Source organism: Gastrolobium bilobum, unplaced genomic scaffold, assembly GCF_033153095.1.
Source record: "Gastrolobium bilobum isolate Gb01-03AN ecotype WA unplaced genomic scaffold, APGP_CSIRO_Gbil_v1 utg75398, whole genome shotgun sequence".
In the NCBI taxonomy this organism is placed as follows: domain Eukaryota; kingdom Viridiplantae; phylum Streptophyta; class Magnoliopsida; order Fabales; family Fabaceae; genus Gastrolobium; species Gastrolobium bilobum.
In genome coordinates this window covers 16,591-88,679 of record NW_026899758.1, presented here as the reverse complement: position 1 = coordinate 88,679, position 72,089 = coordinate 16,591, and the positions used below count along the sequence as shown (strand labels likewise).

The 72,089-nt window shown below is 36.8% G+C and overlaps 2 protein-coding genes across 3 annotated transcripts; both read right to left on the bottom strand.

Annotated features, from left to right (window-relative positions):
* Window positions 1-17,496: 17,496 nt before the first annotated feature.
* Window positions 17,497-18,453, bottom strand: LOC133293244 (uncharacterized). The gene has a single exon (XM_061491783.1). The coding sequence runs from the start codon at window positions 18,451-18,453 to the stop codon at window positions 17,497-17,499; it is 957 nt and encodes a 318-aa protein (XP_061347767.1).
* A 524-nt stretch (window positions 18,454-18,977) lies between these two features.
* Window positions 18,978-51,737, bottom strand: LOC133293242 (ycf3-interacting protein 1, chloroplastic). 2 transcript variants are annotated; one of them, XM_061491782.1, is made up of 7 exons: window positions 51,430-51,737; window positions 51,274-51,318; window positions 50,665-50,778; window positions 45,033-45,113; window positions 34,520-34,684; window positions 19,533-19,585; window positions 19,113-19,237 (listed from the first exon to the last, which is right to left on the bottom strand). In XM_061491782.1, the coding sequence occupies exons 1-6, from the start codon at window positions 51,706-51,708 to the stop codon at window positions 19,544-19,546; spliced, it is 726 nt and encodes a 241-aa protein (XP_061347766.1). In that variant the 5' UTR covers window positions 51,709-51,737; the 3' UTR covers window positions 19,113-19,237; window positions 19,533-19,543. The 2 variants fall into 2 exon arrangements, with proteins under 2 accessions (XP_061347765.1, XP_061347766.1); XM_061491781.1 differs by lacking the exon at window positions 19,533-19,585 and having other exon boundaries at window positions 18,978-19,237.
* Window positions 51,738-72,089: the final 20,352 nt, after the last annotated feature.

Sequence of the window (72,089 nt, the reverse complement as noted above, 5' to 3'; positions counted from 1 at the left end):
CCTACCTATAATCCTTAAACTCCAATTTCGTTCTATATTATCTTGGATTCATATCTCCCAAATTCCGTATCCTTTTCAGGTGATTCTTGTGCCAAAATCGTGATTCAGGAAGCCATCTTTCACCTCGTTTTGGAATCACCCAAATCCAAGGTCCGTAGCGTGAGATACGCTCTGTTTTTAACAGTACGTGTTGGCGGCTGAATTTGGAGTTATAATTTTCCATTCCTAGTAGATCCATTCCTCCAATCCTATTGGGGAATCATATCATGTGGTAATCAGAGCTCAGTTCTAGGATTGGAATTGGGTTTGATTTTCTCCATTGTTTCCATCAATTCTGATCACACATTTGGTAACCCTAATCCCTAGTATTTGTGTTTTTAATTTTGAATTGTGAAATTCTGTTTTAGCCTTTGTTGCTGATTCCTAATTTGTTCCTTTGATATTCTGTTTGTTTCAATTTCTTGTTGTGTTCATAATTTCTGCACTTGTGTTCTTAAGGTTCGTCCTATGTTCATCATTGTTCTTGAATTCGATCCTTGTTCCTTGAGTAGTATGCTGTTAGTGTGTTAAATAATAGCTTGTTTTGTGGAGAATTCAATCAAATTCAGTTTAGCATTACTGCAATCTGAATTTTTCATTCCAAAATTACAAATTCCATTTTATTGAAGCGTCAGGTTTTATAAAATAATAATAATAATAATAATAATAATAATATATGCTATACAGCTACTTGTTATTTAAGCTTAGTTACACACAACTACTCTCAAATCAGGTCCAAAGTGTCTTCCTTGAATAATTCCTTCAATTTGGTTTGGTTTTCTTTGTCTTGCCTTCTTTGACATATTTCCAATTTGTATTTTGTCATTACGAATTCTTGAGTTTGGGATTGTACTCTTGAGTGTTCTTGGAGATTCTGTTAAGAACTTAAAGAGAGCTATTGAGAGAAAAAAGGCAAGAGAGCACACTACACAAAAGCCTAATAGAGAGCAACAAACACGAGTGATACTTTTTAAGAGTGTAAACACGTGAGCGAGTGGTGAGGTCCAATTTATTTTTTACTCTTGTTCTTTTGCTTAAAATATGGCAGGTGCAGGTGAAGGTACTCCTCCTCCTACGGGAGATAACAGATTGCTAATTGATGCCATTACAACTCAGATGGAAAGGATGATGAGGGAACATACAGAGGAGTTATATGAGAGGATTGAGAGAATAGAAAATCAGGAGAATCATGATGATGATAGACATAGAGGGAGGGATGAAAGAAGGAGAAGAAGAGATAATGAGAATGTTGCTAGAGAGGACAAAATTGAAGGGGTGAAGCTTAATAATCCATCTTTTAAAGGAAAAAGTGATCCGGAGGCCTATTTGGAGTGGGAAATGAAGATTGAGCATTTATTTTCATGTCACAACTATACTGAAGAAAAGAAAATGAAGGTGGCAGCCATGGAGTTTAGTGATTATGCTCTCATTTGGTGGGACCAATTGCAAAAGGAGAGGGTAAGATATGAAGAACCATTGGTGGATAGTTGGGTGGAGATGAAAAGGCTAATGAGAAGAAGATTTGTTCCTCCCCATTATCATAGAGACCTTCACAATAAACTTCAACGGCTTACACAAGGTAAACAAGAGTGTAGATGAGTATTATAAAGAGATGGAGGTTTCCTTGATTAGAGCAAATGTTAGTGGAGAACGGGAGGCTACTATGGCACGTTTCTTGCATGGACTGAATAATGACATAAGGGATGTTGTGGAGTTGCAAAATTATGTGGAGTTGGAGGATTTAGTGCATCAAGCTAGTAAGGTAGAACAACAACTCAAGAGAAAGGGTGTCATGAGGAAAAACTCTTCTAATTTTAATTCTTCAAGTTGGAAGGACAGAAATAAGAAGGAGGGAGGTACTTCATCAAGCAACCCCACTGCTGCACCTCAAAGGACTCAAATTAAGTCCAATGAGACCCCTAAGAAGACAAGGAATAGTGAAATAAAATGTTTCAAGTGTTTGGGAAGAGGTCACATAGCTTCAGAATGTCCAACTAAGAAGACTATGTTACTTAAAGAGGATGGAGAGATTACTAGTGAGTCTTCTTCAGATTCTGCCTCACATGATGAAGAAGATGAGTATATTGGAGAAATAATACCGGAAGGAGATTTGTTTATGGTAAGAAGGATGTTGGGTAGCCAAGCAAAAGACCTGGATGATAGTCAAAGGGAGAATATTTTTCATACTAGATGCCTTATCCAAGGAAAGGTATGCTCTTTAATTATTGATGGAGGGAGTTGTACCAATGTTGCAAGTGCTAGAATGGTGTCAAAATTGGGTTTGGAAACCAAACCTCACCCGTTGCCACACAAGCTTCAATGGCTTAGTGAGGATGGTGAAGTGACTGTAAGCAAACAAGTTGATGTGAACTTCTCCATAGGAAAGTATGAGGATACAGTTTTATGTGATGTGGTACCAATGGAGGCTTGTCATTTTCTTCTAGGGAGACCTTGGCAATATGATAAGAAAGTTATTCATGATGGTTACACCAACAAATTCTCTTTTGTGCATAAAGAACACAAGACTATTCTTGCACCTTTGACTCCAATAGAAGTTAGTGAGGATCATTTGAAAATGAGAGATAAAAGAAAGCAAGAGAGAAAAGAAAGTGGAGAGAAAAAGGGGAAAGAGAGCAAGAAAAAGAGAGAAAAAAAGAGAGACAAACACAAAATTTGTTTATAAAAGAAAAAGAGGTGAAAAAGGCTATGCAATTGAAAAAGCCAATGCTCTTACTTTTGAGTAAAAAGAGTAATAATATCAAAGATGCAAGTCCTACTAACTCTCTTCCAAATCAAGTTTCTTCTATGTTGCAGGAATTTAAAGATATTTTTCCTAAAGAGGTTCCTCATGGGTTACCACCTCTAAGAGGTATAGAACATCAAATTGATCTCATTCCAGGGGCTTCATTGCCTAACAGACCAGCCTATAGGAGTAACCCACAAGAGACTAAAGAGATTCAAAGACAAGTTGAAGACTTGATGCAAAAAGGATGGGTGCAAGAAAGCCTAAGTCCACGTGTAGTTCCAGTCATTCTAGTACCTAAGAAAGATGGAACTTGGAGGATGTGCACTGATTGTAGAGCCATCAATAACATAATGGTAAAGTATAGGCACCCCATTCCTAGATTGGATGATTTATTGGATGAATTGCATGGTGCTTGTGTCTTTTCTAAAATTGATTTGAAAAGTGGATACCATCAAATTAGGATTAGAGAAGGGGATGAATGGAAAACAGCTTTTAAAACTAAATATGGGCTGTATGAATGGTTGGTTATGCCCTTTGGTTTAACTAATGCACCTAGTACCTTCATGAGATTAATGAATCATGTGTTAAGGGAAGTTTGTTGTAGTGTATTTTGATGATATTCTGATTTATAGCAAATCCTATGATGATCATCTTGTACACTTGAGGTATGTTGTGGAAGCACTAAGGCATGAGAAATTGTATGCTAACATGGAAAAATGTGTGTTTTGTATAGACCATGTTGTTTTTCTTGGTTTTGTTGTTAGCTCACAAGGAGTGCAAGTTGATCAAGAGAAGGTGAAATCTATTCAAGAGTGGCCAACTCCTAAGAATGTAAGTGAGGTGAGAAGCTTTCATGGCTTAGCTAGTTTCTATAGGAGATTTGTTAAAGATTTCAGTACCATAGCTGCACCCTTGAATGAAGTGATTAAAAGGCATGTTGGTTTCAAATGGGGTGAAAAACAAGAGCAAGCCTTTGCTGCTCTCAAGGAAAAATTGACACATGCACCTATTCTTGTATTGCCTAATTTTTCTAAATCTTTTGAGATTGAATGTGATGCATCTAATGTGGGGATAGGGGCTATTTTGATGCAAGAGGGGCATCCCATTGCCTATTTTAGTGAAAAACTGAATGGGGCTGCTCTTAATTATTCCACATATGATAAGGAATTGTATGCATTGGTAAGGGCATTGCAAACATGGCAACACTATATCTTGCCCAAAGAGTTTGTCATTAACAGTGACCATGAGTCCTTAAAGTACTTAAAAGGACAAGGCAAGCTTAACAAAAGGCATGCCAAATGGGTAGAGTTCTTGGAGCAGTTTCCCTATGTGATCAAGCACAAGAAAGGTAAGTCTAATGTAGTTGCAGATGCACTTTCAAGAAGGTATGCCTTGTTCTCTACTCTTGAAACTAAGTTCATTGGTTTTGATCATATTAAGGCATTGTATGAGCATGATCCAGACTTTGCACAAATCTATAAAACTTGTGTGGATGCTGCTCAAAATGGATTTTTTAGGCATAATGATTACTTGTTTAAAGAAAAGAGATTGTGTGTTCCTAAAGGTTCCATTAGGGAATTACTTGTGAAAGAGGCACATGCAGGGGGATTAATGGGACATTTTGGAATCCAAAAGACTCTAGACATGCTGCATGAACATTTTTATTGGCCACACATGAAGCGTGATGTACATAAATTGTGTGAAAGATGCATTGTATGTAAGCAGTCTAAGTCTAAATTATTTCCTCATGGGTTGTATACTCCTTTACCTATTCCAGATTGCCCTTGGATTGATATTTCTATGGATTTTGTGTTAGGACTACCTCGGTCTAAAAATGGTAAAGATTCTATTTTTGTTGTGGTGGACAAGTTTTCTGAGATGGCACATTTCATTCCGTGCAAAAAGGTTGATGATGCAATCCATATTGCTGATTTGTTCTTCAAGGAAGTGGTGAGACTCCATGGGCTTCCAAGAAGCATTGTCTCTGATCGTGATACTAAATTCTTAAGCCATTTTTGGAGGACATTATGGAGTAAGTTGGGGACTAAACTTCTCTTTTCTACTTCTTGTCATCCACAAACTGATGGCCAAACTGAGGTAGTGAACTCTTTCTTCTCTTTTGAGGGTTGCAATTAAAAAGAACATCAAGTCATGGGAACAATGTTTGCCCCACGTTGAGTTTGCATATAACCGTGCAGTTCATAGTGCTACTCATTATTCTCCTTTTGAAATTGTTTATGGCTTTAACCCTCTCACTCCTCTTGATTTGCTACCTTTGCCTAACAACTCTATTTTTCAGCATAAAGATGGTAAGAGTAAGGCTGAATATGTGCGAAAACTACATGAAAGGGTAAAAGAAAACATTGAGAAAAGGGTAGAGAGCTATGCTAAGCAGGAAAATAAAGGAAGGAAGAAGGTAATTTTTGAACCAGGTGATTGGGTTTGGGTTCATTTGCGAAAAGAGAGGTTCCCTTCCCAAAGGAAATCTAAGCTTCAACCAAGAGGAGATGGCCCTTTCCAAGTGCTGTCCAAAATTAATGGTAATGCCTACAGAATAGACCTTCCTGGTGAGTATGGTGTAAGTGCTACTTTTAATGTGGCTGATTTGTCCTTTTTTGATGCAGGAGACGAGGATTACAATTTGAGGACAAATTCTTCTAAAGAAGGAGGGAATGATGAGGACATAGGAGGTGGCATGACCAAGACAACAAACTTGGAGGACATATAAGGTCTTGGAGGCCCAATGACAAGAGCAAAAGCTAAAAAGGCTAAAGAGGCTCTAAATCTCTTGGCGACCACTTTACTTGAGACAAGCCCAAGTCTAAAGGAAGAAGAACCCAAAATGATACACTTAATTCAAATTGAAGACCTTGAAGAATAAGCCTCAATGGATATGCATGAAGGCTTTATTTTACTTGGCCCAAATTCTGCACTTAATTTTATTTTCTTATATTTAGTTAAACTTTTTGTAATAAGGCTTATTGGGCTGTCTATTTTCTTTTATGTGTAAGCACTTTTAGGTTAAACTCAATATGGTTGTTGCCCACTATATAAGGGAACACCATGGCTTTTGAAGACAGATTTGGAATATCAAGTTAACTTATTTTGGTGAGACTAGTTCTCTTGGGTTCTTTTGAGAATCTCTGAACTTGTCAAGGGCATCAATCCTCGTGGCGTTCTTGGGCTTATCAATTCTTTGGAATTGTGGCGCCTACCTATAATCCTTAAACTCCAATTTCGTTCTATATTATCTTGGATTCATATCTCCTAAATTCCTTATCCTTTTCCGGTGATTCTTGTGCCAAAATCGTGATTCAGGAAGCCATCTTTCACCTCATTTTAGAATCACCCAAATCCGAGGTCCGTAGCGTGAGATACGCTCTGTTTTTAACAGTACATGTTGGCGGCTGAATTTGGAGTTATAATTTTCCATTCCTAGTAGATCCATTCCTCCAATCCTATTGGGGAATCATATCATGTCTCCACGTGAGTTAGCGGAATTGAAGAAGCACATTGAGGATCTTTCTGCGAAGGACTTCATCCGACCGAGTGTGTCTCCATGGGGAGCATCAGTCATCTTTGTTAAAAAGAAAGATCGGACAATGCGATTGTGCACCGACTACAGGCAGTTGAACAAGGTGACAATCAAGAACAAGTATCCCCTCCCTCGTATTGACGATTTGTTGGATCAACTTAGGAGTGCTTGTGTGTACTCGAAGATTGATCTTCGATCCGGATACCATCAGATCTGGGTTAAGCCGGAGGATGTCCCCAAGATCGCATTTTGTTCGAGATACGGTCATTATGAGTATTTGGTGATCCCGTTTGGACTAACCAATGCACCAGCGGTATTCATGGATTACATGAACCGTATTTTTCAGCCGTACTTGGATCGTTTTGTGATCGTCTTCATAGATGATATTTTGATTTACTCCAAGAGCAAGGAGGAGCACTTGAGGATTGTGTTACCAGGTGCTTAAAGAGAAGATTTATGCAAAGCCTTCGAAGTGTGAGTTTTGGCTCAATTCGATGAAATTCCTTGGGCGTGTGATTTATGCAGAAGTTACAGTAGATTCAAACAAGATTGAGGCAGTGTTGGATTGGGAGAGACCCAAAAATGCTACGGAAGTAAGGAGTCTCTTGGGCTTGGCAGGTTATTATAGGAGGTTCATTGAGGGATTCTCCAAGATGGTATTGCCATTGACTCGCCTTACCCGGAAGGAGACTCCATTCGTGTGGACTCACGAGTGTGAGGAATGCTTTCAGGAGTTGAAGGAGAGATTGACCACTGCACTAGTGTTGATCCTTCCTGATCCTGCGAAGCAGCTTGAGCTTTGTCGTGATGCTTCTAAGACGAGGCTAGGCTGCATGTTGATGTAAACTGGTTGAGTTGTTGCTTATGCTTCGAGGCAGTTGAAGCCTTATAAGGAGAACTACCCGACTCATGATTTAGAGTTGGCTGCTATTGTTTTTGCCTTTAAGATTTGGAGGCATTATTTGTACGGTATGAAGTTTGCAGTGTTCAGTGATGACAAGAGTTTAAAGTACCTGTTTGACCAGAAGGAGCTAAACATAAGACAAAGAAGATAGATGGAATTTCTCAAGGACTATGACTTTGAGTTGAAGTACCAACTAGGCAAGGCCAATGTGGTAGCGGATACTTTGAGTCAGAAATCCGTTAGTCTATCCAGTTTGATGCTTAATGATTTTGATAAAATTGATAAAATTTGAGATTTGACAGTGGCCTCTTTGTTTGGGGTGCACTTCTTGAGATGGAAACTGTGAAAGTTGAGAATGAGCTGATGGAGAAGATCAAAGAGACGCAAGTGCAAAGAGAGTGTCATGACTATGTAAAGAACCAAGATGGTGTGTCTTGGAACGATGATGGATTGCTGATGTTTCAGAAAAGGATTGTAGTACCTAGAGGTCCATTGACAGAGGAGGTGATGTCAGAGGCTCTTAAGAGCCAATTCACTATCCACCCTAGGGCGGCTACAAAGATGTATAAGGACTTGAAGAGAAACTTCTGGTGGCCAGGCATGAAGAAAGATATAGCAGTTTATGTGTCCAAGTGTTTAATATGCCAGAAAGTGAAGATTGAGCACCAGAAACTGTCTGGTAAGCTTCAACCTCTTGAGATTTCGCAATGGAAGTGGGAGAGCATTTCTATGGACTTCGTAGTGGGACTGCCTAACACTCAGGTTTGATGTGAGTGTATCTGGGTCATTGTGGACAGATTGACTAAGTCTGCCCATTTTCTTCCAGTAAAGGGGAGCTGCACTACAGAGCAGTTGGCCAAGCTATATGTTCGCGAGATTGTGTGGATTCATGGGGTGCCCGAGAGTATCATTAGTGGTAGGGACTCGAAGTTCACATCTCGATTCTGGGAGGCGCAGCAAGGAGATTTTGGTACTCAATAGTGATTAGCCTATAACCCTCAGACTGATGGATAGACTGAGCGGACCATCTAGACATTGGAGGACATATTGAGAGCTTTCACTTTGGAGCAAGGCTCAACATGGGATCAGTACCTACCATTGGTTAAGATTTCGTACAACAACAGTTTTCATGCTAACCTGGGCATGGCACCCTACGAGGCATTTTATGGTAGGAGGTGTAGGACTCCTACCTGTTGGTCTGAGGTTGGAGATCGAGAGTTGTTTGGTTTGGACTTTGTCCAAGAGACTACCCAGCAGATCCAAATGATCAAAGAAAAGCTGAGACAAGCACAGAATCGCCAGAAGAGTTGTTACGATAACAAGCATCGGCCACTGGAGTTCAGTGAGGGTGGGCACGTATTTGTGAGACTTTCACCTGTTAGCGGTGTTGGTCGTTCCCTCGGAGTGAGGAAGCCTAGCCCAAGATTCATTGGGCCATACCACATACTTGGTAGGGTAGGGCCTGTTGCCTACCGGCTTGTCTTGCCTCCGAACTTGGCCAACATCCATAACGTGTTTCACGTGTCACAGCTGCGGAGATACATAGTGGATCCTTCGCACGTAATGCAACCTGATCAGGTGGAAGTTCGGGAGAATTTAAAGACTCTCGTCGGACCACTCAAGATACTTGATTGTGGTGAGAAGAAATAAAGAAGCAAGGTTATTCCCATCCATGGTCAAAGTGCAATGGGAAGGAAGGACCCCTGAAGAGTGTACTTGGGAGCGGGAGGACGAGCTTCTCCAGCAATACCCCGAGTTTAGGGACATATATGTCTCTAATTTTGCGGACAAAATTCTTAAAAGGTGGGGTGAGTGTAAGAACTCGCACCGCTAAATAGTTAATTCAATGAGATTATCTATGCCAGAGCATGGATTTGATAAAGATTATGCATAACTATGGTAAGGTGATTATTTAGAAAGCCGAATAATGCTTAAAGTCTCTTTTATGACAAAAAGTGCAGATACTGGTTCTGCTTAACGGTATAAATGCGTATCGATGAAGTATCCCGAAAAATTATAATAAGTACATGAATATTCCTAGAAAAATACCTAGGTCAAGTATAGCAAGTTTGGAGTCATAATAATGAGTGTTGATGTCAGAACTTATACCGGCTACGTATCAAACGCGTACCGGCAAAGTGCTGCGAAATTTAAAAGAAAAGTATGATAATTCCTAGAAAAATGGCTAGGTTCAGAATAGGAAGTTTGAGATTAAAATGATGATTAGTGGAGCTATTAGAACTAATACTGACGAATTTAAGTAAGTGCACCTATAAATAGAAAATTTGCACAATAACCTAGGACAACATATTTGTCTACGTAGAGCTCCCTTTGTGTTCCTTGTTTCTGAACTTCCTTCTCTTCTTGGAGACTTGTGTATAAGCATAAACTTAGCCAAAAACTTTATCTTTCCATGTATTTTTCCTCTTCCACCTTGTGAGCTGATAAACCCTTGGTTTACCATATTTTTAGGCTTAATTATGTTTGAAATATATCATGAATTGCATGGAAATTAGGGTTTTATACTGTAAAGTTACAGTAATTGAATATCTTGCAAACATATTGTCATAATTCTGAATTCAAGGGTTTTTTGACACCTATTATGGCATTTTGGAACCAAAAGAAGACATCAAGTTGAGTTGAAGTCACAAGAAAGCAAGATTCTAAGTGTGTACCAGCTGTAAGAGGATGTTTTGGCGTCCATGAATCATGTTTAAAGGCTCAAGATGAAGAAAACACCAAAATTCACTGGAGGAAAGCGTTTTAGCGCCCAACAGAGCGCTAAAACGCCCTGACAACATCAATTTCCCTTTGTCAGCACGTCAAAATGCCCAGAGGCAGACAACAATACATATCAATCACGTTTTAGCGCGCAAACATCACGCTAAAACATCCATACGCAGTCAAAGCAACTCCAGGAAAAGATTTGATCAAGATATGCAGCAGGATTCTATAAGATACAAGGAAGAAACACATCAACCTTGATTGAGATAAGATATAACTCCAATAAGAAGATGTGATGGAATATCACAACAAGATTTAAAAGCTCAAAATCGTTAACCAATCTCCAAGATATCAAATGCAAAAAGGAAACAAAGATGAAATCAACCACAAATCTGATATGGATCCATTGGAGATTTAATGAAGAATACAACCCCAAAAGCTATAAATAAAGAGCTTGGGGTCAAGACCAATTGAAAAATTCATACATACTCATCCAGACACCAAGACTGAAGGAGGAATCCTATTGCGGAGCGCTGGAACACTGAGGAACCAAGTCAACATCACACCAATGGAGACTTGGGGTTCTCTTTTCTTTATTATTTCTTTTCAATTCAGTATTGAATCTTTATGTTTATGAATTAAATTGTCTCCGAATCTTGTTCTTTTTATAATTGAATAAATTATCTATTTTTAATGCTTTCTATGAGTTTGTTCCTTATAGAATGATTTTGGGGAATTGTATGACAATAGGGATGTTGGTGCATGAACCTTGACTTGATAATTTATCGTAATCTTTGTGATCTAAGAATAGGAATAGGAATAGACATAGGGTAATTATGCAATCTTGTAATTCTTGATCTTAATGCATGTTTTCTTGGGGAATAATCGGGGAACTAGAGTTCTTTCAAGATTACATAGATTTATGGTAACAAGGAATTGAGCCGTAATTAACTCAGATAGAATTGATTGGCAATATATTAAGAAACAGATTCTTGGTCATTTAATTCATAACATATTGAGGATATTGGGGGAAGTCGAAACCTTAACTACGCTTGTTTTAAATCTTAATCAAACATCATCTTCATTCATCCTTTTAATTCTGAATTTTCATATTGCATGCCTTTACTTGTTTTTACTTTTAAGTTCTTTGAACCACAACTCTCTTCATCTAAACTCTTGATTGTCCAACTAAGACGCGATTCGCGAACTAGTGCTTGAAAATTCTGATCCTCGTAGGAACGATCTCGTACTCCAGTACACTTTATTACTTTACGACCGGTGCACTTGCCGAGTCGCTATCATGAGCACTTGAGAGTATACATTGTGAGGGGGAAATGCACCTTCTTTCTGAGTGGTAGCTGCTGGTTAGGGAGGTTTGAGAGCTGAGTTCACTGGTTAATGGTGAAGGATCCATTTCCTTGGCCTTCGAAGCTTCAAAGAACCATTTTGTGAAGAAAAAGACCAAACTTGGGAACCATTTTCATGGTCTTGTGAGGTCAGAATCATAGAGCTGATTAGGAAGCTCCAATATCATTCTTTTCCTCTGTTTTGAGCCTTTGGTGTATATTCCTTACCTTTATTCTTGAGTTTCCTTGTAAAAAGATCAAGACTTGGCATGTTAAATGAGATTATTAAGTAGCCAACATGAACCCTAGCTAAAATGTATCTAAATATGCATGTTTGAATGTCTGGTAACACTAAAAGTTGAACCTAGTAAGGATATCTTCGTGAAAATGCAGAACTGCATTCTGTCGCGAAATATCCAGATATGATATCCGGATATTGGGTCTGTGATATCCAGATATGGATATCCAGATATATCCCCGTGAAATATCCGGATATTCTGGAAAATTCACAGTTTGAACTGTTCTGTCCAAACAGAAGCGTGGGTTTGATTTCTGGACCCTTAATTGGTTAATATGAACTTCTGTAATAAGTTAGCTAAGTCAAAACCACTTCGATTCAAGGCTTATGGCTTTGAGAGAAGCCTAAGGGCATTAAACGAAAAAGGAGACGTTATCGTAGTGTTATGAACTTCTAGATGATGTATATTGATCATGTTTCTGGTATAAACAGACTGTGATTGTGCTGTTTGGTGATTGTGGACTAGTGTGGACTCTTAGTTGGGACTATTAGCTTGTGAGATTAAGCTTTTGTGTCCTCGATTTGACCCATTGATTATTCCACCATACTTCATGGAGGGGTGGTTTATATGCATGATGGGTTTTTTGAAATTACCGGGAACATTCCCCAGTGACACTATAATCAACCCAAGGGAGCACTGCAATGCCATCACTACTAAAAGCGAGGATCTGGAAAAAGTGGAAGCTCCTACAGGCAAGGATGAGCACACTCAAGAAGGCAAAGAAGAAGCAAATGAGCAACCTCCTGTAGTTCAAAAGAAGCAATGGGATTTCTCACATTTTGAGAAACCTCCATACCCCATGGGAAGCAAGCAACATGAGCAAAGGAAGCAAATGTCTAAATTTTTAGATATTTTTAAGAAATTACAAGTTAACATTCCTTTTGCAGAAACTCTAGAGAAAATGCCTTCGTATGCAAAGTTCCTGAAGGAGACATTGTCTAAGAAACGGAAGCTCACAGAGGATGAACCTATTACACTAACAGAGGAGTGCAGTGCAATCATACAGAAAAACTTGCCTCCCAAGTTGAAGGATCCAGGGAGCTTCAGTATTCCATGCACCATCGGCAAGACGACCATAGAGAAAGTCTTATGCGATCTTGGTGCCAGCATAAATGCGATGCCCCTCACCCTGATGAAAAAGCTGGGAATTGATGAAGTAAAGCCAACGAGGATGAATGTTCAACTGGCCGACCGCTCAACAAAGCAAGCACATGGTATTGTGGAAGATGTGCTAGTCAAAGTAAACAAATTTCTAATTCCTGTTGATTTTGTTATTCTTAACATTGATGAAGATGCCAGTGTGCCTATGATCTTCGGGAGACCATTCCTAGCAACCTCAGGAGCGCTAATCGATGTACCTAAGGGAGAGTTAATAATGCGCGTGGATGGAGAGCAAGCAACATTCAAGGTACTTACAAATGAAGCTCCATTCCTGCATCTCAACCTAAAAACCAAGTTAACTACATTGCGGAGAAAAAGGTTGAGGAAAGGAACAAGAAGGAAGTCCATCAGCGGCATGAGGAAAGCAAGCCAAAGGTTAAGATGGAAAAGTCCAAGAGCAAGGAAGAACAATTGAAACCTAAGCTTAAAGTTTCTGAGAAACCTCCTCCTCACCCACGTGCATATGATCCTGGAAAGACACAATACTGGATCAAGAAGACTGGGTCATCAATGCTAGCATGCTTTCAACCACCGTAATCACAGGGGGTACGTCAGGCTCGTGACGTTAAACAAGCGCTAATTGGAAGGCAACCCAAAAGTAGTTTTTCTGTTTTTATTTTATTTTTTTATTTGCTTAGTTAGTTTAATTTTAACATGTCAAGTACTTGGTGAATTAGTGACCATATGGAAAAATTTTAAATCTGGGAATTGGCGCTAGCAGCACCAACTTGGCGCTAGTAGCGCCGCAGTTCCAAAAGTTCCAGTGAGATCCGCGCTCACAGCATGAACTCCACGCTGCCAGCGCCAGTATTCTCACCATTTACCTTGACTTTAGTATTTTCTTTTTGTTGTTTTTTAGATTATGGTTTGATTATGTCTCCCTTTTATACATTTCACTTTTACGATTATTCTGTTTAACAAGTGTGTGAGTGTTCCACCTGTGCAGAAGTAGCTTCACTCGACTAGTTAGTTTGTTGATGAGGACAACAACGTTCTAAATCTGGGAATTGGTCGCATATTGTATGCGATACCTGCTAACTGTGGAACTACACAACAGAGAGGACGTCTAACAGAAATTTTTCCGTAAAATGGGGAGATATTTTTAACCTTCAATTTTTTTTATTATTATTTTTTGTTTTAATTCAATGCATTTCATTCAAATTTTCAATTTTTTTTAGAAAATTTAAAAAAATACAAAAATAGTGAATTCCTGAACAAGCGTTCCTAGATTTTGCAGAGCTTACTCAGGAAGTAATTAGATTGAATTATAAGAAGCATGATATCTGTGGAGCATTCAATTGTTTTTATAATCTAAGAATGATGACTGCTCGTTTGTATAATTGTTTTGATTAAAACTCTTAGATAATGCTTGATGTGAAATTTTGAAATTAGATTCTAATTTGAATCACAATGTGAGGATTTGAGCCTAAACAAAAATATTTTTTTTTCCAGAGAGGCCTCATTGTAGTAGTTTTCTAGAACTTGAACTGTTTCTCTGGCTTGCATGCATTACTGACATGATAAAGACATATTTATTCATGTTAACTTAGAGCTAAATAGCCTACCTAAAAGAATTTTCCATTGTTATCCCTTTTGAGCCTTAGACCAGTTTATTCAGAAACCTGATGAAAATTACTTAACCATTTCTCCATTGACACACCTTGAAAGAGATTGAAATGCTGATCAAAGAAAAAGTCAAGGTACTCCTCAAAAGAAAAGTTAAGCAAGTTGAAAAAGGAAAAAGAAGAATGGTCTACAAAAATGCAGCTTGAAAGAGAAAAGAAAGAAAACATATGCAAACAAGGAAAAGAAAGAAAAAGGCAGTGAAAAGGGGAATAAGAATCCCAAAATGATGAAAAGTGGCAGAATCAAAGACTGAGAAGAAAGTATTGTCAAATATCTCAGTATTTCAATCTCACAAATTAATCAGCCTCTGTCCAAAAGATTCTTACCCCCAAACCAGGCCAAGTTATAACCTATCAAAGACCTTTTGATCAGTCTATGCATGTCAAATGGGTTCCTCAATCTTAGGAACTTGAGAATATGATCAAGCCTATAGAATTACTACTACACTGAAGGAATGAGTGTGAAACCCATCAAACGCTAGAGTGATGAGAGTTATATATTTACCTAGTGATGAACATTCAAGTTATGATCTGAATTTCTTGATAAAGCTGAAAAACATTGTTTGAAGTTTTTAACAGGAAGTTATACATGCATAGCAGTCTGATCTCTTAAGATATTCATGTTCCATGTTTTTCTTCACAGAATTAATCTTTGCTTCTAACTTTAATTTACTACATTGCTGAGGACAGCAAAGTTCAAATCTGGGAATTGTTAAAAAATTAAAAATTTGAATGAAATGCATTGAATTAAAACAGCAAATAATAAAAAAAATAAAAAAATTAAAGGTTAAAAATATCTCCCCTTTTTACGAAAAAATTTCTGTTAGACGTCCTTTATGTTGTGCAGTTCCGCAGTTAGCAGGTATCGCATACAATATGCGACCAAGTGCAATGCATAAAAGTTCATAATATACCAACTAAGAGTCCACACTAGTCCATAGTCACCAAAGATGTCATGCAGAATGATCCTTCATTCAAGAAGTCTTTAGTTTGCAAACAATATAATGAAATTGGGCACAACGGGTATAACAACCTCATGCTCCATGGAGATAAAGATTTAGCTTTTGGTAGAAGTTTAATTAGAGATCGTCAGGGGCAATGGGACTTGATGTTACATCAAGCAAAGTTTTCCTATGACAAACCACAGATTCAATCATTGAACCAAACTGCAGGCAATAGTTCTTTTGGTATAATCTATGGGTTTTGTCCACTCACTTCCTTAGAACTTGCATTAATTCTAGTCTCTAAGCAGTTTAGTTCGAATGCACATAAACATACTAAGCATATCAAAGAATTGTATTCACAAGTCCTAACATTAATTAGGGAATTTGGTGATATTGTATAAGAAAAGTTGCCACCTGGGTTACCACCTGAAGAAGTTGATATCAATGAAGACGAAGCAGACTCGAGGGCGAATCTTTTCCTAGCGAGGGAGGATGATGCACCCGAGCTGACTGACTTGGATTGAGCTTTTCCATAGTTTAGGGTTTTTCAATAATTGTTAGTTATTTACCTTTTTGTTATTCTGTTTTGTCTATTTAAGGTTTAGAGAACCCTATTATTAGGTTATTTTTGGTTGAATAAAATTAAGAAAAGAGAAATAGTATTTTCTCGTAATCCTTGTGTTCAGTCTTTCTTTCTGTTTAGTCAATGAGGCACTGCTTCGGCATTATTAAATGATGCTGAAAGCACATAGAAAAGTAGCTAAATAAAAAGTTAGGATCTCATAAAAGAGTAACCCTCTGATTCTGAATTTTTAATTATCAAAATAACAAAATTCAACTCATACAATAAGGGTCATAAGCACCCTTTTATAGACTAATTACAAATTAATCTAAAATTCAAAATCTTAAAAATAAGAAAATTCCTAAAAATAAATATAACGATAATTAACTTCTAAAAATAAATAAATCATTCAAAACACGTCCCAAATCTTAGATCTCAAATCACGTCAAATGTGTTGCTTTTCTTTTCTTGCCAAACAAATGATCACAATCATATTTGTTGCTTTATTGGGACTTGAATTTAATCGTAATTTGTTATATTTCAAATAACTGCTTCTTTCAACAATTGAGGCATACTTATTGGGCCCACAATTCTTGTTGACTCTAGGCTTCTTGAATCAATGGTTAGGCCGTATACAATGGGCCAACTGTAAATGCATCACCTTCTATGAGTTGTTCTTGTAGAATGAAATAGGATTCATATATGACAATAGGGATGTTATCATATGAATTTAGTTTGACTCATTCATTATTAATTTGTATGACTATAGGAATAGACATGAATTGTGTCATCTTTATGATTCTTGATATTAATACTTAAATCTTTTTGACAAACACCAGGGGATTAGGATTCTTTTAAGATAGTAAAGGGTTAGAATGCCAAGGGATTGAGTTTTAACTAATTTACGAAAATTGATGGGCAATATAAAAAGGGTGATTAATTAAAGTTTTAATTCAGAATATAAAGGGAAAATTGGGGAAAGTTGAATCCCTAATTGCATTTCTTGATTGTCAAGTAATTCAAAATTTTATCTTTTTGCTTTGTTATTTAGTTTGGTTTTCATACAATATCCGTGATCAAATTTTATTCAACTCCCTTTATTATTTGTTCAACTTAAGCGTAAATAGCGAATTAGGGATTGAAATTCTAATCCTCGTAAGAACAATCTCGTACTCAGTATACTTTATTATTTTTACAATCGGTGCACTTGCCGAAGTCGCAACAATATATAACCTTTAATGTACTAAAATTTCAAAACGAATACATCATTACTTTTTCACTTTAAAGGAAAAGAATAACTTTAAAATAACTTTTTCCTTAAAAATAATATATCTTGCTTATGTATCACAAATACGAGTGAAAATCAAGTAAAACGTTTGCCATGAGAGTACATACCTCAAATTACATAGTTGAATATACTTTTTTGCATTATGATGATATTTTGTGCAACCAGTCTTATCACAAGCACGCTCTACTTTTTCCATTATAAATGAATTAGTTAACATATAGCTCGTGCTAAAAGATTTTGTTGGAAGTGGCAGAACCGACCGGAAATAGTGTTAGGACTATTGTGTTACTACTCCACCTTCCATAAGAGTGATTCCATCATCCTCATGCACTTTGTGCTTCTAAGAAGGCGTTAAAATCCTCTCTGGTTTTTCTTAAACTAGGGTGGGATGTAGAAGATGATGTAGAAAACCGAACACGGTGAGGTGAAGTATCTGATTTTCTAGCACAAGCTCTAGAGGAACCATTCTTGAGAACCCCTTTAAGGTCCTTCTCAAAGACAAAAGCTGACGTAACAGGTGCATGTACATCATTGGCACTGCATTTGATCAATTCCATTGGCAGATCAAAGAAGGAATTCATGGGGTCTCCTCCTTCAATCTCATGGAATAGTACTGAAGAAGACCAACTACCACATTCAAACTTTTCCAAAGAAACTGTCCTAGATATTACAGCTTCCACTTCTAATCCTTCCTTTCTTGCTTTAACTGGCTTAGCTTTTGCAAAGCCTGGCAGATAAAGGCAAAGAGCACTGCATTTAAACCCCTCATCTTCAAGTGTTTCAATGTCATTGCAATTCACATGACTTTCTTTGATAGCTTCTTCAGTTTTGGAGAAGCTATCATGATAAATGTTACGTTCCACTACGCTTGATTTGGCCAACCAGACATCAAATTCATCAGAGAGTGCAAAGGCTCTTCCTTCGGCAAATGACTTGCTCCTCAAGTGTATTTTTTGGAGTAGATCTTGATGCTTGAGCATCAAGTTACTAGCATGGCTTGGTGATTCTATACTCCCCCCACCTTTGGATTTCTTCCTCATCAGAGTTGAAGTGAACAAAGGTGACGAGCTTGCTGAATTTGGAAGACTAAGGCTTAAGAACTTTGGCTTTGGAGGTTGTGGTGATGGAGAGTGCAAATCAATGGCTGCCAAAGCAGCAGTCTCAAAAAACCCATGTTTAATAGAAGATTCCACAATCTGCTTTTCTTTTTGTGAGCTCTCCTTGATTGAGATTTTGGGTTGGTCCATTGTTCTTGCAGGTAAATCACCTTCAACTATCATTGCAATGCATGCTTTTTCTTTGTTGATTTTATCTACTTTTTGGAAGCCATGCTTTCTGATAATAGGGATTTTTATATCAGAAACTCAACTTGCCATGGACTTGTACAATGGGAGAGCGTAGCTGACTTAACTACTTATATATAAAAAAAAAAAAAAATGCTTAGAACATGACAAATGTGACCATGGCAGCATGACCATCCACATCATAGTCGTGACGATCATGTTCTCTCTCTAATATAGATTATTTAAATATTTTACACATAAGAAAATGTTGAATTCCCATGAAGGATAAGTAACAAATTGAAATAATGATCAATTATCCTTTATTTATTTAAATATTGTATGCACGACGTGATAAAAACGCGTGTCAAACAACAAAACAAATCACAAACTAAACTTCAAACGTGCTTGTATATATACATATATATATATATATGTATATATATATATATATATATAGAGAGAGAGAGAGAGAGAGATACGTACGAAATAAACTATCAATGGCAACAAAAAACTGTTTTGTCTTTTATTTTATTTTATTTTTTATGAGCGGTTTTCCTTGTAAAGATGAATTTTGTAATGCAGTTAGACTAACAACCTTGTGATGATGTTAGGTGAACACGGTGATATGATACACTAACTCATTTTAATATAATGTAAGATTATACAGTGAATTTGAGTGGGATTCCAGTTCTTACTGGAGGGAATTGTAAAACAAAATCAAAACTACTGAAATACCAATAATAACGGGGAAAGCCGTAACTAAGTATAGTGCTCCATAGCCCTGCACGAGAAAGAACTTCCTCAGTGGAAAGCTCATAGGATTGACCCAAAAAATAAAACATCATAATAAAAAAGAAGCAAAATGGAAAGAAAGATAATAATAACAATAATAATAATAATAACTCATTTTGCTCCAACAAACTTTTAAAAATTAATAGCAAATAGACTAACTAATGTGTTGCACAGAAAGTCAAACTATAAATATCTAATCTGCCAGGGTCTGTTAGTGGCTCCCACTAACCCAATAAGAGTTTGACATTAGGATCCATTATTGTTAGGTCAGCAGTGCAACATACCTGTTTCTTCGTCAAGTATGTGTAAAGCATACTTGTTTGATTGATGGCAATACCTGCATTAGATCGAGCAACTTCAATGCCCAAAAATATATTTGATATAGTCCAAATCTTTTGTCTGGAAGTGGTGTGACAGACACTACTACTTAGGATTCTGGATGCCAGCTTGATCATTTGCATATGGCTATGATGTCATTGACATAAACAACCAAGCAAATACAATGACTACGTGGGGACAGAAGAATACATAATGATCAGCCTCACATTTAGTCATGTTGAATGACGCAACTAAACCTTCTGAATCAAGTACAGGGAAATCGTTTCAGGTTATAGAGGGACCAGAGTAAAAGGAGATACAGCTTGTTTATTGACTCTGGTCCGAAAAGAACTAGTTTTCTCAATGGACATGACACACATTCTGTGTAGACACTTTAGACACACTGAATCCGTGACATGTAATTTCTAGAGGCTAGGATGTCATAAACGATCTCGGGTAACTAAACTACAAAACAAACAATAGGAGATGTAGGTACATGATAACGTCGAAGACTAGTTATTAGTGTTGGAAACCAGGTAAATGTTGTCCAGTATCATTGTATATACTGGTCATAATCATGTAATTAGGAAAACCATGATATCGATATTTTTTATGGTATTTAATACTTTTGGTTATATAATCTACTCTTCTATATGTAGATTAGACATGGATTCCATTAATATCTTTCGTTTTATCTCTTAACATGGCGTTAGAGGCTAATTTGATTCCAGGACCTGTCGGTTATGGGCCCATCACGTTTCGAGGTATTTGGACTAGATTACGAGAATGCCTTCTCCAGTGGCAAAAATGACATTTGTTCGTCTCTTACTATCTATGGTAGCTATTTGCCACTAACCTCTATCAACAGAAAGTGTATTATTATTATTTTATTTGCTTTAGTGATTAGCCCTCAATATTCTAATTTCTACATGCATAAAATAATAAACACAATTAGTATTTCCAAAAGAGTCCAAACTATTTCCTAGGATCCTATTGTTCCCAATGCTAAATTGAATCTTAGTATGTCTGATGGAAACAAAAATGTATATTCGAATAACCAAAGAGACAAGCTCCTTGCAAAAAAGAGCATCAATTGTCAAGAAACAAATGCTAATAACAAAAACTACCAATTCTGAAGTAAACAAGTGCAGAATAAGAGTCGAGACTAATATCCACAGAACTTGAGACTAATACCCGCAGAACCCAGCTCCCCCTAAGGTGAACAACTTCACCATAGAGTTCCCAATTCCCTTTCCAGAAAAGACTTAATTCATGCATGAGTAAACCCCAACCCAAATCACCCCATATAACAGTCTCTCTCTCCTTTAACTAACTGCTATGGACTCCTTTGCATTGCTGGACTTGGGCCCACTTATCATAGCCCAACAATATTCAATGCTATGTTAATTACAGTTTGTCATTCCCATAAGAGGAGTAGTTTACAACACTTTCCAACCTTTCCTAGGCGATAAAATCATCTCATTTCACATTTTTTCCATGGTTATCTGTCAGAAGAAGTCAATATAAAGCAACCTCCAAGATTTGTTGCTCACGGGAAATCTTTTGGACTATTTTTGTCATATCAACAAGTCTCTATAGATATAAACAATCTCCAAGGGTTTGGTTTGGGAAATTTAACACTATTGTTTAATAGTTTGATCTAACAGAGTATGAGAGAAAGTGAAAGAAATTGAGAGAAAATAGAGAGAGAGAAAGACAGCGAACACAGACATCTACTCTGATAAAATTGAAAGGCTCATCTTCTCACAACCAGAGAGATCTATGTATAGATATAATACATGTGGCTTGCACTGAAAGCTAAAGTCTGTTGTAACTTAACAATAGAAAGCCAGCTAGACTAAATGACTTGTAACCGTCTGACAGAATTGTAACAGGAGTAACATATTACTAAGTCTTGCCACACCATAGCATAGCAACTATAGCACAGTACCCTAACACAGAGAACACATTTGAACAAATGTGATGTATTCCCCAATACACCCCCGCAAACTCAAGGTCCTTAGTTCCAAGACCATGAGTTTGTCTCTAAGCTCACAGACCGGGTAGCTGACATAGGCTCGGGGAAGGTGTTTCCAATTTGGTCCTTAGCAAGGACATGAAAGACCCATAACCTCTTGTCTATAACCTTCAAGAATTTGTAAACCAAAGGACTGTTGTATAAATTAGGATAGGGAACCTAGAGTTCAAAGCAACACTAGGCAATCTATTGATCAAATATATTGCTGCAAGACTGTGTGTGCTTTAACGATGTGTTGAGATATATAAAATCATTAAAAAGCCCTCTTCCACTAGCTTAAGCTTTTGGGTTGAATTGGTTTTTTACATGGTATCAGAGCTCTCGATTCTGAGAGCTCTGCTTCCGCAATTGCCGCCGTTAGAGCGGAAACCTTTTTCTGGAGATCCCACCAGGATTTAACTCTACAAATGGAGATAATAAAGTTTACAGATTGAAGAAGGCGTTGTATGGCTTGAAACAATCCCCGCGTGCTTGGTTTGGAAGATTTACCAAAGTTATGCTATTAATGGGATACAAGCAAAGTTAAGGAGATGATACCCTTTTCTTTAAACATTCTCAAGAAGGTAAGACCACTATCCTCCTAGTTTATGTTGATGATATGATCATAACAGAAGATGATATAGATGAGAAATGTGCTTTGAGGAAGAGACTGACTATTGAATTTGAGATATTTTCTTGGGATAGAAGTTGCTCATTCAAAACAAGGCATTTTTATATGTCAAAGAAAGTATGTTCTTGACCTCCTTAAAGAAGCAGGAAAACTCGGGTGCAAACCTTCCAGTACTCCGATTGAGCAGAATCACAGACTAGGAAGTGAAAATGAGAGCCCTCCAGTTGACAAAGGACAGTATCAACGAATAGTGGGAAGATTGATATATCTAGCTCATACTAGACCTGATCTAGCTTATGCAGTCAATGTTGTTAGTCAATTCATGCATGATCCAAGGGAGAAACACTTGCGGGCTGTGGACAAGATTCTCCAATACCTAAAAGGTTATTGTTCCAGAGAGGAGGAAAACTCTCCTTAGAGGTTTATACAGATGCCGATTATGCTGGAACTGTGACTGACAGACGATCTACTTCGGGATATTGTATGTTCCTCTGTCGAAATTTAATAACATGGAGAAGTAAAAAGCAAAATGTGGTTGCTAGATCAAGTGCAGAAGCGGAATTTCGGGCCATGGCTCAGGGATCTGTGAGTTGTTATGGTTGAAAATCACTCTGGATGATCTCAAGGTGAGATATGAAAGATCTATGAAGTTACTCTGAGATAACAAGTCAGCCATTTGTATAGCCCACAATCCAGTCCAACACGATCGAACCAAACATATTGAAATTGATCGCCGCTTCATCAAAGAGAAACTCGATAGTGGCCTGATTACTACTCCATATATCCCTTCTGGTCGTCAATTGACTGATGTCTTGACTAAGGATCTTCCTAATGATAGGTTTCAAGAGCTTACTAGCAAGCTGAGAATGATAAATATCTATTCCTCAGCTTGAGGGGGAGTGTTGTAAATATTAGAATTAGTATTTTATTTATTTATTTGTAATAGCTAGAATACTCTAGAAATTTATTTTGGGCTTAGCCCATTAGGTCTTTTAGTACTCTTTATATAGAGAACTCTTGTACAGATTTTATACAATTCAATATTATTAAATTCAAGTTGGTATCAGAGCTCTCGATTCTGAGGGCTCTGCTTCCGCAACTGCCATCGTTAGAGCGGAAACCTTTTTCTGTTTGCCTCTTGCCGCTATCAGTTACCGGGAAATTTTTCCAGTGATCTTTTTGGACCGAGAGGACCCTTATTGGACTTCTTTTTCCTCTGATCTATTCTTTATCTACTGTTTCTAGTCAACGATATCTCCACACAGCCTTGAAACAGTAAATCGGACCTGTTTTTCACTGTTACGCACTGTTACAGTGACTTTTTGGACTCCGACCACCCACAGACAGGAGCGCAATCTCCGGGCGACCATCACCTAAAAAGCCCAGCTTCGGCAGGCCAGACACGCGCCTCCACGCGCGTTTCCTTCTTCTGCGCATGACACCCACAAGCCGAGGAGTTCTCCGGCTCGTGACAGCGCGTGACGGAGGGGGTTCACCTCGGACCACCTTTGCTCATCTCGTCTCCTTCTTGCGCACCTGGATCTGGGACTATTGTGGCATTTTGACTCGATTAGGATCTTTCTACAGTGTTTTTGGTACTGTTCACTGACGTTGTTCGTTGCTTTTTTGGTCGTTTTTCTTTTTCTCAGCCCTTATTATGTCAAACGTTGAAAATACTCCAACCAATCAATCATCTGGTACACGCTCGATGGCTAGCTCGATGGTTATTCTTTCTCCAAATGACCATCCTCCTCTTCATCAGAATTATCATCTTAATGGGAAGAATTATTTGCAATAGTCTCAACTTGTTCGTAGCATCTTTAAAGGGTGTCGTAAAATTACGATTCTTGAAGGACCTGTTCCTGCCAAAATAGATCCAAAATTTGCTGACTGGGATGATGAAGACTCTCTTATTATGACATGGTTATGGAACTCTATGACTCATGAGGTTAGTCAACATTGCATATTCTTACCTTCCGCTCTTGAGATCTGGAATATTCTCAGACAGACTTACTTAATGAAGCAAGATGCTGCCACTTGTTATGATCTGACGAATCTGATTTTTTCTACCAAGCAAGGCTCTCTCTCTATAACAAAATATTATGGTATTATGAATGGGTTATGGACTGAGCTTCATCAGTACGAGAATTTGAAGATGGAATGTAGCAAGGATGCAGCCACTCTGACCACCTCCATTGAACGCAATAGGATCTTTGATTTTCTTTGTGGTCTCAACTCAGAATATGACCCTATTCGAGTTCAAATTCTTGGTAAGGAAAAATTATCATCTCTTTCTGAAGTTTTTCACACTGTCAGGGGTGAAGAAAGTCGCAGGACTGTCATCATGCTCTCATCTAAAGTTACTACTCCAACTACTTTTGATTCTGAGCCCACTGACTGGTCTGCTATGGTCTCAGCTAGGCCACCTCCAAGGTCTTTTCCTCCTAAGTCTAGTAAAGAGGGGCGTTGATGTAACTATTGTAAAAGACCAGGTCACACAAAAGAGGTTTGCTACCATCTTCATGGAAAACAACAGGTTCAAGAGAAGTTTGGTAGGTCAACCTCACGTGGTCAGTCATTCTTTGCCCCCTCAGACATTTCTCCTGTGAATGAGACCTCACAGATGCCTGGTGAGTTTACTATATTCATCGTGAGGAGTTGGAACGGCTTAGATCCGTATTTGAATCTCTCAATAAGCCTTCTGGTACTGGTACTTTGGCTATGACTGGTAAGAACTCATGCACTCATTCTTTTGTTGCTTCTTGTACTGATTTCAAAACTTCATGGATTGTGGATTCTGGTGCTACTGATCATATGACTTGCTGCACTGACCTTTTTCTTTCTTATAATCCAACTGTTGGTATCCGTACTATAGCCGTAGCTGATGGATCACACACATCAGTTGTAGATTCTGGTAACATTAAAATCCAACCCTCCTTATGTCTCAAGAATGCTCTCTATGTTCCCTAACTTTCTACCAATCTCCTTTCTACTCATAAGCTTACTACAGATTTGAATTGCATTGTAACCTTTTTTCCCTACTCATTGTGTTTTTCAGGATCTCACCACGGGGAAGACGATTGGAGTTGCTAAGGAGCAGGGTGGGTTATATTATCTGGTTCCAGACTTTGCTGCAGAAGGTACCAGAGATCAGACTTTGATGACTCGTCAATCTATTTCAGATTCTCTTATTTGGCTTCATCACAAGCGCTTGAGCTTGGGTCACCCTCCTTTTAGTTTACTTAAGTAGTGTCTCAATCTGTTGAGTCTTTTAATTGTGATGTCTGTTAGTTTGCAAAATATCATTGTGTGTCTTTTTCTTCTAGTGAAATAAAAAGTATTGAACCATTTACTATTATTCATTCTGATGTTTGGGGACCTTCATCAGATTATACTCGGATCACATGGATATTTTTGATGAAAAGATAAGGCAGAAGTGACACAGTTGTTTATTCAGTTTTATTATATGATTGAAACCCAATTTGGTAAAAGTATCAAACGCTTGAGATCAGATAATGGTACAGAATATGTTAATCAGCGTCTTTCCCAGTTTACTAAAGACAAAGGAATGACTCATGAGCTCACATGTGTGGATACCCCTCAACAGAATGGAGTTGCTGAAAGAACAAATCGACATTTGCTTGAAATCACTAGAGCAATGTTGTTTCAGACATCTGTACCCAACTCCTATTAGGGAGAAGCTTTATTGGCTGCAGCTTATTTGATCAACCGTTTACCCTCCCGAATCCTTGGTCATGTAAGTCCTGTTGATCTCATGACTTCTTTCTTTCCTTCTGTTCCTATTATGCAGAGTCTCCAGTCTCGTGTCTTAGAATATGTTGTCTTTGTCCATATCCATAAACAACATCGAAGTAAATTAGAACCTAGAGCACTTAAATGTGTCTTCCTTGGCTATGCTCCCAACAAAAAAGGATACAAATGTTACCACCCTCAAAGTCATAAATTCTTTGTCTCTATAGATGTTAGCTTTCATGAATCTGAGTCCTACTTTCAACACCCTCATCTTCAGGGGGAGAACAGTATAGAAGCTTCATCCATTTTCTCGGAGTCTAAGTCTCCCTTTCTGTTGCCTACACCTATTACCCAAGTTGAGAAGGAATACTTAGTTGCTGAGACTGAAAATAGATCTGAATCCTCATGTGACATGCCTCCTATTGATCGACAAAGAATACGCAAAGCTGAGACACCTGAACTAGTGTATCAAAGGAAGAAATAACCCACACTGCTCCACCAACAACTGCAATCGCCTGAACCACTGGTAAGTACTGAATACACTACTTCTTTTATTCCTAAGCCTCTGATATTAATTCTGATGACTTATCCATTGCTATAAGAAAAGGGAAAAGATTCTGTACCCAACACCCTATTTCTCATTTTGTTTCTTCTAAGAATCTTTCTATGCAGCATAGAAGTTTTATTACAACACTTGACTTCATTTCAATCTCGAAATCAGTACACGAAGCATTAAAGGATGATAATTGGGTTCAAGCCATGCAGGATGAGATGAATGCGTTGGAGAATAATAATACATGGGAAGTTGTTGACAGGCTAAATGGAAAAAGGGCAGTAGGGTGCAGATGGGTGTATACTCCAAAATATAATTCTGATGGGACTCTTGAGAAATATAAAGCTCGACTGGTAGCCACGCAGACTTGTGGTATTGACTACGAAGAAACATTTGCTCCAGTGGCCAAATGAATACTATAAGAATTTTATTATCTCTTGCTGCTCATTTTAATTGGGATTTGAAACAATTTGATGTGAAAAATGCCTTCCTCAACGGCGAATTAGAAGAAGAAGTTTACATGGTATCAGAGCCTCGGGGTACTGGGTTCGAACCTCACCACCCCCCACTTTCTTTCTAGTGGAATTTCTTTCTTTGCACAAGTAGGTGGGCCTGTGCATTGTCCACTCTTCAAGCCCAGTGAGCTCTTATGTGAGGGGGCATGTTGAGATATATAAAATCATTAAAAAGCCCTCACCCACTAGCTTAAGCTTTTGGGTTGAATTGGTTCTTTACACCAAGCAACAAACTGGACAGAAATCAAAAGAAGTTTTATATGTAAATGAGATATTACAATTATGTAACATTATTTTCCTAAGGGCCTCATGATGAGGATGCCCCAACCTTTAGTGCCAAACAATGTAGGAAGAGGAACTAGTAGCAACATCAGCAGAAACAATAGAATGTATGATGGCACCAAAATTGTATAACAGTAATTTTGTATTAATATGGGAACTTAGCCCTTGCAGTAATATTCACAAACTCACAAATTGATGAAAAGACAATTCAACAACAAACTCCATGACTCTAATCCAAATAACATCAACACAGATTCACCAAATTGACTACAACATAGACTCCAGGTAATTATACTCGTAATGACACTAGTAACCAACAAAGATAAAAGACAATTCAAGACACTCCTCTCTACAAGGAACAACCCACCATGCAGAGCTACCCCAATCCCCTTTTCCTGTTGACACAAATTCCATACTTCCCACCATCCCCCATCTTTCCAATATAACTAACTCCCCTTACTTCCCTTGCATCCCTCCCACTACTGATTCTCCATTCAGAGCTTGCCATGTGTTCACTTCTCTGACCAACTTCCCTTCTCTCTCTTTGACGACTATCATTCTGTTATTTTCCAGCTCATCCGCCACTTCATCATGCTCTTGTGCAGCTAACTCATCAACCATTTCATCTCTTACCTCCACCTCATCATTTACTTGCACAGCCAACTCATCAGCCACTTCATCACCTATTTTTGCTGCTTGTTGGTCGCTCTTTCTTCCCTTTTTCCCCTTGTACACATATTTTAATGGTACTGGTACATCAATGTACAAAAGGAGTTACAACATTAGGTGATACAGTAGTTGGTGTAGCACCACTAGTACAAGACAATACAATAGGAATAGTAAGCTATGACATTAGCTTTATTATGACCAACAAAGGAAGATTCATAAGACTAAGATGAGTCCCGATGCACAATACATGCTGATTAGGCAAACTCCCCTTACATAGATGCTCTACATTATGCTACCATGTTTGTTTTTAAGGATATCTATATTGTGGAAAAGTAAGAAACAACGATGGGAATTGTGATTTCTTAACTCATTTGGTTAAAGCAGTTTCTCAAAGAATTAAACATTCATCATTCACAACCAATGAAACTCATGTAACAATTAGATTGCGTAGAGAATTATTTCAACCCAAAAGCTTAAGCTATTAAGTGAAAGCCTTTTTAATGGCTTTATATTTTAATATTTCTCTAACACGCCCCCTTACACGAGAGCCTATTGGGCTTGAAGAGTGGATAATGCATCAGGTCCAGCCTACTAAGAACTATTTCAACCCAAAAGCTTAAGCTATTAAATGAAAGCTTTTTTAATGGTTTTATATTTAATATTTCTCTAACACGGCAGCCTATTGGGCTTGAAGGGTGGAGAATGCATCAGGCCCAGTCTACTTGTGCTAAGAATGTCCACAATATGTTTAATTTATTTTTTCAATAAAATTGGAGGCGGTGAGGATCGAACTTGTGACCCTGTGGTCACAAAAGCTTTGATATTATGTAAAGAACCATTTCAACTCAAAAACTGAAGTTGTTGGGTGAAGCTACATTAATGATTTTATATTTCTCTAACATGTCCTCTCATACAAGAGCCCATTGAGCTTGAAAAGTAAATGATGAATCAGACTCAGCTTACCTATACTAAAAAATTCCATAATATCTTCAAATTATATCTTTCATTAAATAACTAAGCAAATTAGATTTTCAATTAGTTTGAGAGAAAATTCAATCGGAAAAATCATAGCAGCATTTGTAAGCTCTACTAATCAACTTACTAATATTTCACCAAGTCTCTTAGAGATGCCCAAGTCAACTATATATGACAAGCTTAGCGCGCATGATATATAGACACTAGCTTGATGGGGACGGCTAGAATATTTTAACACGTATGGTATATAGGCACTAGCTTGATGGGAAGTTTGGGTATTAATGGTAGGATATCATGTATATATTGTAAAATCATTTAGGAATAAATTTAGGACTATATATCGGACATTCAATCATTGTAATTGAAGCTAGGACTAATAAATATGTAGGTGTAGACTAATACAAACACACAATTTCATCCACTCAGTTATACTCTCTAAATTCAAGTGCCTATATATTGAGTGAATGGCAAAAGGGCATCAACTTTAGCAATCAAATTATCAAGCATGAATAAGTGGGGGTGTCCATGTCTTGTTTCTTAACAGCCAGTAGGTTAGAAACAATGTTGTATAGATAGCTGACATCATTGGAGAACACTTTTTGATCTTGGCCCAAACATCATAGTATGTCCTAGAAAAGTAGTATTGGAACTGAATTTTAGCCTCAATGGAAAACCACAAGACACTACAAAGAGAATACTAGAAAAGAAGATTTGTATATTATTGAATTGTATAATATTTGCACAAGATTTCTCTATTTAAAGAGACTAAAAAACCTAATGGGCTAAGCCCAAATACATTTATAGAGTATTCTAACTATTACAAAATAATAATAAAATAATTCTAATATTTACAATACTCCCCCTCAAGTTGAGGAATTGATATTTATCATTCCCAGCTTGGAGTAAGTTCTTGAAATCTATCATTAAGAAGACCCTTAGTTAAGACATCAGCCAATTGACAACTAGAAGGAATATATGAAGTAGTGACCAGTCCACTGTCTAATTTCTCTTTAATGAAGTGGCGATCAATCTCAATATGTTTGGTTCGATCGTGTTGAACTGGATTGTATGCTATACGGGTAGCTGACTTGTTATCACAAAGTAACTTCATAGATCCTTCATATCTCACCTTGAGATCATCGAGAATGATTTTCAGCCATAATAACTTACGGATACCTTGAGTCATAGCTCGAAATTCTGCTTCTGCACTTGATCTAGCAACTACATTTTGCTTTTTACTTCTCCATGTTATAAGATTTCCACAAAGAAATATACAATACTCTGAAGTGGACCATCGGTCAGTCATGGATTCAGCCTAATCGGCGTCTATATAAACTTCTAAGGATAGGTTTCCTCCTCTCTAGAACAATAGTCCTCTACCTGGTGTGCCTTTCAGATATTGGAGAATCCTGTCCACAGCTCGCAAGTGTTTCTCCCTCGGATCATGCATAAATTGACTAACAACACTAACTGCATAAGCTAGATCAGGTCGAGTATGTGCTAGATGTATATCAATCTTCCCACTATTCGTTGATATTGTTCTTTGTCAACTGGAGAGCTCTCATTTTCACTTCCTAGTCTGTGATTCTACTCGATCGGAGTACTGGAAGGTTTACACCCAAGTTTTCCTGCTTTTTTAAGGAGGTCAAGAACATACTTCCTTTGACAAATAAATATCCCTTGCTTTGAATGAGCAACTTCTATCCCAAGAAAATATCTCAGTTTTCCAAGATCTTTAACTTCACAACAGTCAGTCTTTTTTTCAGAGTACATTTCTCACCTATATCATCCCTTGTTATAATAATGTCATCAACATAAACTAGAAGGATAGTGGTCTTACCTTCCTGAAAATGTTTAAAGAAAAGTGTATGACTCCCTTGGCTTTGCTTGTATCCCAATGAAAGCATAACTTTGGTAAATCTTCCAAACCAAGCACGCGAGGAATTCTTCAAGCCATACAATGCCTTCTTTAACCTGCAAACTTTATTATCTCCATTTGTAGAGTTAAATCCTGGTGGAATCTACATGTAAACCTCCTCTTCTAATTCACCATTGAGGAAGGCATTTTTCACATCAAATTAATTCAAATCCCAGCTAAAATGAGCAACGAGGGACAATAGAACTCTTACAGTGTTCATTTTGGCTACTGGAACAAATGTTTCTTCATAATCAATGCCATAGGTCTGTTTGTATCCCTTGGCTACCAGTCGAGCTTTATACCTCTCAAGAGTCCCATCAGAATTATACCTCGGAGTATACACCCATCTGCACCCTACTGTCCTTTTTCCATTTGGCCTGCTAACAACTTTCCATGTATTATTCTTCTCCAATGCATGCATCTCCTCATGCAAGGCTTGAACCCAATTATCATCCTTTAATGCTTCATGTACTGATTTCGGGATTGAAATGGAGTCAAGTGCTGTAATAAAACTTCTAAGCTGCATAGAGAGATTCTTAGAGGAGACAAAATGAGAAATAGGGTGTTGGGTACAAGATCTTTGCCCTTTCCTTACAGCAAGTCATCAGAATTAATATCAGGCTCAGGAATAAAAGAAGTAGTGTGTTCAGTACTTACCAGCGGTTCAGGCGATTGCATTTGCTGGTGTGGGTTGTTTCTTCCTTTGGTACAATATTTCGGGTGTCCCAGCTTTGCATACTTTCTGTCTATCAATAGGAGGCATGTCACATGAGGAATCAGATAAATTTTCAGCCTCAGAAATTATGTCTTCCTTCTCATTGTTATGTAGTGTAACTACTATAGTAGAAGATGTAGGTAACAGAAAGGAAGACTCAGACTCGAAGAAAATGGATGAAGCTTCTATAATATTCTCACCCTGAAGTGTAGAAAGTAAGACTCAGATTCATGGAAGCTAACATCCATAGAGACAAAGAATTTACGACTTGGAGGGTGGTAATATTTGTATCCTTTCTTGTTGGGAGCATAACCAAGGAAGACACACTTAAAGGCTCTAGGCTCTAATTTACTCCGATATTGTTTATGGATATGGACGAAGGCAACACATCCACAGATACGAGACTGGAGACTTTGCATAATTGGAACGGAAGGAAAAAAAGAGGTCATGAGATCAACAGGACTTACATGGCCAAGGACTCTGGAAAGCAAGCGGTTGATCAAATAGGTTGCATTTAATAAGGCTTCTCCCCAATAAGAGTTGAGTACATATGTCTGAAACAATAATGCTCTGGTGACTTCAAGCAAATGTCGATTTTTTTTTCAGCAACCCCATTCTGTTGAGGGGTATCCACACATGTGAGCTCATGAATCATACCCTTATCTGAAACGAATTGTGACAGACGCTGGTTGACATACTCCGTAACATTGTCAGATCTTAATCGCTTAATACTTTTACCAAACTGTGTCTCGATCATTTGATAAAATCGAATAAACAATTCTGGTACTTCTGACTTGTCTTTCATCAAGAATATCCATGTCTCCCGAGTGCAAACATTAATAAAAGAAACAAACCACCTAACACCTGAAATATTACGTACTTTAGAAGGGCCCCAAACATCCGAATGGACAAGAGTAAAGGGCTCAATACTCTTATTGAACTTGAAGGAAAGGGCACACGGTGGTGTTTTGCAAGCTCACAAACATCACAATGGAAGGAGTCAATTAATTAATCCTTAATCAAAGAAGGAAACATTGACTTCAATAAGCCAAATACAGGTGCCCTAGGCATTTGTGATGAAGCCAAATCTGTGAGAATGAAGTAGGCGGGTGATGACTCATCAATAATTGATTCCCGGTATCCCTTGTAGCATGCTCTGGAATGAGATAGTATAACCCACCCTGCTCCTTAGCAACTTTAACCGTCCTTCCCGTGGTGATATCCTGAATAACACAATGGGTAAGAAAAAAGGTGACAGCACAATTCATGTTAGTTGTAAGCTTATAAGTGGAGATAAGATTGGTAGAGAGCTGAGGAAAAAAAAGAACATTTTTTAAAAATAAGGAAGGTTGAATTTGAATGTTACCAGAACCCCAACTGATTTGTGGGATCCATTAACTACAGCTATAGTACGGATACCACTAGTATGGTGATATGAAAGAAAAGAATTAGCTAGACAGGTCATGTGATCAGTTGCACCAGAATTCATAATCCATGAATTTTTGAAATTAGTGCAAGAAGTAAATAGAGATGTAAGGTGTGTGATCTTACCAAACATAGTCAATCAGAACAGTAAAATAAAATAAATTTCTCTTCCATTTTTATTTTTTCAGATGAACAGTACGCTTGAACAGTGTCGGTGAACAGTGTCGAGTGAGCAGTAAGGGTTTTATTTTTATTTTTTAACTGTTCCGGTCGTTTGATGAAAAAGAAACCTCCGTAGAATGATAGATCTGAGAAAACGGAGTGAAACAGGAGTCCTCATGGTCCCCGGAAAAAAATTTCCAGTGGCTTTGTGGCAGCGAGAGGCAAATAGGGTTCTAACTATTACAAAATAATTAGAATTATTATAATTCTAATATTTACAATAAGAAGTCAGTTGGTTTCCACTTAGCTTGGTCCCTGGTAGGAATATCCTTAGCCTTTTTGACAAGGTGATCTTAACAGCCCAGCCCTTCAAATTACGTCTCCACAACAGTGGCCCAAGATCTGTAATTGGCTGCAACCCACCAGTTTTTCACATGGGCTACGGCAAAGATGCAACAGAGGTGGACTGGGTGAAGATTAGGGCACAGGATGCTGGAGTGTAGTAAACAAAGGTCTGTCTCAGAAGGTGAGGTAATGAATCACATGAACAATGCATGAAGATAAATTTTCTAATTGATTTGAGCCAAGAACAGTGAGGTGAGGTGATATATCCAAAAAAAACAAAAAAACAGTGAGGTGAGGTCGGAAAAGCATAGCAGGATGACCGGCAGAGGCACTGAAAAATATGGTGGCCAGAAAAGGCACCACAAGTTCACGCGAGCCAGAGCATGGGAAGACACGCAGAGCAAAGAACGGGAGCATGAGGATGTGTGCAGAAACCAAAGGTTGTGGGTGTCAGGGTTGGGCCGGTTGGTGGGTTCTTCAGGGGTTGCAGGTGGGAGAGGGTGTTGGCCGAAAAATCTCAGCTGATGGAGGCATATTTGTTTGCCAAGGAATAAAGCACCAAAAAACTACTGGACACTGGAGAAGCACAGTGTGATGGATCATTGAACCACTGATAACAGAAAGAGGAGGATTGGAGGTAAATCGCTGTGTGTACTCAGCCCACTTAGTTAGATGATTTTTTCTCTGTACATTATTTATTACAAGAGGAGCTAATCAGCACATGAATAAAGGGTAATAGCTATTAATACTACATTACACGTGCTCTAAATCATTTAATTCCAATACAAACAATAGCTAGTCTCTATGCAAAAAATGTAGAGGCACGCACTAAAATAATCGACAGATCTTATATATGTTTATGGCTGCACCAAATGTTCCTTGATTACAATTACAGCATCACAATCCGAAGAGTAATAGTCATGATGGCAAACCAAACAAACCAGGCAAAACAGTAGAATCACAAATCATCTGTTAGGCAGGTTAGGAACTGACCACCACTGGAGGCACTTCTGACTCATCATCAGCATCTGTATCCTCAATTTCAGCAGCAGAATCCCAATCCATGTTCAATTTCTTTGCAGCCACTTGAGGATCGATTCCAGTGACAGTGGCTTTTGCATAGAGAGATTTTTTGGGCTTTTTTTTAAGCACTTCAGCCTGTCCATTTTTTTAAACAAAAAAGAAAAAAGAAAAAAAGAAATAGCAGCAATTGATTGAGCATTCATTTTGAAGGAAAAAGTATTTTCATAATCAGCAAATGCATATATATGATGGTACTAATACAATAATTATATTATATGAGCAAATGAATGAAAGGTAATACACAATTAATTCTGAAAAAGGTGACAAACTTTGAGGTCTTCATTGTTATTCCACCACAAAAATCAGATGGGTCCCACATATTAAAGAGAAGTGACTAGACAGCAAGCATTTGTTAACTATATCAAAATTAGTTTTGAAATTGTTCACAAAGGTGGCCCAGTACTCCATGGCAATTGACCAGTAAGTGGTATTCAAGATTAAGCTAGGAACTGCAAGTCAAAAATATAACAAACACTCACCTTCTGCAAAGGGAAGTTCAAGCATGCTATTGTAACGAATGGACTTGTTACAAAGAGTAATTAACATCAACACGGAGATTAATACATCCAATTTTCTATGTCCATTTCGTTTGCAAGAGGATTTGGTGGTTCACGACTGAAAAGGAACAGAAATGAATGAACAGGAAAGATTCTATCATCGTTAAAATAGTCATGTCCGACCAAAAAGATAGAAGAGACACGATAAAAATTCCTAAACAACAATGTATTCAAATTTTAAATAGGATTCAAGCACGGTGGAGGAAATGGAGAAATTTTTCAAGAGTTACTAATGATTTAGAAGTGCCTCTCAAGATTAAAGGAAAACAGGGAGCTTCTGTCCTGATTTACACTGAAAAGTAGAAAACAAAAGATAGAAATATTGTAGAGCCTCGAGGGTCTGCTTCCCCCGCCCTAAGGCCCCAATTCCTTACTGAATAACTGCCTGCCCCTTTCTCTCTCTCTCTCACACTTGCTGCCTTTTTTATATTTCCACTGGCATATTTCACACCACACTTCCCACCTCCCTCAGCCCTACCTGCCACGTGTGTAGGTGGTTACACCTTAAATTCCCATCGGGGCCCTTTGCGACCTAATTCTTGCTTCCTTAGATAACCTGTAAAGAACCACTTCAACCCAAAACATTAAGGTGTTGGGTGAAGGCCTTATTAATGGTTTATATTATTCTCTAACATACCTCCTCATGCAAGAGCCCTTTGGGCTTGAAGCGTGGATATTGCAGAAGCCCAATTTTTTTGGTTTTACCTTGTGCTTATTTAATTCCACTTGAAAGTGGGAGGGAGGCAGTGAGGATCGAACTAGTGACCTTATGGTCACTGAAACTCTGATACTATGTAAAGAACCACTTCAACCCAAAACCTTAAGGTGTTGGGTGAAGGCCTTGTTAATAGTTTATGTTATTTTCTAACATAACTGTATGAGGCCTAACAATATTCCCCTTTAAAAGATTCATCTTGACCAAGTTATGCTTGAAGCTGAAGAACTGTCATTGGGTTCCAGTGAACCTTGTGCCTCCCTTTTCTTTTAATGTTCGGTTTTGTTTGGCATTTTTGGCCATAATGCAGAATACAATAACACACATCCTTTGATAATTGAACCTTGGCCAATTTTGAATATGAAAGGGGTCAGGTTCGGATACTTTGTACTCCAAAACTTCTTAGAAAGGTCACCACTATTTCCCATAATCAGTGCAGCAAATAGGGATGTTCCAACCCAAAACTAGCCTCACCACTTTCTTCTCCACTCTCTCCTTCCTTCCGCTGATTCTGTTCTTCTCTGGTTCCCTCAGTATGGTATTAAACCCCAACTGCTCTGTTAGCCCAAGCAGGTATCTGAAAATTAGGTCCATACCCGCAGGCTGGATACCCACTTGAACGACCTAAAGCCCGATTTCTATTTTCCACCATCTGTGGTAATGCCATGAGCGTGTGAAGGTCACTCAAGATCATCATCCTCACCTCACCTCTAATCTTATCCTTCATGAACCCCCCACCCTACCCCATACCCAGGCATAAAATCTTCATATGAAAAATGAAGGAGCTAAAAGCAGTCACAATCTTTGTATTCCATGACTGAGCTCCTTTGCTTTGACCCATTAGAACTTCCCCTGAGAATTCCCAACAGTCCATGTCAGAGCACCAACCAAATCACCACACTCCTTGCCGTTGCCACCATCGAAACTATTACAATGCCCTTCCTTCCAAACAAATTTATATAATAAGAAAGGGAGCAGCTAGTTTTCTTTCTCTTATTAGTGATATATCCAAGTACGTATCTTCATATCATATTGTTATTAGCTCAAGGTTCATCCCAGATCCTAATTTGGGCTCATATTCTGGTTTAATATTAAAGGTGGTAAAAGTTAAAAAATTTCTGCATCCCTGGATAGCATATACCTTGGTGAGTACAATTCCCTTAACAACCAGTATATGTTCACTCACCCTCTCAAGGAAGAGCCCGTTGAGCCTAAAGCATAGACAATGCACAAACCAACTCTATCTATGTCGAAATTCTTTTTTGTTATTTTAAAGAACGAGAGTAACAGGAATCGAACTCCTACCCACTTGGTGTAATATTCCAGAAAAATGATGGTAATTTATATTAATAATAATAATAATAAATTATAAATTAGTAATAATAATATATATATATATATATTATTAGGACTAATAATAAATTGTGATTAATTAAATTATTCATTGATTGATGATTATGCATTAATGTTTGATTGGTAATGTGATTGAATTAGGATGAGTTAACAATCTTTATTTGATTAGATATGATAAGTCAGCGATATTCTGAGCCATAAGAAAATTAAAAAGAAAAGAAAAATAATTGTACAAAGCCCAGCCCATGTCTGAGCACTAAACTTTAGCTATAAATAGAGACCTAGCCTAACCCTAACCAATTCTCAGTGTTTCTCCTCTTCTCCTCTGCTACTCTCTCTTCTTATTTCAATATTTTATTTCATTTTATTTATTTTTATTTTATTATTTTCCTTTTGTTATCAATCACTTCTCTGCTCAAATCATTATTTTTCTTTGGTTATCAACCGCTTCTCTACTCAAATCACCAGGTAATCCTAATCCCTAGGTGGTTGCAGGTTTGTTGTCTATGAAATTTTATTGGGTGTAATCCTTATAGGTAATCTTAATCCCTATGTTCTCTTAGGATATTTGTGTATATAAAATTTGGAATTCCTTGCTTCTCTTAGGTTATTTTATATATATGAAATTTTTTATATGTAACCATAATCCCTATATATTTGTAGGTTATCTTTTGTATGAGTTTTGTTTGAGTTTTGTTTGTAATCCTAATACTTAGAGCACTATAATTTTGTTTTATATAAAAATTTATCCTAATCCCTGATGTTTAATTATTTATAAAATTATTATTTTGGAACTTTATTGGGTTTTGACCCCTAGAAAATAATGGGGTTATTTATAAATTTATTATATTATTTGGGAACTTATTGGGTATAATTTTTAGGTTAATTATATCATAGTAGTTCATTGCGCCGCGAGCCGCGCCGTATGGGCGTTGCGGTGCCTCGCCGCAAGAAACCGCTCCGCGCTGCACCGGAACGCAATAGTGACCATTGCCATTGCATTTGCGGCCATATTGTTGTCATAAGGCAAACTGTTAATTTTGTCCTAAATTTAAATGTGTAACATAAAAAATTTAAGGGTTTTTTAGTCTATCCATGTCTCTCTCTGTCACTTCTGCTATCTCTGTCTTTAAAAAATGTTTCTTTTTGTCATTATTTCTATCATATAGCTATTCCGCTATTTTCGCAACCACGACTCGCTATAACGCTATAGCGTTTTTCGGGGTTGGCCGCGACATGCCGCAATCCGCATTTGATAACTATGAATTATATTATTGGGAACTTTATTGGGTTCTAAACAATAGAAAATAATGGGATTAGTTATGTAATTATTTTAAGGGAATAATTCAAATTTTTTAAAATTATGATTATGGTATCTTTCGGAAGATTAATTATGTGCCATATATGTGTGATATGGATCCTATTGAATAATTGTGGAAATTACGATTTTGCTACCTTGGAAATATGATGAGTGGATTTGGGCTTTCTGAAATAGATGTTGGATATTTGAGTTATGATATTCTTGAATAAATTGGAAAAACTATGATGAAGGATAATTGATATGATAGATGTTGGAAAATTATGATGATGGATAATTGATATGATTTGGACCTTAGTTTTTGATAGAAGTTGGAAAATTATAGATAATTGAACAATTATGATGCCCTTGAGCAATTGATATAGAAAATATAATATTCAAAGAAGTTTTCAAATATGATAATTGTGACATGATTGAATTTTGATGATTGTGTGTGATTGTAATTAATTAGTGGGATGATAGCTTTGGGATGGTACCTCCTAAAGTGATGAACACAACATTTGGGCTTTATGCCTTTGATAATACATGATGCGACAATGATGTTTCCGTTCTTCCCAAAGTGGTGTCTGGCAACAGGGTTTCCCAGGGTACTAGTAGCAACTTTGTGAAGAGGTGTGCAAATTAGGATTTGATATTTTGATGATGGCCAATTTTGATTATACGTGACTGGCAACAGGGTCTCCCGGGTCACGTGGGTAGGCTGGCAACAAAGACTCCCGGGTTTACCATGGTTCTCTTATCACTAAATACACTAAATGAGCTTAAACATGATTAATAATAGAATTTGATACTTGATTTGATTATGATAAATATTTGAGTTGTGATTATTATCATCTATGTAATATTGTTATTAATGTTGTGCTAAATATGTTAGTTGATGATTATCCTTATTAAAATATCATTGAGTTGATTATGCTGATTTATTGAGATATAATTATTCTAAATAAAATACCTTGATTGATTTTGAGTTGATTATAATTATTGATTTACTTATGACTATCTTCGTTGTGTTCTAGATTGGGATTACCAGCTTTTTCTTATTGTTTGTCTTTGCCTTTGTGCTGCAATGATCCTTCGGGGGAGCGGAGTTTCAGTGAAGCAGGTTGCAAAGTTTGGGGCTGGCAGTGAGCAATGAGGATAACGTCTCAAACTTTTCAAACTAGGCTTAGGATTTACAAATGTATTAGATATATTTAGATTCTTAATTTATATTTTAAATTTTTAAATATTTACATTGAATATATATATATATATATATATATATATATATATATATATATATTTGGGAATAAGATTTTCTTTTAGTTAGCCTTGCACTTGTCCCTGTTACAGGTGTGGCGGTAACATTTCCCCAAATTGATTTTAATTTAGCTTCCGCAATATTTATATAATCTTATTAAATAATTTAAATGTTATTTTTTATTACAATATCTCTATTATAGGAATATTTTATTATTGTTAAAAATTGTTATAAATTTGGAGGTGTTTGATGTGCCTCTGGCAAGTGTGGTTTTTCCAAGTTAAAATTGATAAGAATTGGGTCATAAGAGAGCAATTTAAATGCATATTTGCTATTTATATTGATTCTTTCTATATCAATAATATTTACCTTTTGGTTGTGTTTTTACAGGAAAAAGAGGAGTGAGAATTACAAATTACAGAAAGCCTGTTGACGCGACTCCACACATAGGAAATTTCACCGGGTGCAGCGCAGGCCAAATACCAGAGAATTGGCGCTAGTTGGCGCCAGATTGGCGCAAACTAGCGCCACACATATTAAGCACCTACATTATGGCGCCACTAGGCGCCCAAAAGTAAGTAAATGGCGCCAAGTGGCGCCCAAAGACAAGTAAATGGCGCCAATTGGCGCCCAGCAATACAAAGGGTGGCGCCAGTTGGCGCCGGTCCACGCAATCAGGTCCGACTTTTGGTATTCGAGGCAGCAACTCCGCGCGAAGTAGCGCCACACCGGCGCCAACTGGCGCCGGGTTGCGGGAAATTGTACCGTTATGCTATGAGGGTATTTTTGGAAGAAGGAAAAAAGTCCTATAAATAGGATCCTTTTGACAGAATTAGGGATTCCGACCGATTTCTTCAGAAGGAGACCGACGGCAGAGCTCAGGAGGATTCTTCTACAGTTCTTCTTCTTCTCTTTTCTCTGTAATTTTATGCTTTTGAATATTGGATTAGTTTTAGCCATGATTATGTTTGGCTAGTTTTCCTTCATTGTGGGTAAGGTCACAAACCCTATGTGAACCTTTTGTTTAGTTATGGATTGGTTTACTTTTCGCTCTTTAATTTAATTGATTTATGCCTACTCTGTGCGTATTGCTTATCGTTTATATTAAATCTGATCAGTTTAGTAGTGAATGATAATCTGAGGGTTAGAACCCTAGATAGGAATATTGGGGTTTTGGTCCAAAAAGGGGGTAGGATAATAATTAACATGCGTGCTAGGAATAGACGTGTTCTTGATTACAAACGTTTAATTTATCTGTGTAATGCTTGATCTCAATTGAAACATTGCAAGGAATTGGGGTTTTAATTGTGATTAAAGGGCTAAATTTGCAAGGAATTGGGGTTTAGCTAATAATTGTTTGGATGATAAATTGTTTGATTGTTTATTTTAATTGAGCAATGTGAATCAATCCGTAGTGAAAAGAGGGGATCATAGGGCGAGTGTACTTACCTGCAATATCTCTCATATTTTTATCCAAGTCATTTTGCATCATTCTCTTATTTTTAAAATCCAAAAATACGTCTTTGTCTTTAATTTCTATTGTTCTTCAAATCACTTGGGTTTTATATCTTGAGAGGACGTTTATAAGATATTCGCTCACAATCCCTGTGGAGACGATAACTTACTTATCACTTTATTACTTGAACGATCGGTACACTTGCCGGACTGTATCAGTGTTCCACTTGGTGTCAAAGAGGCTCTGTCACTAAATAAAAGATGAAAACTCCTCAAAGCTTATACTATTAAGTGGAAGTTCATGAGTGCCTTCACTGGTTGTTCCCTCTGTCCCAGCTCTTGCATTAGAGAGTTTGTCTATTCCTCTTTCCAAAGGTAACCGATTCACACATAACCCTCATCCACTTTATGCTTTTATGAGTTATGATCGGATTTCTTTACAATATTGAGTAAATACCCTTTCGAGTCCCTAATAAAAAACACGGTCCCCACTTTAGCTTTTTACAAAAAAAAAATTAGTCAGTTGGTCCCTAACAAATATAAAGTGGGCCCATTTTAGTCCTTTTGAGGGACAAATATGGGTCTTTTTTGAAATTGTGAGGGACCACGATTTCAACTAAATGGGTCTATTTTGAATTTGTTAGGGACCAACTGACTAATATTTTTTTGGTAAGGGACTAAAGTGGGGACTGTGTTTTTTGTTAGGGACCAAAAAGGGTATTTACTCTACAATATTTTACATTTATATCTAGTCTTTCCTCTATATCTATCCCTAAAACTACAAGTGAAGAGCTATCACATCAAGGATGCTGCCAAGCAATGATTGATGAGATGTTTGTCTTACATTTTAATGGCACCCAGGACCTTGTTCCTACACCTAGACTTGTAGGAAAATCCATTGTTGATCGTCAACGGGTATTTTTGGTTAAGGTTGATCCTAATGGTATTATTGATAGCCCCAAAGCTCATTTGGTTACCAAATGTTATACTTACATATTTGGCCTGGATTATGGGAACACTCTCTCTAGTCACTAGAATGGGATTTGTTTGACTATTCCTAGCCTTGGCTATTATTCGTTACTGGCCCCCACATCAACCAAACATTACTAATTCCTTTTTATACAGTGATTTGTATCAGGAGGTTTACACAAAGCAACTACCCGATTTTGTTGTTTGGGAGGAGAGCACTTGGGTGTGTAATCATCACAAGCTTGGTTTCACTGTTTCTGTTCAGCTGTTCAAGCATTTGATTTAAGTTGTAGTGAATCTGATCATTCTATCTTCTATCAACATAATTCTTCTGGACAGTGCATTTATCTTCTTATCTATGTGGATGATATTGTCATTAGTGGAAGTGATCGAGTTCGAAATAAAAAACTAAAACAACACATGTTCAGTCAGTTTTCAGGCTAAAGATCTTGGCAAGCTACACTATTTCTTAGGTTTTGATATGGCACAATCTAGACAAGGCATTTTCATCTCTTATAGAAAGCATGCCTTGGATATTTTGGAGAAAACTAGCATATTACGATGTAAAACTATTAAAACACCGATGGATCCCAATATCAAACTTCTTCTAGGATAGGGCACTTATAAACCCTAGTCATTACTGAAAGTTGATTGGAAAGTTAAACTATCTTACTGTAACAAGACAAGAAATTCCCTTTGCACTGAGCGCACTGAGTCAATTTCTTGATTTCCTATGTGACTTTCATCGGGATGCAACTATCAGGATTCTCCAATACATGCATGAAAGGAGCTCCTGACTTATATTAAAATAAGGGGCATGTAGAAATTTGCATTTACATTGATGCTGATTGAGCACTCCCTCGGATAGATGCTCTACATCAAGTTATTGTGTCATTTTTCGAGGTAACTTAATTTCATGAAAGTGTAAATAGCAATAGAGTTATCAAATGCGGATTGTGGCATGTCAAGGCCAACCCCAAAAAACGCTATAGCGGGAATAGATGTATGACAGAAATATGACAAAAAGAAACATTTTTTAAAGGCAGAAGATAGCAAAAGTGTCAGAGAGAGATGCAGATAGACTAAAAAACCCTTAAAAATTTTCTTTTACACATTTAAATTTAGGACAAAATTGATATTTTGCCTTATGATAGCAATATGGCCCAAATGCGAGCACAATGGCCGCTATTGCGTTCCGGTGCAGCGCAGCGCAGTTTCTTACAGCAAGGCACTGCAACGCCCATATGACGCGGCTCGCGGCGCTATTGCAACGTAATTAACTACTATGAATAGCAAACAATGGTGGCTAGATCAAGTGCAAAAGCTGAGTATCGTAGGAGTTGCAACTTGTGAACTTATTTGGCTGATGCAGCTGCTCAAGGAATTAAATATATGCAGGTGTTAGCCAATGAAGTTAACTTGTGAAAATTAGGCAACACTGCACATATCTACAAATCGATATATCATTGTACCACATCATGTAAATAGGGCCCAAGCCTATCTATCTCATTATTATATGTATAGAATTCTTGTGTGGTCTTGTTAGGAACATAATTACCCAAACTTCGATTATAATAATATTATACGATATCTTCTAGATATTATAACAAGGCGAATGAGATTTATCATATTTAGATACTGGGAAATTAATCTTTTACAAACAGATGAAACAATTCAGGGATTCAAAATATTTCAATGATTAAAACAAGTAGTTTAGTTCTTGTGCTAAACAATGGGCATTCTACATAGTAATTGTAACTTCCAGGTCCTTCTATATTATTCTCCCTATATATTTTATGTATTTAATTTTGATCCACCATCAGGGTAACAGTTTTCACAATATCAAAAAATATTATATTGACACATTCTTAAATATTTAAATCAGTTTAATTATAACAACAACTGCTTGAAAACTCAAAACTCTTTAAGGATGTGCGATGCTAGTGTGAATTTTTTTTCATTGTGTAGGATCAAAATTAAACAGATTTGAAACAGCACAAGATCAAATTCAGTAGTAAATTTTTGTGGTAGGATTACGAGATCTGAAGTTGAAGATTTCAAGGTTTAGGATTGAAGACAAATGTTTTTAATTTCAGAGATTGATTTATTATTGAGAAGATTAAGAAGCAGAAAAGTTGACTGAATCAATGTCTATGTTAAAAATAGAATTTCTAGACAGCAAAAAGTTGACTGAATCAATGTCTATGTTAAAAATAGAATTTTTAGGCAGCAACAAATCAAAGCAATTTAAATGGCTAGGACAAGAATGATGCAAGGAGAAGAGAGAATAAATTTTAAACGCATGAGGTTTGGGATTCTGCAAGCCTTCAAGTGTAAATCCTTATTAACTTCACTCAGTTTTGAACTCTCATTTGTAAATTCTCCACTTTCATCAGTGAATTTGCATGACTACCTTAAAATTTCAATATCGGTGTTTTGCTATAACCAAAATGCAAAGAGTGACAACAATTTTCCTATTACAACCAAGATTCTCAAATACGGTAACTACTAAAATTGATAAATATGTTATGTAGCACCACAGCAAGTGATTATGAAGCAATACATAGAACCAGAGGTAGTATCTCAAAATAATTTCATTTGGTTAGTGCTCAATTCCAATCTTAAAATACAATTACTGGTTTGATTCATTTCACAGGTCCGTGGGAAAATAAAACCACCATAAAACAACAGAAGGAAGCTGCGGCAGAGTAAAGCCCAAACTGTATAAACACAAACCAATCGACAACCTCACACACATTTTCTAGACATCATGCATGTTAAACCAGAGATCATCACATGCTTAAATTGAATCATACCTCTAAATTAGGCCATGAAGCCAATTCCTCTGCAAGCATCTGGAGAGCAACTTTATTCTTCGGAATTTTCCCCTCATTCACCTAGTACATCCAAAGTCAAAAAAAAAAATATCTGAAATCAGCAGTTGACCACATATTGAGTTTAAAGGCCAAGGTTCAATAACACAATTACACAAGATAGCATTTCAGACAATAAATTGCTGACTACCCTCTGATTCTTAACCTTTTTGTCATAGAAACATGTAACAGGGCAGCTAGAAGTTACCAGTCGAGCTTAACAGAGTTAATGTAACTAGCAGGAAGTTACTTTTGCATTGATGATAACAGAAATACAGTCTATAGTGCAGTTCTGGAGGAGTTAAGAGTTATGGCAGACAAAACAGTTGTCTCTTCAAAGAGGAGCATGGTCGTGAACAGTAAAGGAAAAAATGGACAAAACAAATTATTAGAGAAATATAATATAAAATCATTAATATGGCCTTCACTCAATAGCTTAAGCTATTGGGTTTAATTGATAGTTTTACCTGAAATCAGAGCCTTTAGAATATAAAACTATTAATATGACCTTCACCTAACAGCTTAAACTTTAGGGTTGAATTGGTATTTTACAAAAATAATTTTAGGTTTCCTTTAAGTTATTTTGTCAAGTTGGGTTTTGTAAAATAGAGAGATGATTGGGAAAACTATTTGTATCCAAAGTAAGTGGAGGTCTCTATATTTATTACTCGGTATATTAGGCTAGCTGTACAATAATGTAGTATAATATAGTACAGAGGACAAAAAAAGATACCCTCTCCGCACATTAATCATGTTCATAATGCCACTTAACACTCAACGCTCCCCCTCAATTGGATCCTTAGATGATAATTATGCCCAACTTCTTACAAAGGTAACAAACCCTATGATAGAACTGGATCAGAATATAGAAAGAAAAACAGTGTGCACTGAGATGAAAGAATGAAGATACAACGCACTAATCCCCACTATCATAACTGACTCCCCTTCGCATCTTTTATTTGTATTTACCCATGTGACTCCTAACTATCTGTTAAACAGACTTACGCAAAGTTCTAACAATACTCCCTGCCCAAAAGATACAACTTGTCCTCAAGGTGAAATTCAGCGGCCTATCCTATCCCATCAGCCCAACCTTCTCCCCTGCCAAATTTTCCTCAAGTAACATTGCTGCAAATTGTTGGTTTTGGCACACATGATCCAAGCTATATTTCTTTTCACATCTAAAACACAGCCCCTTCTTGATCTTCTATTGTAAGTCTGCTTCAAAAAGTTTCTCGAAACCCCTCCCCCTCCTGGGCTTTCGAAATTACCATTTGTCTACTGGTTGAGAAATCCATCTTGTGGGTTAGTCAGTGCATGTAGCCGAGAGCCAGCTTCATACATTATTGTTTTGGACAATGAGTTACTTCTGTATGCAGCCCTTGCTCATTGCCCAAAATTTCTCATTCCTTGCTTAGTACTTGATTCTTCTCATTGATCTGCTAAGCATAATCCATCATTATCGGCAAAGATCTAACTAGGTGCAATCTCAATTCTGCCCAGATCTCTTGCATCAGCACCATTCAGGAATATTCCCTTGAGGTACTTAGGGTCTGTATCACTCAAGGGATTGACATAGAGCTTGAATTGTTCTCCATAATCTTGCACAGAAGCTCATTGCCTCAACCCCAAGACTTTATAAGGATTTTGCTAGAAGTATTGAAAATAGACTAATAAGAAGTCCCAGATCGTTGTATTAATCTTAATAGTCGCTCTATATAATAGAGCCTTCCCTGTGCTATTGAAACACACGGATTTAAACATTGCCTTTTGTTTCCATGTCATTCAACATGGTATCAGAGAGGTATCATCCTCGTTTCTCTTTTTTTCTACCAAGTTCTCTAAAATTCGAAATTCTATGTTAATTACTTTCCATCAACCTTCTCTCATCAGTTTCTTCCACCAAATCTTAGAAGCCTTCTGATTCACCCTCACAAATATTTTTTTCCTTCCTTTCACTACAAGGTATGCATGTATTTTTCTTATTCGATATGACCCAAGGCAAATTATGGTTCTTAGGTCTCTATAAAGGATATTCTGAAGCCTGGGGTACAAATTTTCAGTAATAATGTCAATTCTACATATTGTATGAAGAACGTTAGATCCCACACTCTTATCTTGTCGGATTCGACCCTTCGTTATGTTGTTTATCTCTTTTCTAACCTCAACATAGCATTGAGGGAGAGAAATTTGGAAGTTGCACTCTAGTCCAGTCAAACTGTCCAAGTTGTTGTCTGGCCCCATTGGATCGCCCTAGCTGTTGCATGGCCCCATCAGACTTTGTCTAAGATATGCTTTGATTGGGTCTCTGATAAGAACAACCTCCAGAATCAGTAAAAGAATAACAAAACACAAGTTCTTGACCTGGAAAACCCAAATTTTCTGATATATGTATTGAAAAAACAGAAGATTACAACGGAAGGAAATTATACTACTGATAAGAAGGAAATTACAAAAATTAGAATGACAATGAATAACAATGGTAGAAAATAACATAACTATTGTGAAGCAATTTGAGAGGCTTCACACTCTCCCAAGGGTCCCAATTCCAATTATCCAATTCCTTATTCAGCAGCTTCATTATTCCCTTACTAAGCCTAATCTCATAGAATATTCTATTCTCCCTCCAAAAGTTAGTTATGCCACCTCATTGGTAGAATATAATCCCCTACTATCCTCCTTACATACACCTTCATGAGTATGTTCCTATCAATCTCCTCCCCAAAACACTCACCTTGTCCTCAAGGTTGAGGTTGAGACTGCAAGAACCTCCCACCAGGATCCCATTGCTTGAATTGCAGAAACCCACAAGTCCCTGAAGAATGATAATGTCCCCCAGGATCCCATGACTCCTCTGCAACTCCCACTAGATTAGGATTGGCCACGGAGCCTCGATCAAATTTTTTATTCCTTGCACGGCAATAAATGAAAATTCCCTTCTCCACCACTATTGAGTACCCGGCCACAATTGTGAATTGGTCGACTGGAGTTAGTACGCCCTCAATGGAAATTTCAAAAATTTCAAGTAGGCTGACATTGTCTCGAGTTGATGGACTGGTGCTAGGCATCTTGGATTTAATTAAGTCTAGTCGTATCATGGTTTCGCAATACCTAACTTCACACTAAATAGAATATAAGAGACCCATATCCCTATGTTGGGTTGTATGGAGAGCGATTTGATAAGAACCCATTAAAAGATCCATATCATTATGTTGGGCTAGGAATGTCTTAAAAGTAATTTGGGCATGACCTATTAGGTCAACCGCTTGACCCAATTCATGTAGTTCACCCTTTGACCTAATTTGCTCCTCTTTCATCTTCTCACGCCATCACAGTCGCTGTCCTCCATAGCTGCTCATCAATAATTTCTCCCTCTTATGATTGTTCAAGACAGGCGACTCTGGGGATGGAGGTGGGTAGACCACTTCCGATGGCTAGGGCGATGCCGACACTTGCGCACATGGAAAAAATTCCTCAATCTCAAACTCCCCTGGGTCTTTGTTTATGATTTTTGCAATCTGAACTCTTGCGTGCAAGCTTTCCGGAATCTCAACTTTCTTCATTTCATCTTCCTTTTCATCAACCACAAGCGCTTCTCCTTCATAATCTCTCTCTCCATGATTTCCATCTTTTTCTCTCCTTTCATTGCATCTGACTTCACCAACACCGATTCAGTTTGCAATTCAGGTCCTGATTTTGTGGCATCCAATTCTGCATCATCATCTAATAAACAAATCTTAGATAGATATTTCTATAAAAATCCCTTCGTAAAATTCCACCAACTTGCTTTAGGATTGAGCCAACACTAGCATTTATACCATCTAAGTGCAGATCCTCTGATGGAACCCCTTTTTTATAAATCTGAAATTGCAGAAAATATAAAGGTAATACAGAAAATACACACTAAAAGACCTCACTCACTCTAAAGCCAAATACCTAGGCCAAAGAGATCCCAAGAGATCCTTTCCCAAAACCCCACTCCAAATATTCTGAATACCTCACACTCTCACACCCCATCCTTATATCCTATTATTTAGGAATATTCTAGAATAGTTTCCCTAACAAACTAGCTAATTCACTAACTAATTTTGCATTGCTAAACTTGGGCCCACTAATCCTAGCCCATCATCCTCTAAGCCCTCTCTCAGCCTCTATCAACTTTTCATCTTCAATGATTCTCTTTGCTCGGAAAGATTGTTCCAAATCATTTAGCCATACCCAAGCGTCATCTCTGTCTCCATAAAATTCTAGAATCATCGTTGATGTTTTTTTTTTTAACTGATACCACAGCTCCTAGATCAGAGCTTTGATACCAATTGATATGAACCAAACTCTAGAATTAGTAAAAAAATAACAAAACACAAGTTCTTGGCCTGGAAAACCCAATGGAAGGAAATTATACTACCGATAAGAAGGAAATTACATAAATTAGAATGACAAGAAAAGATGAATAACAATGGTAGAAAATAACATAACTATTGTGAAGCAAATCGAGAGGCTTCACACTCTCCCAAGGGTCCCAATTCCAATTATCCAATTCCTTATTTGGCAACTTCATTATTCCCATCTTATACTAAGCCTAATCTCCTAGAATATTCTATTCTCCCTCCAAAAGTTAGTTATGTCACCTCATTGGTAGAATATAATCCCCAATTATCCAATTTACATACACCTTCATGAGTATGTTCCTATCAGTATACTGTGTTTTCGTGTGCTTCAAGCTTCCAAATGCTATTCTTGATGAACTTGGATAAGTTTAAGTTCTAGCTATGTATATTTGCTTGCAAGGACGTCTCTGCTGTTGGTCATTCTAACGAAGTCCCTTCTTACTTGGTAACGCAATATTTCAACTAGCTCTTTAGGCTAATGATCATTCCAGTCATCTTGTTGAGTTGTCTTTCAAGCAATTTTTGTCCCTCCAACATCTCTGGCATGAGTTGACTTTGCAACCATGTTTGTGGAGCCCAAGTATGGTATTTGGTTAATTTTTATTTTGTAAAGGTTTATTTGCAACAAGCATAAAGCTTTAGCTTAACTGAGAATGTGAGAAGTATTCAAAATAGGTTCATAAGAAGTCCTATATTATTATATTAGACCTATGTAATTTTTATAGTTGCTCTATAAAATAGAGCCGCTCCTCTGTGCTATTGAAGCACACGGATTAAAACTTTACCTTTTGTTTCCATGTTACTCAATGGATTCTACATCATTGAAGGCTGAAACCTTTGAATCACAACAGATTCTACAACTGGATCAGAAAATAGAAAGAAAAACAGTGATCTTCGAGAGAAAATCTCTATCTCAAAGAAAGAAAATTATGCTTGTAGAACAATATAGTATGGAGGACATAAATACCCTACGCACATTTATAACATGCATAATACATTATGGACTTTACAAATTTGATCTGAGTAGGTTTTCAAAAGCCAAAAAAATGTACCTTAAAAAATGACTCGATGTACAACCCAAACATGATTTAAATAAACTCTAAAGCTTTTGGTATAAGAGAAAGTGTCAATGCTTTTACACTTTAACGCACAGTTTTTATTATCATGGTCACAGAAGAATGATTTACCTCTTCCAAAGCAGCAACTAGATCCTCTCTTGTTGGGGCATCAGGATCTTCAATGCCAAGTAATCTTCTTCTCTCTTCTTCTCTAGGGTCCTCAATCATTATGGTTAATTTGACCTAGAAAGAGGATAAAGAAAGAACCACTGGATCATCATGGGAAAAGACAATATGATTGGAAGATGCAGTGCTGTAATAAGCAAAAATAGGTGTAAAAAGTAGAAACTCAAGCTTATTTCTAAAATTTTAATGCATATTTTTAGGCCATTCTGAACCCAAAAGAATCATAAATATTTCTGCATCTCTCATATCTGACTGAATTCTAAAATACAGAAATGGTCGCACGACAGTTCCACTGCATTGCACAACTATACATAATAGGACTGTTAAAGAGAACCAATTACACTTATTCATCTTAGCTCTTTTACTCAAATATTCCAAAATACCGCCTTTCACATTTGTATAATTTCTTTTAGGATGAAGCTTAAAAATAAAAAATTTAACGATACTGAAATCGTCACAATTTTAGTACCATGCTATCCAAATAACTAACAACAAATGCTTACACATGACAAATAGCTCTAAAAACAAATAAAATGAAATAGGTAGAAGTACCTCACCGAAGAGCATGTCCCGGTTCATCTTGAGAAGCTCCAAAACCTGCATGTGGACATGGAAATCCAATTAGGAAAAATGGAGAAAATTTATAAAAAAAAAAAAAAAAAAAAAGTAGAAAAAAAAAATTCAATGTCCTGAAAAAATCAGAGATACCCTTTTGATTTGTGCAACGTATTCAAGGTCTTGAGGAGTTGGTTCATCGTCCTGTTGTTGTTCCAGCTGGGAGGAGATACGAAGATCAGTGTCTTCCTTCTTCCCCACGCAGGGAACAAGGGAAAGTGTGGTTGAGGTTCGGCGATGGCGGAGCCTCGTGAATGCTGCTCCATTGCTAAAGAATGTGTGGGTATGTTGGAAGGTAGGAAGATAATAATAAGAAGAAGAAGAAGAAAGTGAAGGGGGAGCTAGTGTTAGTGGCCACGGTTGTGCTGCCATTGCTATCGTGGCTTGCTTCAATCCTATCATGTTTGGTTTATAGTAGCAGTGGCATTGTATCATCAGATTATATTACTTTTTTTTTTTAGAAGTTACAAAACACAACACCTTACACTACTACATACACTCTTAACACACACATAACATCACTAGGCTAACCCTAGTGGTGCATCAGATTATATTACATATTCATCTACTAAAATATAAAATAATATAAAACAAGTATCTACTAAAAAATATAGGGCTATTACAAAATATATATATATATATATATATATATATAGGGTTAGGATATTCTTACTACTGATTCTTTTACTACCACTTCATTATCACTTTAATTACCATTGGATTAGAGGAAAAGTTAAATAAAGAGAGAAAAAAAAATAACTTTTGAATCCAATGGTGATTAAAGTGGTAGTAGTAAAAATTAGTAGTAAGAATATCCTACCTCAAAAATATATATAGGTGAATGAGTCCTATTATTTTTTTTTCCTTTTTTATTTAATGAAATTCATTTATTTTTATGTTAATTATGATAGAAACAATTTTTATTACAGCACAAACAAAAACATTAATTTCTAGACTAACATTAAAAAATAGGATTTAATATTTATACAGTGAATACAGATAAATTATTTATATTAATTACCAAAACGATATTGTTTTTAATTGAAAAATTAAAAAATTATAATGAGAAAGACTATTATAAACTTGAAATAAATTATAATTACAAAAATACCTTGATTTCTGTTCCAAAACGACGTCATTTCGGGCTTAATATAGATAATTTATCTACATTAACTGCAGAAAAAACGAACCCTAAATAATATATATAAAAAGTTAGTGGAATTGTTATCAAAAAAAAAAAAAGTTAGTGGAATAGTTTTATTTAAGTGTTTTTGTTTTTATAATTTTAGTGATACCAAGTGGTCTGTACAAAAAATTAATTTCTACACTTGAACACCAACAAACCTATCTTCGTAAGAATAAGATTAGTTTCTTATTTTCTTTTATGAATTTCTTCATCGGTTCATAACTATCGAACTAATTTAGTTCGAGATATTAACCATTTTCTCTCTTACAGAATTAAGATATTATAGATTTCCAAAACAAAAAAGAATTAAGAGATTATATTAAATAAATCTTTCTAATATAATTTAGAGTAAATACCCTTTTTGGTCCTCAGCAAATTTCACGACACCCGTTTTAGTCCCTAGCAAATAAAAAGGCCCATCATAGTCCCTAAGAAATTCAAAATGGACCCATTTTAGTCTTTTTAGGGACTAATATGGATTTTTTTGAATTTGTGAGGGACCACGATTTCAACTAAATGAATCCATTTTAAATTTCTTAGAGACCACGATGGGCCTTTTTATTTGCTAGGGACTAAAGCGGGCATCGAGAAATTTGTTGAGGACCAAAAAGGGTATTTACTCTATAATTTAAGTAATTAAATCATTAGTTAAACTTAATATTATAATAATGTGGGAGATTATATTTATAAATTAAATAGTTTACAAACTCTTATAACTAAATCTTAACCTTTAATTTTCTTTACTCTAACAGTTCTAATTTATTAAGAATTACTAATTAATTAATAAGTATGATCCAATAAATTATAATTGTTAGATTAACGAAAATCAACACTTAAGATTTAGTCGTAAACTATTTAGTTTGTAAATATGTAAAAGGTTATACTTACTACCATTTTAACTTTACTATTCTTATTACCTGTTTGGTTACCATTGGATCAATTTGAAATCAACGATAGTTATTTTCTTTTTTCATTTAAACCGGTGATTTGAAATTGATCCAACAGTAACAAAATAGGTAGTAAGAGTAGTAAGGCTAAAATGGTAGTAAGTGCAATCACTCCTTGTAAATATAACTGTCGTCTATACTAATTTATAAAGAGAGAATTTTTTAATTGGTCTTTTAATCTTTATTACATGGGATAAGATATTCTACCTACCTCTCTTTTTTCATGTTTATCTTAAATGCTCATCTCCAACACCGTTAGATTATAATCTCAACAAACTTTCACATTTTTCCATGCCTATCTTACATATCATTTTCCAACACTGTTAGATAAGAATATTGTTCTGTCTTAGAGACTAAGATGTTTAGCCTAATGGACTAGTTTGTTGCTTTTGGATCTAGGTGCGATCTCTAAGGTATCTATGAGTTAAATGCCCTTAAGTCAAGCAGATCGCTGTGCACAGAAGAATAATAAACGGCTTTGCCAAAAGGGTGTATGTGTGTGTGTGCACAATGACAACAAAACAGTAAGAGAGAGAGCGTAACATACCTATAGGTTTTATCTCTTATTTATAGAGTTTACCTATGGGTGTTGGATTCTGGACCTTCACGGGTGTTTGGTAAGGGGAATTTTTTGAGATTCTTGGGAAAGTGGCAGTAGTAGTCCTATTTACCCATGTTTGCTATAAGGTTTCTGGAAAAAAATTCTTGGGAATTTGATTTTCCCAAAATTTTATTTTGTGTACAACTTTTTTTCAAAATATCATCCAAGAAAACCACCAAATGGGTGGTATTCTTGGAATCCCAGATGTTAGAAAAAATTTACACTCTTTTTAAGATAAAATCCCAATAATATTTTGGCATACCAAATAACTTTTCGGTAACATTCCTGCGAAAGTGACTCTCCCACCGTATTCTTGAAAATTATGATTCTCAGACAAAAAAATATTTATCCTCTACCAAACGCCTCCTCAGTGCTTCTGATAACGGCTCATGCCCATATCTTATGTTGTCTGTAACACCCTGTTCGCGATAGGTAATGTTATCATCAATTATGATATTAAGCGCAGTTACAATCATAACAGTTCATTTTAAAAATTATGGTAAAACTTTTTCTTTTTATTACCGTTTACAAAATCATTACATTTATAAAATGATCGTATTCAACATTTTCCAAAACTATGATTGCAACTCAAACTATTTTGGACCCATAAAAAATATTGCTTAAAATCATACAATGTCTATTTAAAATTGCTAAGTGGTTCCCATAAACTAACGAAGCTCAAATACACAATTTGACTATTTACCTACTTAATGTATATATAGTTTTTCCAAAACTGCAACTGGACTACTTTTCCATAAATTCTCATCTTTTGATATATTATTCTACACTCTTTTACCTTTCCAACAAGGTATCGCACGCCCCATTTGGAGTTCTACAACTCTTGATACGCTCGCAGTAAGTTATTTTCCTTAAAATTGTCAAAACTGCACTTTCAATACTTAAACATACCTCACTGTTTTTCAAACTGCAGACGTTTCACATGTCTGTTTTCTCTCAAATTTTAATATATACTACAATACACCTCAAGCTTCAGTTTGATATATTATAAGCCTAATTTGAATAATAAATGAGAGAGATATGAATTTTTCAAAAACGAGAACCAATGTTGTAAAATACAGCATGGACAGAAATATTTCTCACTCAAACTCAAATTGGGTTGTTTATACAACTCGAAATGATACCAAATATCATGACAATATAGACGACATCTTAAGCTTCAAAATAAGGTATAGTACACCTTAATTGGACCACTGTGGAGAGAGTTATGGTCTTTCAAAGTTAAGATAAAATCTCATTGTTTTTCCAAAAATTTCAGCAGTGTCCTTTGTTTTTACAACTTTTACCCACTATATACAAGTGTGTTCCAAAACTCAAAAATGATACCCAATACACCAAAAGGGTGGCATCTAAAGGATCAACAACCTTGGTGCACTTACTATAACACCTCGTAATTCTAAATCATATAATTATATTATAAATATGGATTAAAGGGTATGATTAGTGAAAATCCTGAATTCGGAGTTAAAATACGTAAAAATGGTAAAACGGTAATTTGCCAAACATGTAACCCTAGGAAAGAAAAATTAAGTAGAAGGTCTCAAATGGAAAAACTAATCCTGGAAATGGATTCAGAATGAAAAATTGAGTGGTTAGGCAAGTTTCTGGAAATTTGATGAATAGTATTTTTATCGGGTAAAAATATTGCGGTACAGTTGCACCATAAAGCGTGCCGAATGAATTTTGAGCTCTAGGTTTGGAAATAAGTTATAAATGTTACATAGGACTAGGAATTATGATTTCTGGTTTATTGATTGAAATTAGGGTTTTTAGGGAAGTATGCCCACAGTGTGCATAACAACTTAAAACTGTGATTTACCGATTGACCGAAAAACTCCGGATTCATCTAATTAAGGACATCTGTGAATGTTAAAATTTGAAGTTTCTAAATAGTCTAGGAATTAATGGACGTTTAGTGGATTAAGCGGGATATTTGAATTAATTTGAATCGCGTGAGGTGGCGGTGGGACCCACCCCACTTAAATGGACTTGTGCCACATGACCAAAACACTATTGCATCATCCCTTTCCTCCCCTTCTCTCTCTTAAACTGTGGCCCTTCCTTTTGGTGTGCAATGTTGTGTTCAAATTTTGATACCACCTAAACACCATCAATACTCACTCAAAATCAACAAAGACCTACATCAAACTTTAAGTAAACAACCTTCTAAACACAACCATGATATTTTCAAGGCATTAAACTTGCTAGATTGGGAGAAAAATGGGACCTATGGCTGCATTTTTTTATGAAGAATGTTGATGTTCTTGGAGTGGTTTGACCCTCCATTGCTTGAGTATTTTGTGGAGGAGTCCTAGGCCTTGATTGTGGATAAGTTTTAACACATTTCATTGGTTGGATTGTTGGAATTGATTTTGAAGACCTAAAGCATGCTTGTATGGATTGATGTAGTTAGGGACTTTAAATTGAAAATGTGTATTAAATAAAAGTGTCTTAGAATGATATTTTATTATGATTGAGCTCATGAAAATTCTTGGTGAAAAGTTTGGTAACTTGGGCAAAAATTATGATGGAAATTCAAGACTTTGTGAAATTGAATGGTTGTAGGATTATGTAACTGAGTTATGGAGTAATTGTATGAGTTAATTATAGGATTGTATGATGTGTGGAAGTGTTGAAATGAATTAAAAATCCCTTGGTAGCATGCATGTTGAATTCGGCCAAGTGAGGGGAAGTAAGGATGGATGATGTAAAATTCATGTAATGTGTGTTGCGAGGCTTGGAGTTAAGTTTAAATACGTTGTGTGTTGGTGTGATGTAGTTGAATTGAAAGAAAAATCATTGGATGTGTGTGTATGTGAATTTCGGCCATAATAGGATAAGTTAAGGAAAATAGTGTTGAGATGGGATTGAATGAAATTAAGGACATAAATTGGTGTTGTGGTAAGTTTAGGAAGCTAATGAAACATTGAAATAAAATTAACTACATGGTTAGGTATTTTTGGGCCATTTGGCTGAACCCATGGGTGTGCGTGTGTGGGAGTATGGTGCTTTGTATTTTGACTTGATTGCACCATGGTATTAATTATCCTTGTATGCTTATTGTAGGTTGCCTCCCATGGACGTGAACGTTGAACTGTGAGCTTGGTGGGTTGCCTTTGGTCCTTGACCAAAAGGATTGTGGTAAGTGTTTATGACAATTTGCATGAATACTTGAATAGCCAAGTGTATGGTTGTATATGGTTCTAATTGATATGGGAATGACCTGTGTGTAGGCATTTCTGGTTGGACCAAGCTCAGTGGCACCTTGCATTGGAGTTACCTAGAGAGGAAGCTTCAACAAGGTAATCCTTTGGTACTGGGGTTAATCCTCGTTTGTGCTACACCATGTGTCCCTTGGGGGTAGTGGTTGGAGGTGGATGTTAATAATGTGTTGTAACATGCTCATGCATATATATATATATATATATATATATATATATATATATGTGTGTATATTGGATACATATGATGTACCGTGTCTCTAGCCAGTAGATAGTTGTCTTCAGGCGTTACGGACTTCCACTGGATAGGTCTCTGTGAGGGAGTTCCAGTTGACCTGGGGTCATGGAGTTGTTATCCGTTGAGGAGCACTCAAGGAATGTCTCGGGTGTATTGGTGGTAGGTACCTTGGTTGATGTTCTGGGAACACTTCCTTGGATGAGAGCCCGTAGGCTATATGCCGAGGCCAATAGGCCGGATGTTGCGTGGTTTTAGCATTGACCATTCCAGCTTCATCGTATTTTTACTCCCTATGCATCCCTACTTCACTAAATCGCTTGTTTTTTCCCTCTTTTGGTTGTTATGGTGCATTATTGATTTACATCTGAGTGAGCCATTGGGCGAATAAATGTATAGAACCTCTGGGTTACTGAGATATATTCGTATATCTCACCCCGTGTTTGGGGCATTATTTCAGGTAGTAGCAGTGGGGCTGGAGCTGTGGGCAAGAGGCCCATGGGATGAGCACTTGGACATAGAGCTTGTTTTGCATTTTGAGGCCACTTGGCATAGGCTAGACTTGAACATTGTACATTGATTTAGGATTATGCATATTGTCAATGTAGCACCGATACGACACGCGACACGTGACACGACACGACACGACACTCCAACACGTCAATCCTAAAAAATTATGGATTTCGACACGTTTTAATATTAAATAATATTTTTAATTTATATAGTGTATATTACATTTAATATTTAATAATTTAATAAAAAAAATAAAACTAAATTAATAATACCCATAAACACGTTATAAAGATGGAAGCTTTAATGAAAAAAATAAGAACTGGGATGAGAGAGAGATATAATATCAGATAGAGAGATCAAATCATATTAGAGAGAGATCAGAGACAAGGAGATACAACAAGAGCGTGATAGGAATTGACAACAATGATGCTGAGATGATCTCTTATCTACTTAAGTGTCGGACACGGTCAAATTCGCGTGTCGGAATGGTTAACGTGTCGGAAAAAGTTGACCGCGTGTCCGACACCGTGTCGGAGTGTGTCGGACACGACTCTCCCTGTTTTTACAAGTGTCTGTGCTTCCTTGCATATTGTCATCTTTATTCATGCCACATTTTGCTTAAGTCTAGTTGTATATTTATCATATTGTATTTTGAGGTTATTTTATTGTATCTTGGAGGACTTATTGTATTATGCTTTTCATTGGAGAATTGTAATTTGTAAATATTGGATCTTGTGTAATATTGAAGCATGATATATGATGAAATGGCAATAGGCCTATTTTAAGTTATGATTATGTGTATGTTGAAAGAATGCATGTAAATGGGATAATGTGATTGAAATAGTTTAAGTTTAATAATGTAAGTAATGAATGATTTGTAAGTTGAGTAAATTGATATAAATTGTTGTGGGTTCTAAGAGCACCAAGGCATTGTTGGTCCTTGAGTGCCACCCTTATATCTATTAGGTACCATTTGAGAAAAATAATACACTTTTGATAAAGTGGGATAGGTTGAATAAACAAAGGAGATGACGTTGAAATTTATATAAAATAGCAGTTTTTGGATGAACTTTGGGAGAGCATATCTCCCTCCACAGAGATCCAATAGGGACGGCCATACTCCAATGGCTACCAAATTTTGACACAACATAGTTGACATCTCAACCTTCAAAATGGTGTATGGCACCTCCCTATTGGACCTCTATGGAAGGAGATATGCTTTCCCAAAGTTTACCTAAAAACTGCCATTTTATATAAAATTCGACGGCATCTCCTATGTTTATTCAACCTATCCCACTTTATCAAAAGTGTGTTATTATCCTCAAATGGTAGCTAATAGACAAGGGTGGCACTCAAGGACCAACAATGTCTTGGTTCTCTTACAACCCACAACAATTTTATATCATTTCCCTCACTTTACAATTCATTACTTACATTGTTAAACTTAAACCATTTCAATCACATTATTTCATTTGCATGCATTCTTTCAACATACACATAATCATAACTTAAAACAGGCCTATTGCCCTTTCATCACATACATGCTTCAATATTACACAAAGTCCATAATCATAATATTACAATTCTCCAAAATAATAAGTATGAATACAATTAACTACTCCAAGTACAATATAGTAACTCCTCAAAATACAATATGATAAATATACAACTAGACTTAGGCAAAATATGGCATGAACAAATATGACAATATGCATAATCTTAAATCCATATACAATGTTCATGCCTTAAGTCTAGCCTAAGCCAAACGTGGCCTCAAAATGTAAAACAAGCTATATGTCCAAGTGCTCATCCCATAAGTCTCTTGCCCACAACTCCAGCCCCACTGCTACTACCTGAAATAAATGCCCCAACACGGGGTGAGATATATGAATATATCTCAGTAACCCAGAGGTTCTGGAGATTACTCCGCCCAATGGCTCACTCAAATGTAAATCAACAATGTACTATAACAATGGATTTAATGAAATAGGGATACATAGGCAGTAAAAATACGATGAAGCTGGAATGGTCAATGCCAAAGCCACGCAACATCCGACCTATTGGCCTTGGCATATAGCCTACCGGTTCTCATCCAAGGAAGTGTTCCCAGATACATTCCTAGAGTTCTATTCAACGGATAACAACTCCATGACCCCAGGTCAACGGATAACAACTCCTCCGGTCCGGATACCACCAGATCCGGATTAAGCCGGAGGATGTGCCGAAAACAGCATTCCGATTAAGATATGGACACTTTGAGTACCAGTGATTCCTTTTGGGCTTAGTAATGCCCCTACGGTGTTCATGGATTATATGGATCACATTTTTAAACCGTATTTAGACCAGTTTGTAATTGTGTTCATCGGCGACATCTTGATTTATTCTAAAAGTGAAGAGGAGCACATATGTCATCTGAGGACTGTGTTGCAATGTTGAAAGATAAAAAGCTATATGCTAAGCCATCTAAATGTGAGATTTGGTTATCTGAGGTGCAATTTATAGGTCACGTTATTTCTGCTAGCAATGTTGCGGTGGATCCAAGTAAGATTGAAGCGGTAAGTGACTGGGAATGACCTAAGACTGTAACTGAGATCAGGAGCTTTCTGGGTCTTGCTGGTTATCATCGCAGGTTCATAGAGGGGTTTTCTGCTATGGTATTATCGTTGACCCAATTGACACGAAATGATACTCCTTTTGTGTGGACCCAGAAATGTAAGGACTATTTTCTGACTCTTAAAGAGAAATTGACTACTGCTCCTATGTTGACTCTTCCCGATCCAGAAGGTGAGTTTGAATTATACTATGACGCTTCCAAGAAAGGTTTAGGGAGTGTGTTGATGCAAGAAAGGAGAGTGGTTGCTTATGCATCTAGGCAGTTGAAGCGTCACGAGGAAAATTATCCGACGCATGACTTGGAGCTTGCTGCTATTGTTTTTGCCTTGAAAATTTGGAGGCATTTTCTGTATGGGATGAAGTTTGCTGTGTTCAGTGATCACAAAAGCTTGAAATATTTGTTTGATCAGAAAGAGCTGAACATGAGACATCGGAGATGGGTTGAATTCTTAAAGGATTATGATTTTGACCTGAAATACCATCCGAGTAAAGCTAATGTGGTGGCAGATGTTTTGAGTAGGAAGTCTGTTAGTTTGTCTCATATGATGATGTGGGATAATGAAGTGATTGAGCAGTTCCGGGATATGAGAATAACGAATTTCTTTGTAGGTAGGATTTGTGACATTGAGTTGATTAGAATTGAGAATGAGTTGTTGGAGAAAATTAAAGAAACATAAATACGGAATGACAGTATCAAATATTTGAAAGGCCAGAGTGGCATATTTGTGAATGAACAGGGGTTATTAATGTATCAGGACATGATTGTTGTGCCCATGGAGCTGACAGAGGAGGTCATGGTTGAGGCTCATAAGGGTCAGTATGCTATTCACCCAGGTGCTACAAAAATATATCAAGATCTAAAAGTTAAATTCTGGTGGCCTGGGATGAAAAAGGATGTAGCTGAGTACGTATCAAAGTGCTTAGTTTGTCAGAAAGTGAAGATAAAGCACCAGAAACCTGCTGGTTTACTTCAGCCACTGGAGATACCAGAGTGGAAATGGAAGAGCATCTCTATGGATTTTGTTGTTGGTTTTCCTCGGACTCAGGCTGGTTACGATTCAATTTGAGTTATAGTGGACATACTTACAAAGTTTGCACACTTTCTGCCAGTGCGAGTGGATTTCTCTACGGAGAGATTAGCAAAGCTATATATGAATGAGATTGTAAGGCTCCACGGGATTCCGGTTAGTATTGTAAGTGATCGGGACCCGAAGTTTACTTCGCGCTTTTGGGGAGCTTTGCAGTAGGCTTTTGGAATTCAGCTCAGGCTGAGCACTGCGTATCACCCACAGACTGATGGTCAGACCGAGAGGACCATACAGACACTTGAGGATATGCTGAGAGTTTGCACACTAGAGCAGGGTACTGCTTGGAACAGGTACTTGCCATTGGTGGAATTCTCGTATAATAACAATTTTCACTCCAGTCTGGGCATGGCATCGTATGAGGCATTGTATGGACGAAGATCTCGTACTCCCACTTGTTGGACTAAGGTAGGTGACAAAGAAGGATTTGGTTCGAATTTTGTGCAGGAGACTACAGTGCAGATAGAAATGATAAGAGAAAAACTTAAACAGACACAAAATCGGCAAAAAAGCTATTATGATAATAAGCACAGACCGCTAGAATTTGAAGAAGGTGGCCATGTGTTTGTGCGGTTATCTCTGGTCACGGGTGTTGGCCGTGCTTTGGGAGTGAGAAAGCCGAGTCCTCGATTTATTGGGCCGTATCAGATTATGAAAAGAGTGGGATTAGTGGCCTATCAGCTTGCCCTGCCCCCACAATTTTCAAAACTACACAATGTTTTCCATGTGTCACAGCTGCGGCGTTATGTTCCGGATGAATCACATGTGGTGGTACCGGATGATATTGAGATTCGAGAGAACTTGAAGACTCCCATCGGACCACAGTGAAAAGAGGCTAAGAAGCAAAGTAATTCCTATATTAAAGATTCAGTGGGAAGGTTGTACACTTGAGGAGGCTACTTGAGAATGGGAGGATGATGAGATTCTTCGGTTGTATCCTGAGTTGGCAGACAAGTATAATTTAATTTTGCGGACAAAATTTCAAAAAGAAGGATTGAATATAACACCTCGTATTTTGTAAACGTATTATTATATATGAAAATGTGATTTAAAGGGTAAGATTAGTTAAAATCCTGAAATTAAGGTCAAATTGCATAAGAAGGGTAAAATGGTAATTTATCAAACACGTAACCCTAGGAAATGAAATTTGAGTAGGAGATCTCAAATAGTAAAAATAACACTGGAAATGGATTCAGAACGAAAAATCGAGTGGATAGGCAAGTTTTGGAAAAGTTGAGGAATAGTGATTTTACCGGTGTAAAAATACTGCGGTATAATTGTACCGATAAGTGAAAAATATGATCAGTATTTCTAGTAAGTAAAAGTATGACGTGAACGAGAAAAATATGTAGGTTATGAATTTGTGGGTTAAATTGGGTGATTTAAGAAAGTTAAGTGACATGTGGAACCCACTTAAGTGACTTAAGTAAGGAAAAGGCAAAATGAAACATAAAAATCTGAACACTCTCTCTCTTCTTTCTCTCCTTCATCGTGGAGCTTCCATGAGAGCATGTGGAAAGCTTTTCATGGCTTGATTTCACCTACTTCCACTTCTCAAATCACAGAACCTTAAACTTCAAAACCATTCCAAATCATCTAGTGAACAACTTTCTAGTTGTGGGTTTTCCTTAAAAGTGAGTGTGTGGAGAGTTCTTCCTCCATGAGCATTTCAAATTTTTGAGTAGATGAGTAACTTTGGTATTCTTTTGGGTTGATTAATTGATGAAAAACCTATCCTAGGATCATTTGAAGACCATTGGTGGTAAGTTTTCACACTTTCTTTGAGTTTTCATTGAAACCATAAAATGGATGAGGGTTTGATTATGTGTTGATGAGTTATGGTAGTTAGGGGCATTAAATGGTATGCCTCCTTTGGAATTAAATGCTTTGAATGATAAATGATGATGATTGATGCAATAAAAATTATGGTGATTGGTAAATTTATAACTTCGTGAAATTTATAATTGGAAAGTGTTGGAATTTCAATACTCTATGAAAATGATATGTTGGATGATGGTGTGGTTGAGTTGTGGACCATCAGTATGAATTAATTATAGGATTATACGATGTGTGTAAGTGTTGAATTGAATCAAAAAACCTGGAGTATCCTAGCATTAAAAATTCGACCTATAGGGAAGTTTAAGGAAAAAATGATGTGATGAATGTTGTGTAATCAATGGTTGATGCTTTGATGCATAAAAAATGGTTGATGCTTTGATGCATAGAATAGTGGTTTGGTGAGTTAGTTCAATGGTTAAAATGATTGAGATAGTTGAAATAAAGGTGAGAAGCATTTAGGGCTAAATTGTTAGGTTGGGTATTGTTGTTGTGAAAATTGCATTGATTTTTATGCAAGGGTTGATAATCATGGTTGTTGATCAATGTAGGTTACCTCGCACAGACTCAATAAAAGTGGATTAAGCTTGGAGCTTATGTGGGAGAGCATTACTTGCGGAGTTGAGGTAAACTCTTGGTACTAGGGTTTATTCCCTTGTGTGTTCCGCCACATCTAGTGGAAGGTAGTGGTTGGATTGTGTGCTCTTTGACATTGTGTGAAATTGTATGTTCATACATTATTGCCATAATTGTGTGACATGCTTGGAGCATGTTTTGTGACATATTTGTGATCTCTGGTCAGTAGATGTGTGTGGTTTGGACTTCCGCTGGAGATATCCCTTTGGGGGATTTCGGTCGAGTTTTGCCGTGGGGCTGTTGTTCAATTGTGTAACCCTTTTATCAATCACACATTAACGCAAGTGCATGTGTCATAAGTAATAAAGTGGATGTGTGAGTCCAGATATCTTTCCCACAAAGAAAACTATAAAGTTGGGATCAATGTGAAGCAATAAAAGTAACAATATTTATGAAAGTTTTGTGTAAATTACGAACTAAGGACTAAACTAATACTAACTACTGACTAATTACTAAAAGTAAAATAAAAATAAACTAAGAGTGCACTCAGGAATAAAGAAATCAAGTACGAAAGTAGATTGGGATCAATCTCCCCAATATTGCAGTTTCACCAGAATGCAATCACAATGCTACAACAACCATCCATTCAGTAATCAGAACACTAATGCATGCAAGGGCTCTCACCAACAATACATGTATACTAAGTCCCACATCTCTATGGCCAATGATGGGACGAAAATCCGTGCCCATCTAAGCCCATTTTGATGGCAAAATACCATCCGTTCCCTCACATGATGAGCAACTTTAGCACTAAAAACACATGTTTTATATCTTTATCACAAAAACATAGTGGGGAACGAAAGGTGATGTAATTCTTGGAAAATATATAAAAAGGGGAACAAGTTTAGGGAATTAAATACACCTGCTTCACTCTCTTAATCTTTCTGACCACTTTTCAGGAAACGGTGAAAATAAGTTTCCAATTAAGCACAAGTGGGCAACATTCAACCAAGGAGAAAGGTGCACAGCAGGGAATAAATGGTTCCTATTGGCCGAAAAGGAAAGCAAGGCATGGGAGATTCAGAAGGAAAGACAAATCTCAGCAAAAACTGTCCCATCCAGCCACGTGCGTCCCACAAAGCACTGTTCACACCACCCCTTTCATGCAGTCAAGAAATCGACTCCAAGGGATTTACAAGTTTTCCATTCACTCTTCTATCTATAAATAGGACGTTCCAGCACGAAGACATCCATCGAATTGAAAGAAAGAGCCTTGAAGGCCGTAGGCGTGTGAGGATGAAAATAAAAAAATTTCAAAGCGAAAACACACATACCAATCAAGATACATACTCTAGGAGAGAGAGTTACCTTGTTCGTAACTCAAAACTCGAAGGTGATCAGTGTTAGGCTTGAAGGTTCAAACCCTCTAATGTTGATCCACACCACCCTTTGTCAAGACGCAAGAACTCTTCTTGAAAAGCCACCAATTCGAACACCACAAAGGAGCAAGCTAGGTGTCCCTTGTGAAGAGGTAGGAAGCTCGGTTCTATTATGTTTATTAGATGAGAGAATTTTCAGCCATAAAACTCACACAAAGTAGCGCACAAATTGTAGAAGAGAATGACCTTTTTATTTTCCAAAAACCCTAAGGAGAATATCACAAAAAGGAAAACACTTAAGGAGATGAAAGAGGAATAAATTTGAATCAGATTTTTCACCAAAAATCTGATCATGGAGCGCCCCTTTTTGTGGAGGAAAGAGTGGAGTTGTTGCAAATCAAATCTAGTCAACAAACTCATATCCTATCCTCTTAAAAACTAAGTCTGCACCTAGTCAATATTCTGACATTATAACCATTATATGATCAGCCATATTGCGCGCCCCAATCAGCCCAAAATCATTCCAAAAATATTGATTAGTTGCAATTCAAATTGAATCAACTAAATCAAATATTTCCACAACCAACCAAATCTGAATGGAGCTTGATTTGTTGATTAAATGACCATCATTAAGCCACCAAATCAGCACCCCAATCATCTTTGATGATGTCCAAAGATCTCCTCTTGATACTTGGGATTCGATCTTGACAAGATAATATCAAGATCTTATCCTTTCCTTTTGTTATGAAACTTCTTTTCATAGCCAATTCAAATTTGAACATTCTAATTTAAATATTCAAATATTTAAATTCAAAATTCAAATTCATAATTTAAATTTTAAATTTAAACATTAGATAATTAATTTAACTAATTAAATTAATTAATAATGTCTTGGACCATCCAAGCCCATTACAACAATCCATGCGCCCTTTTCCCTCTAAGGTGGGCGTCCAAACTTCTTCTTGGGCTAACAACCATTATTAGGCCCAAAACTTTTAATGTTATAATGTCAAGACAATAAGGTGTTAGTGTGTGACCCATTAGGCTCAACTTAGCCACTGATATAAATGGACTTGGGCCCAATAAGACCACAACCCATTTAATGACAACACAGAGCACTAGCAATGCTATGTTGCCCCAGAGCTAGTTAGGTTAATGACATGATCATCCTATTAAATGTATTTGGTTACCGTATGTATTTCATTTTGTCTCGGTTACCTTCCCATTAAACTTAGGGTGAGGAGATGTATCAACCCTTGCGGTTTAGGGTAAGTTTTAATTCGAAATAGGGAATCTTCAATTTACTGACTCTAAAGGCAGATCATCTCATGATCTCTTTTACTATGCGTAGATTCCCGAGTCCCGTAAATGTCATTCCGATTTCTCTGGTTTACAGATAACCTAATCCCTCATAGAGATTTGACGAATTCCTTCAGCTTATCACCCTAGGCTTGTGTTCTTTCAGGACATGCCCAAAGGTATACCTATGAATCTCCATGTTTCAGGCAGACGAGGTATATAATCAAAATATGCATCTAGAACATAGTCTAGGTGAAAACTTCTGGTCTAAGGATAGACATACCCAAATAATAAGAAGCTGCTCTAATGATACTATTTGTGTGATTTCCTCATAGATCCTCTTTGTGGGTCTGTTCAGTGCGAGCTATACCCTTATAGGTCCACTCACGACTTTAGCTAAGACATCTCCATATCTGTAGCTCATGAGGTCTTTACCTTGTATCTGAATACAAGTAGATAAACTGTGCTAGTCTTACCCGAGATTACTGATCCCCATTCTCAGTGTCTCTAGACTAGGAACATAAAATTAGGAATAAACATCAGGTATCCTTGAATCCTTATGATTGTGATCTCATCACAGATACTCAAAAGATACCTAATCTACTCAAAAGATACCTACTCATATAATATATAAACAATGATATAGCGACAAAATATGAAACAGGATAAAGAGTGCTTATGATTTATTTGCGACAATATAAAAGGTACACAAATGTCCTAATCTAATCAAAAGATTATCTCTAGGACATCCATATACTAACAAGCTCCCACTTGGCCTAGAGCCAATCAGACCTAAGACGTATACCCAAAGCCTCATAATGACTATCATGTTTTCTCTGAGAAACAGCCTTCGTCAGAGAATCGGCCAGGTTATCATCAGTAAGAACATAATCCATCTTTACATCCATCCTATCAATGATTTCTCTAATCAGGTGATATCTGCGGAGCACGTGCTTAGATCTTTGATGAGACCTAGGTTTCTTTGACTGCGCAATGGCTCCAGTGTTGTCGCAAAGCAACTGTATGGGCTCATCCACGCTTGGAACCAACCTTAGTTCAGATATGAACTTCTTGGTCCACACGACCTTCTTAGCCGCTTCTGAAGCAACTATGTATTCAGCTTCTGTCGTTGAATCTATTGTAGTCTCCTGCTTGGAACTCTTCCAAGACACTGCCCCACTATTTAAGGTGAATACGAACCTTGACTGTGACTTGCAGTCATCTTAGTCACTCTGAAAGCTGGCATCAGTGAATCCTTTCACTGAAAGCTCATCCACCCCACCATAGACCAGAAGTACATCCTTAGTTCTTATTAAGTACTTAAGGATGGTCTTGACTGCTGTCCAGTGACCCTCACCAGGGTCAGACTAGTATCTGCTCGTAATGCTCAAAGCATAAGAGACATCTGGTCTCGTACATATCATGGCATACATGATGGATCCAATAGCTAAAGCGTATGGAACTCCACTCATCCCAGATTTAAACGTTGATGTCCTAACAACTAATTTAAATCTAAAACAACAATTGATCACTGAAACACATTCATATATAAACCAATAGCATCAGTACTATCGCAATGTGCATCATGCAAAAACAGTGAATATCCCAATGTACTTAACCGAATTACAAAAATAAACTAATAGTAAAATAAAACTAAAAGAAAACTACCCAGATTGATACAACATTCCATGGACATGTTATTAACAATAAAAACCTAACATAAATGAAAAAGATAAATGGACCAGCGCTAAAACGTTGAAATCAAGCATTTTAGCGCTGGTCTCCAGAGACATGTGCACATTGATGTGCGTAGCATTACGCTAAAACGGTCACCTCTGAACGTTTTAGCGCTCTGGACCAGAATTGCTGAAAATAATAAAAATTCAATCTCAATTATTAATGGTGTCTGTCAATGTTGAAAGAACAAATCCCCGGCAACGGCGCCAAAAACTTGTTGCAACTTTAGCAAGTGTACTAGTCGTACAAGTAATAAAATGATGAGTAAAGATCGTTCCCACGAGGATTTGTGTTCAAGCACCAACTAACCATTTATAATTAAGTTGAATCAAACAATAATTTGTTGAAAGCATTGATAATTGTCACCAGAATTGAATTGTATTAAGACTTGACAAAATAACTAAAATGTGAATTAGAATTTTAAAAACAAGTAATCAGAAATCAATGTCCATCAACCATAAACTTATGTAAGAATCAATCCTATTATGAATTATCTCCCATGTGATGTCAATCAACCTTTTTCTTATCACCAAGATGTAATCCCTTACTATCATGGTTGATACATTAATCAAGAACCTGAATCCCTTGGTTATTCTCTTATTAAAACATACATTAAGCACTGAGATTTTAAAGATTACATCAGAGTCCTAGTCCCAATCCCTTGGTGACTAGAACACTGATGATGAAATTGCTAGTTACAGAAATAATGTAAACATTCCTGTTCTACACTACTCCCTTAATGGAAAGAATTGATAAAGACAATTTCATATCATCGCATAAAAGATAATCATAATATTCAATCAACTATACAAAAATGCATCATTGAGTTCCATTGAAATCAGACTACAAAGGACTCTACTCAGACATAGAAAGAAAAATAACAAGAGAAGAAGAAAGATTATAACACCTCACAATTTTAAATCAAGTAATTAAAATATTAAGTGAGCAATCAAGTGATGGATTAGTGAAAATCCTAAAGATTATGCCAAAATACAAACAAAGGGCAAAACAGTAATTAGCCAACACGAAACCCTAGGAAGATAAAAATTGAGTAGAAGGTCTCAGATGGTAAAAATAACCTGGAAATGGGTTCAGAACGAAAAATTGAGTGGACAGGCAAGTTTCAGAAAAATCAGGGAATAGTGTTTTTCGCGGGTAAAAATACCGCGCTACGATTGCACCGTAAAACGTGTCGATTGAGTTTTGAGCTCTACGTTTCAAATATGAGTTATAAATGGTTTGTTGAGTTAGGAAATATGATTTTGATAAAATTTGATGGAATTAAGTCATTTTGGGAAAAAATTTGATGAATAGTGATTTTCCGGTGTAAAAATACTGCGGTATAATTGTACCGATAAGCGTGAAAATTTTATCAGTATTTTTAGGAAACAAAAGTATGACATGAACAAGAAAAATATGTAGATCATGAATTTGTGATTGAAACAAGTAAGAAATATAATGTGAGCTCTATTGTATAAACTGTGTAATAACTATAAACTGGATTGGGTTGTAAGTGCCCCAAGGCGTTGTTGGTCCTTGTGTGTGCCACCCATTGGATTATTACTGTATTATCATGTGTTTATTAGGTACATTTGAGGTTTAAATGATCGTTCACAATTTTGGGATTATTGGAAAAACAAAGGAAACTCTGGCGAAATTTCTGTAGAATTGGCAGATTTTAGGCGAACTTCGAAAGAGCATATCTCCCTCCATAGAGGTCCAATAGGGACGTGCCATACGCCATTTTTAAGGTTGAGATGTCCTCTACGTTGTGTCAAAATTTGAGGAAATTATGGGTTGATCTTCGGCCTGAAAAAAATAGAGAAACACGGACTGCTCATGTGCCCCTGCACCTGAGGCAGATTCTGGACCGGATTTGGGAAATTAATTCCCGCTTCGTTTCTCAGTCAAATTAAGCGTATGATATGTCAAAATGAAGTTTGAGATGTCTAGTTTGTAGGATAAAAATGTGAGAGCAAATGGTTGAATGGATTGAATGCAGTAATTCGAGTAAGGTGAGTGGTTTGGAGCTGTTTTGGGGTTGTTTGGCTATTCGCTGATCCAACTTCAAACGGCGATAACCGGAGCAAATGAGCTCCGAATTGAGCATATGATAGCTTGTTAAAAAGGGAATTAAGTAAGACAAAGATCTAATCCGAGAAGAAAGTTTGATTGCGAACGGTGTGGTTGCAGAAAAATTAAGAGTGAAACATGTCCGAATAGGTAAAAACGTAAAGTTTGGAAATTGGCTAAGTGAGTTTGTGGGAACTCCTTAGTATCTTATAATAAGTAATGTGAGTTATAAAAATAGTTTAAATAAGTCTTCCGCAAGAGTTTACAGTTACGGTCACAACTTATAATTATTACGCTTTTTATGTTTTAAATGCTCGCGTAATAATCGGAAAAAGTTTATTCGCATTTTTATAAATGAACTGCTGTGATTGTAACTGCGCTTAATATCATAATTAATGTTAATAATACCGGTGTACAACGGGCTGTTACATTTTATGGTATCAGAGCAGTTTTGTTAGGGAACTCTGATAATGTATAGTTGTGATGTGTGTTGCATAGTTGTATGTAGATTCTTATCGATTACTGCATATGTGATTCCTTAGTGTGGGTCTGATCAACTCATTCCTTTGTGTTACATGCGTAGTCATCGTAAGAAGCCTGCGTGGCAACCTTGGAGCACCGAATGTAAGTCCTTAGCCTGATTTTGTGGATGCAGTGTTGACTGCTCCATGGACAAGAGATGACAGTAAGTAAAATATGAATATTAGAGGACTTAAGGGAACACAGACTTAAATGTTTTGTCTGACCTTGTAGATGGAATTATAAAGCTGGATTATAAGTGAAAGTTGTAAACAAATCTATGATATGTACGGTATTGCATGGGTGAACCTTGTAGTACTATGAATAATAAAGATATATAATTGAGATGAATCCATAGTATGGAAGTGGTATTGGTGAAACTTCCAAGTATATGTGTTGTATAGTGAAAACAATTGTGTCCAGGTGGACGTGGTGGAGGGACTTCATCAAGGTGAAAGATTTAGAACCTGTTGGATTATTGAAAATGGTGAACAGATATGCTTAGGCATGAGTTTGAATATTTTATGTTGACTAGAAGTTATAAGTCCTTGATGGATGATGTACACTTAAACAAAGTGAGATGGTTCATGCAGAGAAATAAATAGAATAATTGATGATTAATCCTATGGGATTTTACCACTTGAAATTATAATGTTGGTCAATTGTTAAATTGAGATATATTGAAATATGGGATTTAAATCCATAAGGAGGTAGTGTTGATTAAACATAGGCGAGATGAATTAATTATGTATTATATTTATAAGGAAGAAGTTGAGAGAATCGCCATGGATGGCATTGAACAAGGTTCATTGAGAGTATGATTGTCCGTAACGGAATAATGGTCTAGCTTGACCGATATGCCATGAAGGAAACAAGTATGATTATATGGGTGCGTTAATGTGTGGAATTCTCCTT

Coding starts and splice junctions, on each gene's coding strand:
- LOC133293244 (XM_061491783.1), bottom strand. CDS start 18,453: ATGATAGTTGAAGGTGATTTACCTGCAAGAACAATGGACCAACCCAAA.
- LOC133293242 (XM_061491781.1), bottom strand. CDS start 51,708: ATGGCAGCACAACCGTGGCCACTAACACTAGCTCCCCCTTCACTTTCT. Junction 50,779..51,273: donor GGGACATGCTCTTCGGTGAG/GTACTTCTACCT, acceptor TCCTCTTTCTAG/GTCAAATTAACCATAATGAT. Junction 45,114..50,664: donor TAGTTGCTGCTTTGGAAGAG/GTAAATCATTCT, acceptor TGGATGTACTAG/GTGAATGAGGGGAAAATTCC.